The sequence below is a fragment of the Dermochelys coriacea genome, chromosome 2 (assembly GCF_009764565.3).
Source record: "Dermochelys coriacea isolate rDerCor1 chromosome 2, rDerCor1.pri.v4, whole genome shotgun sequence".
Classification (NCBI taxonomy): Eukaryota; Metazoa; Chordata; order Testudines; family Dermochelyidae; genus Dermochelys; species Dermochelys coriacea.
Genome location: NC_050069.1, coordinates 262,396,007 through 262,468,095, shown reverse-complemented (window position 1 = coordinate 262,468,095; position 72,089 = coordinate 262,396,007). Strand labels below are relative to the sequence as shown.

General features: G+C 42.4%; 1 long non-coding RNA gene across 1 annotated transcript; it reads right to left on the bottom strand.

The window, feature by feature from the left end:
- Positions 1-38,139: 38,139 nt before the first annotated feature.
- LOC122459066 lies at positions 38,140-60,075 on the bottom strand. Its single transcript, XR_006279508.1, has 3 exons — positions 60,065-60,075; positions 49,322-49,327; positions 38,140-38,239 (listed from the first exon to the last, which is right to left on the bottom strand). It is a non-coding gene; the product is annotated as an uncharacterized LOC122459066 (long non-coding RNA).
- Between the last annotated feature and the right edge of the window lie 12,014 nt (positions 60,076-72,089).

The following is a 72,089-nucleotide window of genomic DNA, read 5'->3' as shown; positions in this document are numbered from 1 at the left end:
CTTATGCTCAAATAAATTTGTTAGTCTCTAAGGTGCCACAAGTACTCCTTTTATTATTGTACAAGCAGCCTATCCTCAAAAAAAGTTGGAAGGCTTGAAGTAACAACATATAATTCCATACAGCATTTAAAAAACTTCAGATTCACTGTAAAAGTCGTGATTTGCAAAGATCGGTAAACAAAAAAAGAGACCTTTATGATCTGCTAGTCTGACTTCCTGCACAACACAAGGCATAGAATTTCATCCAGTAATTCCTGCAGAGGATAGAATTATTTTCCCTTAATATGTAAATGAGCATAAATATAACTGAAAAGTAGTGTGGAAGGGAGTAATTACTGCAGTGGCTGATGTCCACACTACCCTCCGTCTGTTGGTGGTGCCCGTCCTCACCAGGAGTGTTTCCACCGATTTAAGAGGGGCAGGGTGGGCGGCTCAGAGCCAGGGCTGTCACCTCCATGCAGCTCCCTGCTGGGAGCCCAGATGCCCAGGGCTTGTCGCCTCCGGCAGGGAGACCCAAACCCCGGCTGCCATGCTTCCGGTGGGGAACTAAGAGTGGAGGGAGGGGGGCAACCAGGCTCCGAGCTGGGAGCTCCGTGCAGCTGGGCTCCCTGCTGGGAGTGGGGATCCTGGGGTCCAGCACGACTTCCAGTGGGGATCCCAGGGAGCCCAGGGGCAGCCCAAGCTAGGAGCCTGGATGGCAGCCCAGCTTGGAGCGAAGACCCGGCAGCAGCCCAACAGCGGCCCAGCTGGGAAGCTGGGAGCCAGACTTTCTTGTCAATTTCAGGGCTCTAGTGGTGCCCTGAAATTGACAAGACAACCAACACCTGGTGTAAGTAACACAATGTCTACCCTGACACTGCGCCACCCTAACTACACCGAGTTAAGCCCTACGCCTCTCGTGGAGGTGGAGTTATTATGTTGGTGTATTAGGGCACTTACAGAAGTGGGAGCAAGGCTGTAATGTGTACACTGTCATAACTAGATCGATGTAAGCTGCCTTGCATCTACCAATCTGGGCAGTGTGGACCAAGCCTCTGACGCGCTTGGTGAATGTAACGCTCATGAACAGAATGAACCAAAGTACATTGTCTTTAGTGCAGCCAAGGCCCCACCCACTCCTAGCTGCACAGCTCTGCCACTCACCTGTCCTCACCTGCTAGTCAGGTCCAGCAGATTCTCAGTTATACCTGATCTGGGATGGTTTTGCATGAGAGACTGTATTAATAATTTAGGGCCAAATTCTTCCTTCCAGCCATACTGCTGATGAGCACGGCTTTATTCCTCATGCAGTCCTAATTAAACCAATGTGAGTAAGGGTGGCGCAGGATCTGGCCGTTATAGAGCACTGTCATTTTGCTCAGAATTGTATAATTTATTAAGGCAGACAATTTCCCCACCTCATGAAACTTACAGTTGGTGTCTACGGGAACTGAGAGTCCCTACTCAAGCAGGATTAAAACCTAAGTCATGCAGATAATGTGGATCAATACATGTGCTATATACTGTACACTGAAGGTTGACACTTGAATCAGTTCAGACTTCCCCCCCCTCACCCCATGCATCCTCTGATCAGTGGATTATCATTTAAAGGCTTAGATTATGAGCTCTTGAGAACAGGGACGGCCCTTCAGTGTTTGGAAACCTAGCATATATCAGATGCTATCAGAAAAAATAACAAATAGTAAAAATACATAGACCAAGTATATTGGAAGCGGGATTTGAATAAATGGAGGCAAATTGTTTGGAAACTGAGGGAGTCACAAGCATGGAACAGGCTCACAGAAAGCATGAAGGTGATTGTAGAAGGTACAAAAATGATACATGTTGAATCTCTGTACTCCGACACCCTCGGGACCTGACCAGAGCCGAACCAGAGAATTTGCCGAACCACAGGAGGTCAATACAGTATTGTAGTGAGCGGGTCTCTTTTTATGTTTATCTCACTGGGGCGAATAAACGGAACAACGTCCCGATGTGCCTCCTTTTCCAATTTCTGCAACAATTCCACCTTTTGCTGTATCGATATTGACACATGCTTACGCTTAGCAGCATTGCCAACACTTCCACTGCCTGTTGGTCTCTTAGAAGACATATTTAGGGGTAAATTAGAGTTAAATAACAGCACAGAGCACTGAGAGCCAGGACTGGCGGCTGCAAATGAACCTTGCTGGACCATGGGAAACTTGGCCCCATCCCCAATAAGCGGACATCCAGCTAACTAAAATCATGCCAGACCGCCGATGTTGCCGGACCAGAGAATGCCGGACTAGAGAAGTTTTATCTGCTATTCAGAATGAAAGGAGCAGGGCCAGATTTAGGGAAAAGGTTGCCCTGGGCGAACTTGTATTTTGGAGCCCCTGGACCCCTTGGGTGCTGTGTCCTTCCATTGCTCCTGGCTCTTGTGGGCTCCCTACCCATCCTTCACCCCTATCCCTTGCATCCTCCTCCCGCGCCCATGTGGGGAAAGTGACCTGGATGCACAGAATGGCTGGCATGGCTGCTCACTCCCCCCATCAGATGCTGCTCCTCCATGACCCCCTAAGGGGCTATGTGTGCGGGGGATGGGGAGGGAGCAAGGAACAATGTCAGGGCTCCCTGCATCCAGGTCTCTTTCCCCACATAGGTTGTGAAAGGGGAGGAAGCAGGGAGAAATCTGCCCCCATTCCCCCCACAGCACTCCCCAGGGAGCAGTTTCTGATGCTACACCAACAGCACGCACCACTGCATGGAGCCCCTTGACCATGGCACCCTGAGCGGTCGCTGGGTGGCCCACTCCGAAGACTGGTCCTGGGAAGGTGCAGAAGCAGAGAGAGAAAATGAAGAGGAAGAAATAAGAATGGAGATGCAAAGTGTCTCTCTACTATCCTGAGACTGACATGACTACAACAACACAACATACAACAATGGAGAGACAGGCCGGATCAGCGTTGAACAGAGCTTTTAAGGTTAGGATGATGTGCAAAAGATGAAAGGAAGCTAGTAAAGGGTTAGATGAGGGGAGTGACATAGCTGCTGCTTAGCTATTAAGGAGACAGGCATTTTATATGTTCCCTCTCTTTGTCCCCTGACCTGTGTGGCCTCTATTGCTGTAATATCTGAGCACCTCCAGGGATGACGGCAGGTCAGAGCAGACAGAGGGAGAGATAATTTTAGCAGCAGCATTTTGAATGCGGTGAGATGAGATGTTGGAGGCCAGAAAGATGGGGGTAGAAGCAATATAGGTAAGAAGTGACCAAGATGTTCATGAGGGTTTCAGCATTTGGGCTGGAGAAGAAAGGATGGAGTTGGAAGATTCTGAGGAGGGAAAAAGTGACAGGATTTGGCAAGTATCTGGATATGGTAGTGAAATGGCAGAGGGAGCTCAGATCTGACAGTCTGTGTGACCAGGAGATTGGTGACAACAGAGGGACTCAGATGTGATTCTGAGGTAACCGTAGCTGAACCTTAGAGGGTCCAATGGGGTTTCTATTTGAAGTTGAATTTTGACTCCTGCCTAAAATCCACATGCATAATGGGATCAGCTTGAAAACTGATGTCCTGTCCAATTGCAATTTGACACACAGTTATTAGGTTTGAACTTCAGCATTTGGAGGTGAAAAACTAATGCTTTAACTCAGTGTTACAGGACAAAAACAATACAATAAAAACATGTAGAGCACTTTTCATTTAAAGATCACAATGCACTTTGTACGCATTAACTAAACCTCATAACAATGGTGCCATATGGGCAAATATCATTTTAACCTTTCTACAAATGGGGAAACTGAAGCACTGAAAGGTTAACTAGCCTGGGTAAAGCCACGTAAGAAGTCAATGACAGAGCCAGAAATAGAAGTCCTGGGTGGGAAATGGTTTTCTTGTCTTGCAAAACTTTTGGGGATTTCAAATTTCCATTGGGATGGGACAGAGACCATTCAAAGTTTTTTTGTGAAAAATAAGAGAGAGGGAGAGACATGAGAACAACCAGTGTCCCAATGGTTAGAACATTCACGTGGGATTCAAGTCTCTGCTTTGCTTCCTCCCCACATTTCCCAAGTGAGTGCCCAAACCACCAACCTATTGCCTATTCTAGGATCAGACTGGCTCAGTCTCTGTTGTATTGATCTCAACGATCGAAACAGTTAAAGATGTTTTAAACTCTTTCCCTGTCCAGCATTGAAACAGCATTACACAGGTTCCGAGTTCTTTCTACCGAGGCCCTGGTTTACTCAGTTTCTTGGCAAACACCCAAAAGCACTCACTCTGAGGTTGGAAGTTAATTCATTAAAACACAGAAAAGAACAAGAAATCAAAACAAGCAAAACACAGTAAAACTGAAACTGAGTAATTATACAAAACAAACAATCAAAACTTATTATAGTCTGTCTTCTCTTGGAGGCAAAATATCAAAGTCTCTTCTTTTACCAACTACCTTTCTTTGAGGAAAAGGAAAGGGTTATTTTACTCTCAGTCCTGATTATGTGGAGGGGATCCACTTCTCCTGTTTTTAACAGACAGACACAAGGTGGAGAAGAAACAGGGTAGAAAAGGTGGGGTGAAGATATGGCTTTTGTCAATGTGCTTGGAGCCCATGGCGGCTAGTCAGTCACAAATGGATGTGTCAGGCTGGCAGGTTGACGACAACCTCTGTTGCTCTGGACTCTGGCTCACATTCTAGTTTCTCTCTCCTTAGACAGGGCATGGTTGCATGGACCATCTCATCCTGCTTTGCTGAGAGGTAGGATAAGAAGAATAGTTGGGCAGAAAGTAATACCAAAAATGAAGGGAGACAGAATAGGATCTTACATGCCACTGACTGGAACCTTCTCAATGCAGACAATCAGGTATCCCTCCTGAAGGGCTGAGGACTGGATGTCATGATGATATTTAATGACTTTCATGACTCACAGGTGAAGGACAAAGTTCCTTAAACAAGAGCAATGCCTGATGGCCTTCCCTTCTAAAAGAAAATCCTTCAGTCTGGTCTGCTCCTTTTGTCTTGGGGAAGCCAGTGAGAATTTTTTCAAGTCTCTTTTTAAAGTCCACCCAAAATGGGGCGGGAAGTGGATGACACAGTTCATCTCCTCATTGTTTCATTCACCAGTTAAACCCTCTCCCCTAAGGCCAAACTTGGCACAGGTAGCTTTGTTCCCACATTTTTCTCATTTAAGTCCAACTTCAACACAGTCCTTGAGCCTTATCTGCAGGCCTTTTTGTTTGGACTACTTCAGACTTTGTCTGGTTCTCTTGTGCCTGTATTTAACATTCATTATTGAAAACAACTTGACCCACTTTTCATACTTAGTTCCCAAGCAAGCAAATATTATAGGCCCAGTTAGTACAACATCTCTGCTGTTGGTACTGTTCTACAATAAATAATGAAATATCGATGGTGCTGGAGAGAAACTAACTCTATAGCCCAGTGTTGCTAGCACTCCCCTGAGCTATGGAAAATCCAGGTTCAAGTCTCTGCTCTGAATTAAGCCAGGCAGGGACTTGAATCTGGATCTTCTACAGCCCAGCTGAGTCCTAACCAAGTGGCTATTTTGGGGGCTCATTTTCTGCTTTTGATAAGAAATCCCAGCCTTGAACTGAGAAAACTTTCTCAGTGATAGTTTTGCCATACCTGGTACATTCCTGTTCTTAGCCAGTATATATATATATATGTATATATATATATATGAGTGTTGCATACCGGGGCACAATCCAGACTAGTGAGGGGCTGTCCCACTCCTGCCCTGTAACCTGGGGTGCCTTACAATGCTTTTCTGTAGTTTCCACAAACAAGCCACACCCTGAGTGTGTGTGTGTAACTGCAGCCTGCCTGCTACACCCTGGCTCTCACCAGCATTGGTTATACCGCAGGGTGATCCCAATACCCCCCCCACTCCTATACTGCCCAGCCCTCTCCTGGATAATACAAATATATTGTCTGTTATTTCTTTAGGGAATAATATGCCATTTTATTATCTTAAATAGTTATCCAGACACTTCGTCTAAACACAGTGGATTACATAGAACAGCAAAACAAGTTTATTAACTACAAAGAGAGAGATTTTAAGTGAGTAAAATAATGAGGCCTATAACTCAGAAATGGTTACAAGAAAAATGAAGATAAAATGCTTATTGGTATCTACTTAATAAATTATCTTAGTTTCAAAGCAAACTTTCTCACCACATGCTCCAGCAGATTACTGACCAAAAGTTCAGGTCAGGACCCCTCCCCCAGAGTCCAGCGGCTCTTTTCTTTCCTCTTCTAGGTGTGGAGAATGAGGTGGGCAGGGAGAGAGAGGGGTATGTCTTGGGATGTCTGCCTTTCTTTTTATAAAAAGAAAAGGAGTACCCGTGGCACCTTAGAGACTAACAAATTTATTAGAGCATAAGCTTTCGTGAGCTACAGCTCACTTCATCGGATGCATCCGATGAAGTGAGCTGTAGCTCATGAAAGCTTATGCTCTAATAAATTTGTTAGTCTCTAAGGTGCCACGGGTACTCCTTTTCTTTTTGCGAATACAGACTAACACGGCTGCTACTCTGAAACCTTTCTTTTTATAGTCCTTTCCCAACTTTGAGAAGCACTTTCTCAACTGGGAGCAAGGTGACACGCAGCCTGGTAAAGAAAGAAAACTCCGTGCTGTTTCTTTGCTAAAATGTAGATTTTTTGTCCCTAACCCCCTTCATGCCAAAGAATGGCCCCTTAGCAGTTAATAGTCCATTAGCCTTGTTGACACCTGGCTGTGGTGTCTCTGAGTAATTGGTTTAGCCACTCCCCAGATTTATCTGAGAAACATACTTCAGTTCAGATTTTAGCTCATGTTCATAATTTTACATATAATGTTGCTTTGTGCATTTTGCCATGATATTATTGATCAGCAAGTTATGAGTTTGTAAATGATACCTCACAAGGCATACCTTCTACAAATTTATTACAATAGTGTGTAGGGTGTGAACACAAGAGTATGTTTGTCACAATATGTATTGCTCACCATATTAATATGTATTATGCTTTATACTATATATGAATGTTAATATATTATATATAACTTTTATCACAAAGCTTTATATTTGAATGGTATTATGCTTACTCTCGTTCATTCATCCATAACATTTTGCAAAGCTGAAATCAGCTTTGGCATGAGCAAATATGAAAGCTGTCAAAATCAAGATACATTCTATGTCCCAGTACAGCTACCTTTACAGGCAACTGGTTGGAATGTAGCATCCAAAACATAGCTAAGAAAAGTACAGAACAAAACTACAAGTTAAGGTTGAATTTCAGTGATGTGTAAGACTTTTGAAACTTTGGAAATCACACTATAAATACTACTAGCTGAAATGTGTATCTTTGAAGTCCACCTTCTGTGTAAGGTGAATTGAAGATGCTGTGAAATAAGAATCACTTCCCCTAAAGGAAGGGTATTTATGTGTCCCTTTTATATTGTAGGTTTCAGAGTAGCAGCCGTGTTAGTCTGTATCCGCAAAAAGAATAGGAGTACTTGTGGCACCTTAGAGACTAACAAATTTATCTGAGCATAAACTTTCATGGGCTACAGCCCACTTCATCGGCTGCATCGTGGGATACAGCCCACAGAAGCTTATGCTCAAATAAATTTGTTAGTCTCTAAGGTGCCACAAGTACTCCTGTTTTTTTTTTATATTGTACTTTTTGTCTTAGACAATAAACTTGGTTAAGTTAAGTCATTTGGTCTCTTGAACATTTTTCATGATGAGCCACAATTGTAGTCAAACAACTGGCTATGTATTAATCAATCCCATGAAAAGTTTTGGTTTTGTTGAAAAATTCCCAACCAGCTGTAGTCCTGACTGCGGTCCATGAGTTCTAACCACTAGATACGCTCCCTCCATATCCAGCATACACATTCAGTGAATAATGGCCATAAGAATAAGTGTTTTCTCCTTTATTTTGAACATATTTTGGAACCATTTCCAGGAATACCTTATGGAATCTCCTCTTCCGTTCAGGGGTTATAAAGAAGAACAAATATCTAAGAAGTAGCAGGAGGCAAATAGCCCTGTGTTTAGTGATGCGTTCTTTAGCCCATTAAAACATCTGGCTTTTATCCCTCTCAAAAATATTTTTATTTGTGTTCAGAATGAGTATAATTGTATGGTAAAATGTCAAATACCATTCAGATACATTACATCCTTATGGCTCTGTGGGGAAGGTCAGGCTGTTAATGGAGAAAAATGTGTAATGATGATGCTAAACTGAAAGTACTCACTCTGTTCCCTCTCCTCCTTGGTGAAATAAGTTGTGCATAGATGGCTCTTATTAAACAGGACTGAAGCTTCAATATTCTACCAAATGTCCCACCCACACATGGAAATGGTAGCAATGGGATGCCTCTCATCATAATGCTTGGCACCCACATAGGATTCCAGAGCACACTGCAGACAATGATTAAGCCTCTCTATGGTATGTTTCAAAGAGTTTAAGGTCAGAAGGGACCATGAGATCATCTAATCTGATCTCCTGGAAAACACAGCCCACTAAGCCTAACCCTGATACCCTGACATTGAACCCAACAACTTTGAATTAGAATAGATTGAAATTTTCATCAAAATTTAATTTTGTTGAAAAATAACTTTTCATTGAAAAAGAGAATATGCCATTTTTTTAGAAAAACAAACAAAAAAGCACCAACCGACCAGCCAATCAAAAAATTCACAGAAGCAAACTGAAGGCTATCCAGAAAATCAAAATATTTTGGGTTTCAGCTTCATAAAAAAAATAATTAATTAATTTAATTAAACAAACTTTCCTGAGCTAGTTTGATGAAAATGAACATGTTTTAAAATTTTCCTTGAAAAATAAAAGGTATTTTTTGACCAGCTTTACTCATAAACCCCTTTTTACAGATGGGTAAATTGAGGCACAAAGGAATTAAGTGACTTCCTCAAAGCTATATCAGGATCTAGTGGGAAGTCATACATCACATGCCCCTGTGCTGACCATTAGCTATTACTGCCTATGTCATCTGAGGCACCACAGTAGCCATTAAAACTCTTCAATTTATCTATTTTTCAAACTTTTGTGACTGCAAAAGTAGAAGTTAAAGTTACAAATTCAATTTAGGAACTAGGACCTAACTTCCATTGAAATAAATAGGAGTTATGTGCTTTGAGCATCTGGGACTGTGTGAATTTAGTAGCTGAAAGGTATATGTATGTGTTTCAAAGGAAATACTCCCTTCCAACACCTCCTGGGAAAAAAAACAGTGTGGGGGGGAGAAACTCGTAGTACTCAGTATTATAATATACTTTTTTTTTTTACTTTGTAGACTGGGAAAGAGCATTCTTCAACATCTGGATACTCGATCACCACAAAGGCATATTAAATGGGTATTTCCATGCCTGAGGACTGATCTCAGTGCCTAAATAGAGTATTTGAATGTGTCTGCATTTCCAAACTTGGTTCTAAATGCCATTGCATAAGCAGTGAGCTGCATGATGGAACTTTTATTGTTGAAGGAACCAAAATAAAGAACTTTAAGATAAGCAATAAGACTGAATAATGGTGAACCAGCTTGGACAAGATCACCCCAGTCTTGATCTAAATGCTTAAAAATGCTTAGTTAACTTTTTGAAATTATTATTTCTTATTTTCTGACATCTCTGCAACTCCTGGGTGCAACCAGGACTCAAAACAGAACTGGTTCTTTTCCTTCGATGTAAATGGGTGTCATGTGCTACCATTGTGCTTTAATAGCATTTGGCACTCAGTGTAAGTAACTAAGACCTAGTATTTGGCACAGATGTAAATGACTATGGAAGGTAGGGAAAAATCAGACCCAAAATTATATAAACATTGTCACAGGTCCAACCAAACCCTTGGGTCTGGACCACCCTTCAAGTTTGAAGGAGTCCACATCTGGATCCAAACTTTTAAACTGGACCCTCTCTCTCTATACTAGAATGAGCCTGAACCCCAGATCTGAACACCTACTAAGCTACAGAAAAGTTTGCATCTGTGTCTGAGACCTCTAGTTAAGAAGTATTTTATGGATTATAGAAGGTTAAAAGTAACTATATTGCATTACATGCTCTCCCTGTTGTAAATTAAACATCACCATAATGTTCAGGAGAAGAATTCCAACCCCTAATCCCTGTCCTTCAAAGACAAACTTTCTTTAAAGCAGTGTCACAAACTTCTTTAAAGCAGTGTCACTGCTACTGGTTGTCACCAAACGCAAGAGAAGTTACCATTGACTTCAACACAAGAAAGATCAGGGCCTTATGGGATCTTTTCTGGCAGGAGAAAGGTAGGACAAGAATCACTCCATACTGAGTCAAAACCTTAACCGGTCTCCATAACACAGAGAGCTGAAAATGGTCCCAATTCCTAAGGTTTAAGAATTCTGCCCATATAAGCAGTATCACCAGTTTTTAACAGAGAAATTTGAATATTGTCCAGCATAATGTTGAACCAAATGCACTAATTTCTTTAGCTGTCTAAAGGCATTTAGCAGTTAGCTGTGGGACTGAGAAAAAGTGTATATTGATTTAGTTTTTTCTTTTGTAATTGGATCATGATTTTGTATAATAGTATGGAAGCTTCTGTGATCAAAAGCAGATTAGCTCCCCATCACAGTGTTTTTTTTCCAACAGAGGGTTTCAACAAAGATACCTGCGGTTCCCTAGTCCTTTCAGCTTAGTCAAAGAGCCACTAGCATTGCCATAAGGACTTGCTTTACAGCAGGAATATGAATCATAAACGAAAACTATAAAGTGCAGACAAAAGTCCTGCTTCACAAACAACTTATTCTTCCATCACTGCTTCATTATGTAAAAATTCAGAGCTCCAACAGGACACAAAGTAAATTGACTAAGATCTAAAATATTGCCAGTGACAGAAGGTGGTATTCCCAGATCTTTAGTTGGAGCACATCAAGATAGAGTTCAATAGAGCTATGCTGATGTAAACCAGGTAGTGATCTGGGCCTGGAGATTTTAATGATCCCCATGTAGACAGAAATATTTAGGTTTTAAAATTCCAACAAGGCTGTCAGACACATAATCACATTTAATTCACAACCGGGAAGCTGATTGACTCATGGTTTTCATAATATGACTAATAAGCTTTCATAGAAAGCTGGCTAGATTGTCAAGCCCAATGGGTAGTGATCAATGACTTGATGTCTAGTTGGCAGCTGGTATCAATCAGAGTGCTCCAGGGGTCGGTCCTGGGGCCGGTTTTATTCAACATCTTTCTCAATAATCTGGATGATGGGATTAATTGCACCCTCAGCAAGTTTGCAGATGACCCTAAACTGGAGGGAGAGGTACATATGATGGAGGGTAGGGATAGGATACAGAGTGACCTAGACAAATTGGAGGATTGGGCCAAAAGAAATCCGATGAGGTTCAACAAGGACAAGTGCAGAGTCCTGCACTTAGGAAGGAAGAATCCCATGCAACCCTATAGGCTGGGGACTGACTGGCTAAGCAGCAGTTGTGCAGAAAAGGACCTGGGGATTACAGTGGACGAGAAGATGGATATGAGTCAGCAGTGTGCCCTCGTTGCCAAGAAGGCCAACAGCATATTGGGCTGTATTAGTAGGAACATTGCCAGCAGATCGAGGGAAGTGATTATTCCCCTCTATTCGGCACTGGTGAGGCCACATCTGGAGTATTGCGTCCAGTTTTGGTCCTTCCACTACAAAAGGGATGTGGACAAATTGGAGAGGGTCCAGCGGAGGGCAATGAAAATGATTAGGGGGCTGGGCACATGACTTACGAGGAGAGGCTGAGGGAACTGGGCTTATTTAATCTGCAGAAGAGAAGAGTGAGGGGGGATTTGATAGCAGCCTTCAACTACCTGAAGGGGGGTTCCAAAGAGGATGGAGCTCGGCTGTTCTCAGTGGTGGCAAATGACAGAACAAGAAGCAGTGGTCTCAAGTTTCAGTGGGGGAGGTCTAGGTTGGATATTAGGAAATACTATTTCACTAGGAGGGTGGTGAAGCACTGGAATGGGTTATCTAGGGAGGTGGTGGAATCTCCATCCTTAGAGATTTTTAAGGCCCGGCTTGACAAAGCCTTGGCTGGGATGATTTAGTTGGTGTTAGTTCTGCTTTGAGCAGGAGGATGGACTAGATGACCTCCTGAGGTCTCTTCTAACCCTATAATTCTATGATCTCTAGATCACCAGTTCAAATCCAGCCCCATTCAAAGTGACTGACAGTACTAGCACCCAGGAAACTGTTCAATGGCATATGTATAATCAGGGTTATTTAACCCACTGAGCCTCCATGAATCCCAAATATTTGCTTCCCTACATGCCAACCTTCAACCCAATTTTTCACTTTACGTGGCAGTGCTCTCTCAGAGCTGCTACCTCGCTTTTCACAGAGCCATCTTTCTTCAACCAGCGCTGCAGCTCCAGTCCCATGGCCTGCTTCTCCTCTTCTTTTCCAGATTGGCCTCCTCATTTCCCTCAGCCCTAACCCGCATCTCACTTCTTCCTCCCAGCAGCTCCATTAGCCCTTCTTTCCCCCTCCCCAGTCTCTGTCACCCTCTCAACTTTATCCTAGTAAACCCCATTTAGTATCCCTTCTGAGGAACCAGCAGCTTCCCCTACCTTATTCTTCACACATCCTCAGCAGCCAGCACACCCACAGCCAGCACCCACCCACCCTCCAAAATTTCATAACTGCCTATCAACAGATCCTCTATTAACACCCTAGGACTCTAAACCATTTACAGTTCTGCTGTGATCCCAATATCATAATATTGTGCCGCATCAGGAGATAGAGGTAAGAAGCCATGGGTGGAAAAAGGAAACCACTGCCCTAGACTGCTATCTTATGTACTTATAATCATATAATAGTCCCATCATCACTGTATCTGAGCACCTCCCATACTATAACATACTTCTCTTCATGGGAAGTGCTATTATTCCCAGGTTTACAGATGGGGAACTAAGGCAGAGAGAGAAAGAGACTTGCTTAAGGTCATACAGAAAGTTTGTGGTGGAACAAGGAATTGAACCTAGGGTGCCTCAGTTGGTACTCTTAACCACAGGGCCATCTTTTTTCCAGAGAATCAGCACCCCAGATAGTCTGTTGCATTTCTTCTGTTCACATTTGTTTAAAACAGTTTGGTTTATAACCAAGAGGATACTTTTCCCCCATAGGATGTGTAAAAATACTATAATGTATGTACCAGGAATATAGTACAGAAATACAATTGTCTCATGACTTCTTTTGCCCTTCTATTCATTCCCAGAAGAAACCATGTAAGATTTTTTTTAGGAAAGGACGACATTACAAAAGACACCAATGGGGAACTCATTAGTGGCAGTCGTCACATTTCTTATGAAGCTACTTAGATATTAAAAGAATTTCTCATACTGTTAATAAAAAAGGAAAGCAGAGGTCAAGAGCTCAATACCCACAATTGTTTAGAATTCTCTTTGTTTACTGTCTCATTTGGAATGTATTAAATTACTCTGTAGAGAGGCAGAAAAGTTACAGTAGTGTTTCTTTTTAAATAGAACTTGATGTAATAGTGGCAGATTGATAACCCAAATACTTTAAATCACTGATCTACTCTCAGAACAGTATAGACACTGGTTGTGAAATCCTAGCCCTATTGAAGTCAATCAGACGTTTGTCATTGACTTCAGTATGGGCAGGATTTCATCTGCAATGCAAACTTTCTCCAATTACTTTGGCAATGCATCTCAATACCTGACATAGGAAAGAGAGCTAAGTGACATTTTTCGGACAAATGTGTTTTTTGCTGACAAAATGCAGATTTGGGTCAACTGAAACAGTTCACGGATTCGGGTTGAATTTGCCAAATTCTTCCAAGTGAAAAACAAAAACAAAAAATTCAGAAACATAAGGTATATAAGAACGGCCATACTGGATCAGACCAAAGGTCCATCTAGCCCGGTATCCTGTCTTCTGACAGTGGCCAGTGCCAGGTGCTTCAGAGGGAATGAACAGAACAGGCAATCATCAAGTGATCCATCCCCTAATGAACAGAGGCTAGGGACACCATCCCTGCAAATCCTTGCTAATAGCCATTGCTGGACCTATGCTCCAGGAACTTATCTAATTCTTTTTTGAACCCTGAATACCTAATCATTTTGTTTCAACATTTTCAATACAAAATGATTTGATTTCTTTGATTCAGAATGAATTTCTGTTTAGAATTTTACTTCAATTTTATATTATAAAAAAAAGTTAAGGAAACCAAAAATCAAACAAAACATTTGTGAACTAAAAAACTTTTTTCACTTTTAGTTTCAGGTCAAATTAAATGTTTTATTTTGGATCAAATGAAATGTTCTGTTTGACCTGAAATGAAACAAAACTTTTTTGACCTTTTCAATTCACAAATATATTCCATTTCAGGACAACCTGAAAATATATTTTTATTATCTTTCACAAGAGAACCAAAGCCACAGTTATTAGCACAGCACTAGTCGGAGATCCACCTCTAGGGGAGAGAAGACAGTTAAGATTTTATAGGCCTTCTACTGGGAGGGTCAAATGTAACAGTTAGTTTCAGTTATAGGGGTATAACCAAGGTTCTTGAACCCAGACCTACAGTATGATGAGGCAAGACTTTTACGCATGGCACCACAAGCAGAAACCGCACCTAACCCCTCACCACCAGAGGTTACACCCACAGACAGGCCTAAAGCTTCCTGTTCCTGTCCCACTATTTGTCTGAAGAACTAGTAGCTAAGCCTGATTTTGACCAGATCCCTGAGACAAAGTTCTGGCCTCTTCAACTGCTTCCCGCACCTGTTACTACACCTTGTACCTGGTTCATGCTTCCTTGGCACAATTCCAGTTAGTGACTCCAGCTTTATCCTTGGTGTGACTTTGGACACTGGTCCTGGCACTGACCCTTGGCATGGACCCTGACCCTAGTTTGACATCGATGTGGCTTCAGACTCTGAACTTGGCTTTGACCTTTCGTGTGACTTCTGACTGCAGCCTACCTCTGATCACTAGGTCAGACTGCTCTGTTATAGGCCCCAACTGGTGTCTTAGTTGATGTGGACCATTATCTACTTATGGCCTGATCCAAATCTCATTGGCAGCATTGGAAAGATTCTCCCTGACTTCAATGGATCAGGCACTAGATAGTGGGCTAAGTTATCAGCTCATTTCACATAGGACGCATCAGATGGCAACAACTTTTGATCATTACCAACACTGGCCAGATTCAAACCTCTGACCTGGATGTGAACTAGACAATCACTCACAGAAACATTTCTTCATTTCTTGCCTATCAACAGTATATTATGGTTCTTCTTTTCATAATCTAGCATACTTAACTGACTATAGTCCTGCAAGGAACCCCTTGGGATTGTTCAGTGCCCTGCGTTCCCACGGAAGTCAAACAAAGGAAAAGTTATAAACAAGTTAGAAATAACTTTTCAATTGTAAGCCTTTGTGCCTTGAAAATATAATCAAGGAGGAATTATGAGCCTCTTATGAAAGGTTGATACAAAATAATGTGTTATATTACAGTATACAGCTTATACTTGCACTGATTAGAATAATGATTTAGTATCAATTCAAATGCCCACAGTATGTAATAAAGCCTCCCATCCCTTGTTAAATTTTATGATTGCTAACCCTCTCCAATCCCATTCACTACACTTCCCAAGATCATTCTCAAGTCACCTGGAACCAGCTTAACCATAGGACTTGTCACATCAGAGACGACCAATGATCTACCTAGTTTGGGTTCCTTTCACAAACAATAGCAGTTACCCCATACTTCAAAGGAATGCATAACACCCTGCAAATTTTCAAAAGAACTTAGGCACCCAAAGACTTCTTGACTTTCTTACTAGTATTCTCACCTGAGTGAGAATAATACTTTTTTACGTATTTTAGAGATTTTATTTTTCTTCTCTTGTATATTTTATTTGTGAACATCATGGGTTTGGTGCATTCAAAATAAAAATTATTGTCAAACCAGATTGTCGTGAGGGAAATTTCTTCCTGGCCCCCATAAACAATTTAGCTCATGCCATGAAGTATGAGCTCTGATAAATCTTGTAATTTTATCCTGGCTAATGTGACTGATTCCTTGACCTGGTCGACACTTACAAATTTTGCTGTCATAGCTATGTCACTTAGGGTTTGAAAAAACAAAAATTACTTCCCTAACAAACAGCTTTGCCAAAAAAAAAAAAAGCCCTAATATAGATGCAGTTTACATCAGCAAAAAAGTTCTTTTACTTGTATAGCTTATTTTGTTGAGGGAACAAGTTTAAACTGACAAAAGTATTTTGCTGGTGTAACTGTAACTCACACACCTCCTGGGTGTGGTGTTCTGGCCCATCTTGTGGCACAGAAACCACTTAGAGAGAGAGATTAATGAGTCTACTCTATAGCCTTAGCTAATAGCTCATGCAGTACAGGCTCATGCACTAAACTTAGAGGTCCCAGGTTTGACCACGACCGAGGTCTGTCAGTGTTACATAACCATAGAGTGGGCTAGAGGTTTACTTCACCTTCCCTCTCCTAGTGCTTAAATACAACTCCTGTAAAAAAAGCACCTCGAGAACCAATAGTCAGTCATTGAGGATTTTCAGCACAGGTTGTACAGGGTCAGCCTTGGCACAATCAAATCCGAACAAAAGGAATGAACTTAATTCTTAAGTACCGATTTTATAAAATCTTATAAAAATAAAGAAACATGATAGTAATACCTTAGTTTCTAGTACATAACAAGGCTACTTCATAACCATGTACATTATCTTCATAGTTATACATAAGCAAAATAAACACACTATATCTAAACAGGTCAGTCCCCACAACCATAAGTAACTCAGAGTTCCAAAAGCTTAGCTTACATTTCCCTGAGGCCTGGTCAACACTAGAACAATAAACTGGATTAACTACGTGGCTCAAGGGAGTGAAAAATCCACACCCCTAAGTGGCATAGTTAAGATGACCTAAGTCCCCATGTAGACACCAATGGAATTTTTACATCAACCTAGATACTGTCTCTGGGGGAGGTGGATTACCTAAGTGATGGGAGAACCCCTCCTGTTGGTGTAGGTAGTGTCTACATAGAAGCACAACAGCGGTGCAACTGCAGCTGTGCCACTGTAGCATTGTAAGTGTAGGCAAGCCCTGAGTCTCAGTTAGAGTCTTTGTTCATCAACTCGGTACAGTCTGCTGAGTCAAGAGCACTGCAGTAATAGCTTTCCTTCTCTTGCTTGCAGAGCTCTCCATCCAGAACCCATGTAGACTCTTTCTCCTCATCTGCCGGACTGTGGAATCAGTCAATTAGCTAGTCGGCAAACTAATTAACTAATTAATCCACAGGTGCGGTGCTCTGGAATACTCCCTGGGAAGAGCCCCCCTGTAGGGGACACTCTTTCACTAGGGTAAGCCACTTGGCTTCACTGCCTCCTTAGACCAAATCTCAAAGCTTTCAGCTCCCCTGCTTCATGCTGTGAGCTCCCTTCAGTGAGTCCACTTGAGTTGGATACCTGGGAGAGACTTGTATAGCCAAAGGAAGCAATGTACCCCCACTTTCAGCATGTGCAGTGACTCTCAGCCAGCATTATAAAAACAGCAGGGTTTACTAGGTGTCTGCAACACAGCATAGCAAGTCCTTGGTTAGCATAGAGAACAGAACGTTACAGCATGGTCCATTTTGTTCAGCCTGGAGCCCTCTGACTCCTCTTTTTTCCCAGTTCAGGAGACTCAGAAGTTTCCAGCAAACCACTTTTAACAACGCCCCCCCCGCTCTCCATTTGGCCTCTCCTCAGTCTTTTGTTCTTGTTCCCAGGCAAACATGGCAGGCTTCCTGCAGAGGGGTGGGCCATCCATAATCGTTAGTTGCTAGGTACCAAATGTCTAGGCAACTGGAGTGACCATTGTCTTCTCGGACTCTCCGTAGACATGGGCCCAGGGCCCAGAAAGCTAGACATCAGTCGCACCTGGATCTTTGCAGAAAGTAAACCACCTTTCCCCATCACCTAATCAACAATGCAGCATACAAGGAAATTGAGACACTCACAACAGTCATACAAAATTTTACAGAAAATTCCCACTCCTGTTACAGTCCTCCATGGAGTCCATGAGTCCAGCTACAGGGAACCTATTGAGCATCCCCCAAACTACCACACCAAATCCAGAAACTTCTTGGTGCAAAATGCTAATTGTATATCTGCCTAGTAACAATGACCCAGACACAACTCACTTCCCTTTTTCCACTTCTCTCTAGATCTCTTATGAGATATCTCCCTATAAGGCACGTGGGTTACACTGGTATCTGCTTTGTCTCCACTGGGAGAGTTGGCCAATATAGCCATAGCGGTATAGCTATCATAGAATCATAGAATATTAGGACTGGAAGAGATCTTAGGAGGTCATCTAGTCCAACCCCCTGCTCAAAGCAGGACCAACACCAACTAAATCATCCCAGCCAGGGCTTTGTCAAGCCGGGCCTTAAAAACCTCTAAGGATGGAGATTCCACCACCTCCCTAGGTAAACCATTCCAGTGCTTCACCACCCTCCTAATGAAATAGTGTTTCCTAATATCCAACCCAGACCTCCCCCACTGCAACTTGAGACCATTGCTTCTTGTTCTGTCATCTGTCTATCTCGGCAAACCCTTTCTATGTATATAAAGGCAGTATCCTGCACAGCTATTTGCAGTGACAAGAAGACAGATAAATAAGCTTTTGCAATAGAATTCCATTTTTTAAAGTATTGATGGGTTAAAAGATCTCAACTTGGATCTCTGTATGATTGTCTTATACTGCCTGTCTCATCCTTCTCAACTGGGACTGGCTGGGAGGGCACCATCTACCAATTTACAATTCTGCTCTACCACCTGGAAAATCAGTCAGCTCTACTGACTGCATTATGTTCTTCTAGCCAGAGTTGATGTGAACAGAACTTGGTACCATGAATGTTCACTGGAAAGCAAACTAAAAAAAGGGGCCTGAACATGAGTAGATTGACTCAGGAGTCCAAGCTAGACACCATTTTTGTGAACAAATGTTTACACACTTTGTTCAGCTCTGCAAAAGGGTCACACTCATACTCATAGAAAAGCAGCTGTCTTAAGAAAAGATGAGTAAGTCTGTGAATTAGCCTAAACTCATTGCAGTCCCAAAAGTCTTCAACATAAAAGTTCGTTTCTCATGGCAGCGTTTAGTGCTCATTAAGGATGCAGGAAAGTCCCTGTGGGTGGAAGAAAATAAAGATTTTACTTCAGCAGTGATGGAATGGAATGATATGGAATCCATTTTTATCTGTACTTTAAAGTGCCATGTACATCTAAATCATGGTGCTATTTGTCAGGAAACAGGGCCTGCAGCAACGTCAAATCTCCAGGCAACCCAATGATTGCAACTGGCCTGTAGTAGGCTGTCTGACGGACTGAGTCAGAAGACTGGCTCTTAAGCTCAGCAACAGTTTGGTGGCTGGTCAAGCATAAATCCAGAGCTATAACATTGCCGGTCCCTGCTTGTTCCTAGCCCTGCTCCTGCCTTGCCTCACTCCAGGTAACTCAGGCATCACTCTGGCTCTAATTTCCATTCTGTGGTAAATTCAAACATTTCAAAATTTGTTTTAGTTCCAAATTGGAACAAAAAGCTGAAATTTCCCACAGAATGAAAATTCCGTGAAATTTCATTTTGGATCCATCAAAATATTCCATTTCAATAATGTTGAGGCGTAACAAAAATAATTTCTGTATAACATTAACATTAATCTTTTAATGCAAAAGAAACATTGAAACAAAATGAAATGATTTTTCTGTATCAGGAAAACATATTTTGACGTTATTGAAATTTACGGTTTTGTTTGACATTATCAGAATGAGAAAGTTGAAATGATTCCTTTAGTCTTTTTCCCATCAAAATGTTTGTAGAAATCAACACATCCCAGTGAAATGCTTCAACTCTGATGAAACTGCATTTTCCAATGGAAAATGATTCTATTGAAAATATGTCAGCCAGTTCTATGGTACATGTTGCTCCTATTGAAGCAATACTAAAGATAATTTCCTCTAGGTTCCACTGAGCTATATTGTTCAGTACCGGAGAAATGACTTCTAGACCCTCCACTCAGCCAATAATCATCTTCACAATCTTCCCCCTCCACCCCATCCCCAGAGTGCCAAAACTGTATTGTGCACTAGGCCAAGATTTTCAAAACTAGGGCTGGAATTTTCTGGGGATGCTAAGGGAATTTCTTTAGGTGCCTAACTCCCTTAGGCCCTTTTCAAAATCCCAACCTCCACGCTTACAATTAGATTCCTAAACTCAAAGGTATATGTCCTTAATTAAGCGGCCTAATTTTCAGAGATGCTGAGTACCTAGAATCTCCCATTGAGTTCAGTGGGAGCCACTTATTTAGGTATCTCAGTATGGATTTAGGAGCCTACGTTTAGGCAACTAGGGTAAAATTTTCAAAATTGTCTACATGAGTTAGGCTCCTAAATCTCATTGAAAGTCAATGGGATTTAGACTCCTAAAAAGCCTAAGTCACTTTTGAAAATGTGATGTAGGCTTCTAAGGCACTTAGAAAATTTTACCCTTAGTGTTGAAAGTCTTGGTCTTAAACAGTGAAAAACACAGATTGACAATATTGATTCTTTCTAAAGAAGGTGAGATGTGATTTTAATTGTTCTTACTTACAAAGATCAATCTCTTTCCAGAATGCAAAACCTCATAAATCCACTGTAGGAAAAATGAAGTTGGCATGCAGCTAGTGGGAATGTGATGTGCCGTGACAGCATTTCAAAATTTCCCAAGTTTCTCTTGGATAACTAAATAATGTTACCAGAGCAATCTATTCTAGTATTTCCCAGATATTCCCTATGCTTGGAAGGTATATTGAAAGCTGTTGAAAGTGAGTGAATTCTTAATGGTTTAGATCCTCTGCCAAACCATGAAAACCAATTTCTACTAATGGAAAATGGCACTTCTCTTTTACCTGGAAAACACAAAGACAAAGAACAGTTTGCTCACTGACCTTTAGATGCTAAGAACAGAAATGGCTCTTCAGTCAATTGTTTCTTTAAATTCCTGCAACATTTCCTGCGATCGTAAAGCATATACATCATTATGGAATCCTAACTAATTTCCTTAACAAGAAACTCTTTTTTGTCAGCCTGAAAAATATCTGCTTTTCTGCCTGCAATTGCAGCTTTTCTGTCAGGAATGAACTCACAGAGAGAGACACTTAACACTTTCCCTACTGCAGCTTTTTGGATTCAGATGTTCAGTTCAGATAATCATCTACAAGGTTTGAATGCTTCCCAAAAATATAGTTTTCTCAATGAAACCTAATGGAGTTCACATATTCCCTATAATGCGTGTTGACCAACAAGGAGAGATATTTTTTCCTCCTTTTCTCTTCCAAAATTTCAAGGCAGATCCTCAGTTCTTGTCAGTGGATTTGCACCAGTTGAAAATTGGTCTAGTTGGTTGGATTTTCAAAAGAACTCAGTGTTGCTCTAACTCTGTTCCCTTTGAAATCAATGGGAAGTTTATCATTGACTTTGGAGCAAAGTTATGTCAATGCTAAAGGATTCTGAAAACCCCAACCATTGTATATACTTCTGTATATACTATATATATGTATACAATATACATTGTACATGATGAGTTCAGTATTGGGTGAATCTCAGGAATACTGTTCAGAAAAGTACCTAAAAAAGTTGGAATACTTATTGGAACTGTAATGGCTTTGCAGAATTGGACTAGAAATCTCAAAAGAGCCAGTTCTGTCACCAGGTGTCTGTCACAAAGAGAGGGTAAGTCAAACCCAGGATGCATTGTTGGCTTTTTCAAGCTGGACTGGTTGGGTTTGTCATTTGGTATTTCTTATGGCTCCCTTATTTGCTGAGCTTACTCCATGGTTTGGGTGGAGAGCAAAAGCCATTTCTTTCACTTTCTCAGTGACACCTGGTGCTGGGTGCGAGCCACTCAGAAAATGAACACACAGCCCTGTGAATATTTGTGGTCTGACTGGAGCCTCACATGTCATGGGTATCACATTTTACAAGAGGAAAAGGGGCCTGAAAATCTGTTGTTTTGCTGCATCAGCACCATAGGGTCTCTGCTTATGTAAGGCTGCATTCTTAAGGCTACCACTGTCCTGTTTAATCCCCTCCACTTTTGTACGCTATGAACTGTAGCTCAGTAAGGAAAACCTAGCACCTTGCTCTGCTCACACGCCTCTCGCAGACCACTGCAACTCCACTGACTTCAGCAGCGTTCCTTCAGATTTACACCTGTGTAACTGATGGCAGAATCAGCTCCCGCCCACCTGCATTTGAGGTTCTAAATAAACCTCATACGTACTGCCTCATTTTATAAGAGCGGCGAAGCCCTCTGAGAATGATCGGTCTTCCTCTGCTGAGTTGTGGCATGGGAGTTATTCCTCACATCCAGCCAGGGTATCTGTTTGCTATCTGTCCTGAGCAAGAGGCAGCATGTAGTCATGCTGCCCCAGCAACGGAGTTGGGGGGGAATTGTGGGGTCCAACTAATACACTGCTAACCTAACCCAAACAAGGCTCCACTCATTCCACACCCCCACCTACCCACCCACCTACCCTTCTCACATGGTGACACGTCTCTTTACTCCCCTGCATGGGCATTTAGGGAAAGCCACGGTCTTCCTCCGAATGACGATGGCTAAAAGCAATAGCAACAGCAGCAGAAGAGCCGGTTCTACTGATATTTGATAATCTATAATCTAAGTCTCTTTCAAAGCAGTTCAGTGGGATGTTAATTTAGTTATTGTCATCATTGGTTCAGAAGAAACTATTTGCTAATGGGGAAAAACAGAAAATACAGTAGAGCACACAAGCTCCTCAATCTGTGAGCGGGGCATCTGTGATAGGTGCCGTGCAAACCCACAAAAAAAAAGACTATGGGCCTATGAGGGGACATAGAAACCCCTCACTGGGCAGCACGAGCTTAATGAGCTATCGTGGGCTCTCTTCAGCCCCGCTCCACTGTGGGTGATGTCAGACTTGGAGGGAGGATCTTAAAAAGGGAGAACACAGTACGACTTGGGGCAGGCCAGAGAGGAGAGCAGACTTCAGGTCCCGGAGAAGGACTGTCTGAAGGCAAAAACTCCTTGAATAACTGCTGACCAATGACCCCTTTCATGATGGGAGATGGGGAGAGTCCAATACTGAACCACTATTGTAGGATAAGTACTCTAGACTAGCCTGTGAGTCCAGATGGGTTTACAGGGACCCTATGAAGAAAGAGAGCCCTACTGCACCTGTGGGACACTTTTAATTTTTGTTCACTGATTTTTTGTGTGTTCATTGACAATCCCAACAGGATAACCCAGCCACAGAGCTAAACCTTCTATGACCGGACTGATGTAGTTGAATGCCCAGATGTTGCAGACCAGAGGTAGGGGAGAGCAAAAGCCCTATCATGGCCCCTTGGAGAGGAACATGGTGACAGGGCCAGATTTTTAAAGGTGTCTAGGTGCCTAACTCCCACTGAGTTCACTGTCTAAAGACCTTTAAAAATCTTATGTTTTTTCAATGTTTCCAGATAGCAGAAACAGTAACCTGAAGCTTTTATTCAATATTATCTGCTAAACATGTAGTGCTGAACTGCTTCGCCATGACTAAACAACTTTTGTTTGACAGTAAGTGCATTTCTTTTGTTTCAGAGTAGCAGCGGTGTTAGTCTGTATTTGCAAAAAGAAAAGGAGTACTTGTGGTACCTTAGAGACTAACAAATGTATTTGAGCATAAGCTTTTGTGAGCTACAGCTCACTTCATCGGATGCATTCAGTGGAAAATACAGTGGGGAGATTTATATACACACACAGAGAACATGAAACAATGCGTTTTATCATACACACTGTAAGGAGAGTGATCACTTAAGATGAGCCATCACCAGCAGGAGGGGGGGGAGGAGAAAAACCTTTCATGGTGACAAGCAAGGTGGGCCATTTCCAGCAGTTAACAAGAATGTCTGAGGAACAGTGGGGGGTGCGGTGGGGGGAGAAATAACATGGGGAAATAGTTTTACTTTGTGTAATGACTCATCCACTCCCAGTCTCTATTCAAGCCTAAGTTAATTGTATCCAGTTTGCAAATGAATTCCAATTCAGCAGTCTCTCGTTGGAGTCTGTTTTTGAAGTTTTTTTGTTGAAGGATAGCCACACTGTAATTGAGTGACCAGAGAGATTGAAGTGTTCTCCAACTGGTTTTTGAATGTTATAATTCTTGACGTCTGATTTGTGTCCATTTATTCTTTTACGTAGAGACTGTCCAGTTTGACCAATGTACATGGCAGAGGGGCATTGCTGGCACATGATGGCATATATCCCATTGGTAGATGCGCAGGTGAACGAGCCTCTGATAGTGTGGCTGATGTGATTAGGCCCTATGATGGTGTCCCCTGAATAGATATGTGGACAGAGTTGGCAACAGGCTTTGTTGCAAGGATAGGTTCCTGGGTTAGTGGTTCTGTTGTGTGGTGTGTGGTTGCTGGTGAGTATTTGCTTCAGGTTTGGGGGCTGTCTGTAAGTAAGGACTGGCCTGTCTCCCAAGATCTGTGAGAGTGATGGGTCGTCCTTCAGGATAGGTTGTAGATCCTTGATGATGCGTTGGAGAGGTTTTAGTTGGGGACTGAAGGTGATGGCTAGTGGCGTTCTGTTATTTTCTTTGTTGGGCCTGTTCTGTAGTAGGTGACTTCTGGGTACTCTTCTGGTTCTGTCAATCTGTTTCTTCACTTCAGCAGGTGCATATTGTAGTTGTAAGAATGCATGATAGAGATCTTGTAGGCGTTTGTCTCTGTCTGAGGGGTTGGAGCAAATGCAGTTATATCGTAGGGCTTGGCTGTAGAAAATGGATCGTGTGGTGTGATCTGGATGAAAGCTAGAGGCATGTAGGTAGGAATAGCATTCAGTAGGTTTCCAATATAGGGTGGTGTTTATGTGACCATCGCTTATTAGCACCGTAGTGTCCAGGAAGTGGAACTCTTGTGTGGACTGGTCCAGGCTGAGGTTGATGGTGGGATGGAAATTGTTGAAATCATGGTGGAATTCCTCAAGGGCTTCTTTTCCATGAGTCCAGATGATGAAGATGTCATCAATGTAGTGCAAGTAGAGTAGGGGCATTAGGGGATGAGAGTCGAGGAAGCGTTGTTCTAAGTCAGCCATAAAAAGGCTGGCATACTGTGGGGCCATGCGGGTACCCATTGCAGTGCCACTGATTTGAAGGTATACATTGTCCCCAAATGTGAAATAGTTATGGGTGAGGACAAAGTCACAAAGTTCAGCCACCAGGTTAGCCGTGACATTATCGGGGATACTGTTCCTGACGGCTTGTAGTCCATCTTTGTGTGGAATGTTGGTGTAGAGGCTTCTACATCCATAGTGGCCAGGGTGGTGTTTTTAGGAAGATCACCGATGGATTGTAGTTTCCTCAGGAAGTCAGTGGTGTCTCGAAGATAGCTGGGAGTGCTGGTAACGTAGGGCCTGAGGAGGGAGTCTACATAGCCAGACAATCCTGCTGTCACACGTTCTTGTCAACTGCTGGAAATGGCGCATCTTGATTATCACTACAAAAGGGTTTTTCCACCCCCGCTCTCCTGCTGGTAATAGCTCACCTTACCTGATCGCTCTTGTTACAGTGTGTATGGTAACACCCATTGTTTCATGTTCTCTGTGTACATAAATCTCCCCACTGTATTTTCCACTGCATGCATCCGATGAAGTGAGCTGTAGCTCACAAAAGCTTATTCTCAAATAACGTTGTTAGTCTCTAAGGTGCCACAAGTACTCCTTTTCTTTCTCCAGGCCTCAGTTTACCCATGTGTAAAATGGGAATAACAATATTTATCTACCTCCCAGGAGAATGTGAGGCCTAGTTAGTTAACATTTGTAAAAATCTCAGATAATCATATGAAAGATGCTCAGCACAAAATATATATATGTCCAAAAGGAAAATTCCTAACATCTTTTGTATTACTTCTATTTGCATATCATCTAATAGATTAAATTGGGTGGTGACTTTCTCTTAGTTGTGAAGATTCATGAGCATTATTTATTGGTAATTAAACTACATTACAAGGCTGAAATCAGAACAATCCAGGACTGACAAAGAAAACCATATAATTTCAGTCCAAAGTGATTTAAGATTAAAGAGATGTATAGAAAGGGAGAACAAAAGTAACCTCCCTGAGAGAGCACAGTGTATGTCTCCTCTAATAGCAGGTTGCAACAACTCTGAAGACAAAATGGCTACAGTTTCTGTAGACAGTTTCTTAGAAATTTAATGATGATGTACACAGAAAACAAGTATATTATCAGTTTCAAGCTACATATGTCACAGATTCAATTAATGGTCATAATATTGTTTTACAGCTACATTTTTAGTGTTAATTAAAATATCTAAAATCCAGAGCTGACATCTCAGTGGTGTCTTGAGAAAGTGGTAGATATCTTACGGATCATAACTGCATTTAATTAAAATATATACCTCCTAGAAAAATCCCTCCCTGCCCCATCACAACTACTTTTGCAAGTGCTGCATATCAGTTATACACATGGAGATGAATTCTTGGTAAATAGTCCATGAGGTTTTATTGCTTAATCATTGCCCAAACCTCCCCCTGTTGAAGCCTGACACTCTTGCCCTTGCCTTCAATGGAAGCCACCTTTAGACCCCATATATCTTCTGCTATTCCATCCCAGTTCTCTCCTTGAAAAGTTTTTTCACGGCACCACTTCATGTGTTCCTCCTCCCCCACTCCTGTACACTTTTCAGTTCCCTTCAGTACAGCACCTTTTCATGTAATGGATTTATGTGTCAGTATTTGCTCCAAGACTGAATATTTTACATTGATCTGAATTAGATCCAACTTCCACCTACAGTATTACTCATGTACTTAATCTGTCTCTGTCCTGCTGCATCTGGCTGCTCCTAATTACTGGAGCACTCATCTATAAATTTGAAATATGCAACTCTCAATATTGTAGTCTTAGATATATAGAGAAATAACGAAAAGCTGCAGACATGGAGCTGATCCCTATAAATCAATGTCTTGCTTTGGCTTTGAGCTGTCTGCTTTTTTCAGCAAATTTCAATTATTTTAATCCAAAAACTGACCACCCGAGCAATTTGGAAATATTCCCCTGGAGCTTTATGGGAGTTGCAGTTCAGTCATGTTCTCATAATCCTCTATAGGCTGAACTCCCCAGCTAGTCTAAATCTCCCATCAGGCACCTGGGTCAGGGACTCCCATGATGCACATCCCCCTCTCCAAAAGGGGGCAACTGCTGCATCATAGGAGAGGAGAATGGGAGCACAAAGCACCTAACCTAAAACTCCCAGAAGCTAACAGTTTTCAATATTCAAATTTCCACCAAAGAAGTAATATCTGCTGAAGAAAAACAATCCTGTTTTTCAACCAGTTTCCCCCCTGAGTTCTATTCTGGCTATGCTAGTACTTTGTTGGGCCCTTATGAATCATAGAATCATAGAATGTTAGGGTTATAAGAGACCTCAGGAGGTCATCTACTCCAATCCCCTGCTCAAAGCAGGACCAACACCATCTAAATCATCCCAGCCAAGGCTTTGTCAAGCTGGGCCTTAAAAACCTCTAAGGATGGAGAATCCACCACCTGCCTAGGTGACCCATTTCAGTGCTTCACCACCCTCCTAGTGAAATAGTGTTTCTTAATGTCCAACCTAGACCTCCCCCACTGTAACTTGAGACCATTGCTCTTTGTTCTGTCATCTGCCACCACTGAGAATAGGCTAGCTCCATCCTCTTTGGAACCCCCCTTCAAGTAGTTGAAGGCTGCTATCAAGTGCCCACTCACTCTTCTCTTCTGCAGACTAAATAAGCTCAGTTCCCTCAGCGTCTCCTCGTAAATCATGTGCTCCAGCGCCCTAATCATTTTCATTGCCCTCCATTGGACTCTCTCCAATTTGTCCACATCCCTTCTGTAGTGGGGGCCCCAAAACTGATGCAATCCCCAGGTGTGTCCTCACCAGTGCCAAATAGAGGGGAATAATCACTTCCCTCAATCTGCGGCAATGTTCCTACTAATACAGTCCAATATGCCATTGGCCTTCTTGGCAACAACAGCACACTGCTGACTCATATCCAGCTTCGTGTCCAGTGTAATTCCCCAAGTCCTTTTATGCAGAACTACTGTTTAGCCAGTTGGACCCCAGGCTATAGCGGTGCATGGGGTTCTTCTTTCCTAAGTGCAGGACTCTGCACTTGACCTTGTTGAACCTCATCAGATTTCATTTGGCCAAATCCTCCAATTTGTTATGCATAAGTACATTGGCACCATTGGGACTATTCATGGAGTAAGGTAAAATTCAGTAGGAGGAAGCCTGGGAGAATCGGTATCATAACTTTTTGGTGCCTCTGCTTGCTTTTAGGTATTACGGCAATGGACACACAAATTAGTTTACCCGTTTTTTAAAAATGGGATGAAAATACTTTAACCATCTCACAGGCATATGGTGAGTCTTAATTGTCCATAAAGTGCTTTGAGAGTGTTAGATGAAAGATTGTTTATCAACATGAAGCCTCATTATCAAATAGCATTAATTACTAGACAGCTAATATCTCAAAGCAGTGGTTTTCAACCTTTTTTTTTTCATTTCTGGATCCGTAAAATTTCATATGGAGGTACAGACTCTAAGGGAAATCTTAAACATAGTCTGTGAACCTCCAGGGATCGGCAGACCACAGGTTGAAAACCACCGTCTTAAAATAATTTCAAACTGGAGCATGCTGTGCCAATGTATCATTTCAATACATCGGTTCAAAAGCTTGCCTGTGGTTACAAAGTGAGTCAGTTGCCACCAGAGCTAAGGACGAGTCCTTGGAATTCCAATTCCTCACGCTTTGCTCTGAATAATATAACCCTTTTTTTCATAGGTCAAAGGCAAACTTTTGCCTCAAAGGGAGACCAGCAATACGTATCTGGAATCACTCTGGCTCACCTGTGTGTTAACATTGTTATAATTCTATTACCCATTTTAAGAATGCTTTTTCTGTTTAGACTTTATTGAATGCTTGTGAGTTGCTACATGCATATGTGACCCTCCTACCTTGAAACCAGCTTGTTTCTCTTTAATCACACTCTAATTTCAAAATGTCCTTCCATTTGAGTTCTTATTATAGCTTCTAATGCTTTGCCCTACAACTGAACAGCGTGTCCTTAAACATTTTCCTAACAGAATGACTGGAGAAATTGGCCATTTTCCATTCTTCTAAATTATGAGAGCTTTTAAAAAAATGCAGTTAAAGCTTCTTTAATTTCTGTCACTAATCCGTTATCCTCTCTCCCCCCAGACATTTTTAAAATTGCTTTTAGTTTTAAATATACAAGCATTAGATGATACAAATCATGTAGTATAGGGCTTCTGGTATGGGGGTTTATTAGTTTAATTTTCAGGGTTTCTTTTTAGCAATTGTTGAGTTTTATATAGATGTCCAAAACTCTGTATACACTGTAATGAATAATCTCTCTGTTATGTTCCCTAGTGTGTGCTTCAGTGTAATATTATTTCAAACAGCACTATGTTAAAGCGCACTAGGGAACCTTTAGTGCGCACCAGCAAGGTCTACACAGACCAATTAATGCACAATATGCTAGTGCACTTTAGAAATCACATCCCCATGGTCTACATTACTGCTCTGGGTAGACAAGTCCTTGGTTACAAATAACCATATCTGTTTTCCCCCCGCTATGTTTATTCAATAAAAACCTATGTCAGATATTTTTTTAAACAGGGGTGCTTTATCCATGTTTATGGGTTAAAACTGAAAATCAGAAGCCCTATGTATTAATATAACACAGTGTATCACTTTTGCATTTACAGTTCACCAAATCATAAAGAGCTATACTATATATGTAATATACATTACCCCCACATGCTTCACAAGCCATATATTCAGGGCCAGATTTTAGATATTGCACTTGCCCTATCAGCTCTCATGAGGGAGGGGGTAAGGAAAGAAGGAGGATACATCATTGGTCTCAATGGGACATATTGGGTGTCAAGTGCTTTTGCCCACTTCATTTAGGTACCTCAATGAGAGCTGAAGGCTATTGGAAACGTGGGTGCTGAGCATTTTTGAAAAATTATCTGTTTAAGTATAACACGCACATACCTAACAAACAGCACTAACATACAACCACATCTGGGGTGACAGAGTACCAGTCAGCCAGAGGAATTTTGCCAGACTTCAGGGACCAAGGGGATACCATGGCTTTAGACCAAGGAAATAAGAATGTCTGGCCAAGGAAATCAGAGTTTCATGTTTAATACAGCATGTTGTAAACCCTACCTCTCTGCAGTAATAACTGCTATTATTTGCAGCACTGCTGGTGTCTGGCTTTGAAAATAATGAACTTGAATTGTAATTTGGAGCAAACACTGTGTATTTCATCCTAAAAGTGATGGAGTTCTAATTCCATTCCCTGAACAGTTTTATTAGTAACAATTTCTTACATTTAAAAGGCTCTCCATTCAGTAAATGCTTTAGAAAGTGAAACACAAACCACAGCTACCTTTCAGATGGGGAGAGTGTTTCCATCCAACCTATTGGCTTGTCCTTGAAGATGTCACATACAAACAAGCAGTCTACTCCAGTCATCTAACAGGTTCACAGCACAGGGCAATACAACAGCAGGTTTAAGGTACCTGCTCACCAGGAAAATGTATCCGATGGGGTGAGCTGTGGCTCACAGGGGCTTATGCTCAAATAAATTTGTTAGTCTCTAAAGTGCCACAAGTACTCCTTTTCTTTTTAGGAAAATTTCAGTTAGCATGAGACAATGTCTTCTATGTTAGGGGGCAGATTATGCCATCATAAGAACTGCCATACTGGGTCAGACCAAAAGTCCATTTAGCCCAGTATCCTGTCTTCTGACAGCAGCCAGTGCTAGGTGCCCCAGAGGGAATGAACAGAACAGGTGATCATCAAGTGATCCAGCCCCTGTCATCCATTCTCAGCTTCTGGCAAACAGAAACTAGGAACACCATCCCTGCCCATCCTGTCTAATAGCCATTGAAGGATCTATCCACCATGAACGTATCTAGTTCTTTTTTGAACCTTACTACTATTTAGTACCTTTCTCACTGAGTAGTGAACTACTCAGTGAGTAAGGTACTATTCAATGAGAGTACAGGTGGCAGAATCTGCTGCTTTAAGTAGATTGCATTTAAACACTTGTCTATAAAGGCAAATCCATCATCATAATTAAGTAAAACAGATAACGAATTGGACCAATATCGTTTCTGCCTTAGGCTTCAGAAACTGAATCTCATTATAATGGATTCTTTTGTGTTGATGGACAATATTTGAAAACCTGCCAGTTCAAAAATATTTCTGCAATACCAGATGAGCTTTTAATAACCTTTTTAAAGTGACCGAAGGGGCTCTCTCAGAAGGAGCGAGTCTGACATGATTTCTGGGATTTCACAACAGTTGTATTTTGCTGAATCTTGAGCTCAGATTTGTGAGTCTATGTAATGCTCTTATGCACCTGTGGGACTACAGCCTACATGCACCACCTGAATTTGGGTTTCCCTGGTATCAGGTGATATGTGACCAAAAGATACCAGCTGCCCAGTCCAAAAATCAACTCCTTTGTAAATGCTGAGCAGTATTTATAATGTATTTTATCGCTGTAGCAACTGTGATGTGTGTGATGTTTTACAGACATGGTCCCTCACCGGGAGAGTTTATCACCTGCCAGCTATATTATACCTGCTCTGTGCTATGTGTGTTGGAGACTTAGCAGGGAATCTGTCTCCTGTCTTCTCCACCACTCCCCATTGTTTGGCTTTCTGTTATCCCTGATCTCAGGATTACCCATGGAAACCTTCTTAGTTTGGTTAGGAGTTCAGTGAAATTGTAACTCTATCTCTTCTGCTCCCTTCCTAGTGAACTGTTCATCCTCCCCAGTAAATCCAAGACATAGTTCATTATTTGCAAAGATTGTATTGGGACTTAATGTCATCCAATCTTTCTTATTTAGCTATGGTGTGTGTTTGCTGACACCAAGGAGTCTATATATGGAAGCGTTAATGGGAAGACATTGTAGAAACACTTTATCATTGACCTTTTAGAATTGTGGAAGAATCTGCAAAGAAAAGAAAACTATAATTTCCATAATTACTGATATGGTTCTAAAGAATGATTTCCTGTAGCTCAACAGGTTAGGGGCTGACTGAACAAGGTAGGTTGTGTATGAAAGAACATGAAGCAATGTGAGATTAATTCCATGTGTCTCTCCAAAGATCACAGGTTATCAGTGTAGGAATAGGATTTTATAATTGTGTTATAAAAATTGATGTAAACTTTGAATTAATTCTGCCAGATACCCTTTTTGAATAACAGAAAGGAATGACCTTCTGAGACTGGGATCTTCTTTCCTATATGCATTATAAACTTCCCTCTAGTCATTTCTTTGGTTTAAGGTTTAGTGAGTAAAAGACAGGATCTTGTATTGTGTTTATGTTAAATAGATTAAAGGAATGTTAAAGGCCTAAGCCACAATGTAAACTGCTTTGACCACAAGATTTAGGGAAGTTTAATTTACAATGTCTTCTGCTGAATATAAAATACTGCTGTCTTCTCGGTGAGAGATTGTTTGTGTGAATGAGGAATGAATGCATCAGGAAAAGATAAGGTGTGAAAGCCATCACAAATGTCCAGATGGTCAAGAAAAAAGTGAGAGACTTGGAAACACCAGGACACAATCAGAAAACATCCATTGTATCCGATGCTAAACATGTTCTCAGTATTGACGGCCTCAGAGGTGAGGCAACCACCCCCAAAGGCAAGACAACAAATAGGAGATAATGATGGGAAGCCGGACAATAACCATCAAATGATAATAGCGGAAAACTCCAAGATTACCACCACTAAAGGACTAATGATTACAGGATGACATTGCAAAATGCATGGACTCAAATGGGAATTTACAAGTATAAAGCCGGGGTGTTTTGCCATGAAACTCTGGATTCAGTCCTGCCAAAACCTCGGAGCATCGGATCACGGCCGACAGAGCCCAGCTCCTCGCTCGTGTTCAATCTAACTGGCCGTTAGATTGACTCGAGCTACAACAGACTGGTAAGTACAAAAACATCAACCGGCAGGACTGTGTGCATGATGTGTATGTGTGTGTGACTGAAAAGCATATGCTAACTGTTGTATTTTCAATAAATATGGCGTATTTACCTTCTCCCTTATAAAAGATTCCGTGTGCTTTGTATAGCATAACATCAGTGGGTGCTAAAACATTTTCTCCCCTCAAAAACACTTATCTAAATGATTAAGCAGACACAATATAGTCTGTTGGCAGGTAATAGAGAACTGTTTGACTGAACAACATAGAAGATGAAGAAGAAATTGTGAAATATGAAACAGCATGCAGCAGACAACACTAACCTGTAATTTACAAAGCTTTCCTTAAAGTTGTCTTCTCTTCTTTTGCATATTATTGTCTGCTATCCAGAAGATGGGACTCCTCACATAGACTGGACCATGCATCTCTAAAAATCCTAATTAAATGTAGGTGCCTAACTTTCTTCAAGGTCATACGGCAAGTCAGTGACTGAGGAAGGTTAGAACCCACATATTCTGACTCCCGGCATCATTTATTTAACTATTAGCCTACCTACCTTCCCATGTATAGATACAGCATAGTATATGCAACTTCTCCTCCAGTAGATCATTCAAGGATATTTTCACCATTATGCAGAAAACGCTCTGCAGATGCAGTTCAACTTTTGGCGCCATGCACTAGGCGACTCACGAAGGTTCGCTTTGGCCTAGAACCTTTGCAAGACCGAAACTCTGTTTCTGCGGACATTAGAATGTGCCAGGGCCATGCACCTGAAGGACATAATTCATCTTTGGTCAACTGGAAGTTTTGTTTGCTCAGAGTTCAGTAGATCGGGGTTACACTGTATTTAGCAATTACATCTTTTAACAGCTTTATGCCCATGTCCAGCTAATGCAGGCAGTAATTTGTCTTCCTCCATTTGCCTAGCTCTACTCCTAAACCAATTGGGCATGAAAATCCCACCCCAAAATGGTAGCTGAGCTTTTTTGAAAAACTGACCACTTATTTCAGGGCCTAAATGGGAGCTGAGCTCTTGGGGAAAGATTTTTCTTCATATTTGTTTTATTTATGAATTTATGCTACTCTCTAAATTAGGTGGTGCCAAATGTTTGTAGCGCTTTCCTATATTGTTAGTTTTGGGGTTTGGGCTCTATCCCGTGACTCTTGTCATCCTTTTTTATAGGTTACTCATGTTAATTTCAGTGGGGTCTTCTGCATGCAGATTGGGAGCAGGATATTACCCACAATGTACATATACATTTCTGAGTCACAGGTAACATGGGAGAACTTGTGATGAGGCTCTGTGGAGCAGGCTGGACTACATTTCCCAAGATGCACATCACTTTATTCCTTCTTGGGGAAGCAAAGGGATACAGCATAAGAGTCTCTGGCCAGGTGCATCATGGCACATGTAGTCTGGCTTGAAAGCCCAGCCCAGAAAGGAAAATGGAAGCAGAAGGCAACCAAAATATAACATTCATGAAGCACTGCAGTGCCATGTAGACTCAAAATATTTTGGTTTTCAGGTATGCTGGGTTTTTATATAATATCAAAATTTACCACAGAAAGCAGAAACTTTTTTTATGTGTGCAAAAGATGTTTCATCAAAAACACAATTTTCTGTTCAAAAAGTTAGAGGGAAAGCTTTCAACCAACCTTAGTCACACAGTATTTATGTTCCCTGACTGGATGAGTAATGGTAAAAAAGAAGGAGAAAGCATGATCCAGAATAATAAATTTTAACCCTTGTAGATATTCATTTATTCGTTACCACTTAGTGAACCACACTTCTATTATGTCTCTTCTGTCTTCATACTAGAGGGGAAAATCATGAATTAAGTACTAAACAAATCAGCTGCTTCATCCCACAGGTTTACAGATGAAAAAGTCTGACTCACTTATGTCTCCTTCACAGGCAAAGACGAAGTCATGTTATGGAGGAGACAAATGTTATGCCACTCATTTTACAGAAACAGACTCTCTCTGTGTTGTCAGCTTCAAACATAACTCAGTTTTCTATGGTATGTTCAATATAATATGCCAGAAATTCACTAGAAAGATTTTCCCCTTCAGTTGGCATGGCAGCATAATTTACGGAGTAAAAAATATTGATTCGGAAGACGAAAAACACCTCTTCGGTAGTATATACTATGGCATTAGTATTAAAGATGTCAACATTGGAGCTGTTCGGCTTTCTGTATGAACATTATTCTCAGTTCAGTAAAAGCAGTTATCTGATTTCTCTAAGGAAATCCTCTTAAGTTTTGGGGTTTTCTGATAATTTGGGGAAGAGGAAAACAAAAACAAAGCACTCATTCAGAATCAAGGTTTTCCATAAGAACTATGGGAATGAATGAAATGCCCCAATCTCTTTGCAGATACTGTTCCTGCTATAACATCATAGAAGCATAGAAGATTAGGGCTGGAAGAGACCTCAGGAGGTATCTAGTCCAACCCCCTGCTCAAAGCAGGACCAACGCCAACTAAATCATCCCATCCAGGGCTTTGTCAAGCTGGGCTTTAAAAACCTCAAAGGATGGAGATTCCACCACCTCCCTAGGTAACCCTTTTCAATGCTTCACCTCCCTCCTAGTGAAAATGGGATCCTTTTAGCATTTCCTTTTTGCCATCAGACTGTGAAGACTAGACAGCTGGTGTTCAGCCCCCTATGGGTCCACAGACTATATCTAAGGGATGTGCAAAAGGTAACTATGAAAATAAAGTTACAAATCCCAGAAAAGCATTCTGTTTTTATCATTCAAAATATCTGAATACTCCCACCAAAAGGTCAAGACCCGGAAGTATTGTCGTTACCATAGAAGCCCGTAGTTTAACGTCCTTTCTCATGTTGTGTCAAATGTCGTGTGGAACATGCAACATTTATAGATGAATTCTATTCAGTCAGTTTTCAGTCAAAGACTTCTATGGTAGGGGTCCACGGAGGACAGGTTGAATTTCCAAAGAGGTCCACACCTCCATTTGAAAATTTTTAGGAGTTTGCAAAAGTGTGAAAAAAGGTTGAAAACCACTGGTCTAGACCCTCTCAATTCAGCTTCTTCTTTTTTTCTTAGTTTATGCCAGGAGTTTTGTTTTTGTTTTAGTGTGAAACCGCAGAACTGGAATTAATTTGCAAACTGGACACCATCAAATTAGGCCTGAATAAAGATGAAGTGGTTGGGTCATTACAAAACCTAAACCTAATTTCCCCCTACTGTTACTCACACCTTCTTGTCAACTGTTTGAAATGGGCCATTCTCATTACTACTACAAAAGTTATTTTTCCTCCCTTGATATCCTGCTGCTAATTGAATTGTCTTGTTAGACTGACCTCACACGTGGTAATGTAACTCCCATCCTTTCATGTATTTATACCTGCTCCTGTATTTTCCACTCCATGCATCTGATGAAGTGGGTTCTAGCCCATAAAAGCTTATGCCCAAATAAATTTGTTAGTCTCTAAGGTGCCACAAGGACTCCTCATTGTTTTTCCTTCTTTGTTTGCTATCTGCTAGCGGAACCTTAAGGGTGAAACAATAAAACATCCTAAAAACCTTGGAAGGGCATTTCTTCAGCTCTCAGGCCACCTGTGAGCTGTTTATTGACAGATAAAGTCAGAACAAGTGCAAGAAATCAGGACTTTCACATCTTCCATAAAACATCTTGATGAAAATTATTTACCACTGCTGCCTCTGGAAGTGAAGTAATCTTGTTTGTAAGGATGCCTGGGTGGCGTCTTAGGCAGCAAACATCCATCATCTTAAATCTGGCTTCTAATAACTGAACTCATATACACAAAGACCCTATTACTCTTATTGCTAACACACAGCTTGCACAAAATGTGATTTGGAGGGAAAACTGTGGATTTACCAATCTCAGTTTCCTCAGCCTGTTCTCGGTACTCATTGTTATGCCTTAAAGTACATCCTTCTGTCTCTTCCTTGCTACTCAATGCTCTGCATGTGTACAGGTCGAAGAACTGCTTTACCTCCATGGGAGCTGTGATCTTTGGAAGTAGGAAGGATACTTTTTGGGGAAATTTTATTCTCCACCTCCTCCCTCTCTTTTCACTACTGCTGTCTCTGCTCCTGTTTACATAAGAGTACTTCCAAGTATAAAGCTGAGCAAAGGGGGAACATCAGATTTGTATCTGTGCTGTTTTATTTCTCTAGATTTTCTGTCTCTCTCCAAATTCGCTTGTTTCAGGTGAACTAAATGGGACAAAATATTACCACAAAAAAACTAGATACAGGCCTGAATCAGAATCCCAGATCTGGTAAGTGCCAGACTCTTGGGAAGCTCAGTTGTTGGACCCAAACTTTGCTGGGGCTCGTATCGTGGGCAGCAGGTGAATCATGGGCTTGGGGATGCTAGCCTCTGGTTGGCACGCCCCTTCTGGCCAGGGCTCTGCCCCTTCTGCCCCCACCAGAGTTTCCCCTACCAGTCCCAGGCTGCCTGAATGCCCACCCCCCCAGGCCCAGAGCGCCAGGCAGGCAGGCAGCTGAATGCAGCCCCCAGGTCCAGTGTGGCGGGTGGGCCAGCGGGCAGCACGGCCCCCAACCTTGGCGAGCCAGGTGGGCGGGCAGCGTGAGCCCCTGGCTGCAAGCCAGCAATAGCCCCCAATAGCCCCAGCCCCAGCCCAGGGCAGGGATGCCAGAGCCCTCCAAAAAGTGGGGGGGGACAGGGGCCCCCACTCCCGCGGCCCGAGGTGGAGGCAAAAGCAGCCCCCTGCCCATGTCCCAAGCCCCGTACCCAGGACAGGCATGGCAGAGGGACCCAGGATCCCCACAGCTGCCCATGCAGCTCTTATCATGGCCTGACTGCGGCTCCGAGTTGTCCCCCCGGCTGGAGCCGGGCCGGGGAGAGCCGCACTAGGGAGCTGTGAGGAGCTGACGATGTGGATGGGCGGTGAGCCCAGGGATGTGGGGACATGAGTCAGGGGCTGCTCTCAACCACCCCGGACAGATGGAGGATCTACCATGGCTCCCCACAGTTGCCTGGGATCCCCAGCCGGGCTCCACACTGGCCTGGCCAGGCTTGGGGCCTCAGGGGGGAAGAGAAGGGGAAGGAGGTGGGGTCCACCCCGGTGAAAAGTGGACAGGCTAGGCCGATCCACTTTCAAAAACTGGGAGGGCCCTGTCCCCCTAGTTCTGGCACCACTGGCCTGAGGCCCCAGCCACAGGGGAAGGAAGAGCCTCCGCAGACGGCGGTGGAAAGTAGGAGGGGGCCTGGGAGTGGAGTGTGGGCAGAGCTACGCAGGCAGTTTGGGTTGGCACAGCCTTCCCCTGCCTTTGATACCTGCCGCCCATGGCTCCTATCTTTATAATGGAGAAGAAAAACACTCCAGGAACAGAACTGCAAGGACAGATTTCCAGCTGATGTAAATCAATGTGGCTCCATCCAAATCAGGCGAGCTATGTATATTTTTGGCAGAGGATCCAGTCCCAAATCAGAACACCCCAGAACTTTGGGAGAGGTCTGAAATTTGCAACTGACACCCATCCCTACTAACATCCTAGAAAGTCTCTGTGAAACACAAGACCATTGAATGATCTAAGACCTGTTTCTTATATGTCTACTGTGGGGGTTTCCACAATCTTTGTCCTATCTGTCCATCTATCTACATATACAGGCATTTTTGTGTGTTCACCATGAGAATATTTTTTTCTCAAGGTACAGAAAACATACTGAGGACTCACCAGGTCCTAATATTTTTAGGACTGTCATGCAGGGAGTCTCCTTTTCCTCCCATAAGTGAAGAAGATGTGAAATGTAGTCGTTAAAACATGGTCAAGGGTGCTTGCTGTTTTTTCTTGTTTAGACTCATTTCCACTGACAACTCAGGAAAACCCAAGCCATCTACTGAATATGTATGTGTAGAATGGATTGTCTCTGCTTAGGCTCAGCACTGCATGAAAGCGACTAAGCAAAAAGGGAGGAGAAACCCTATTTTTCCCATTTCTAGGGCTTGCTTGAGCTTCTCCTTGAAAAGCGCGGAAACTCTCTTGACAGGCTATGTAGCTCTGTTGAACTGCAGTTTCTTAAATGTTCATAAACCAGTGCACTGATTTAAAGTCAGAGAATCAACCAGCCACAGAATGCCGAGGACACAAATTCCTAATGGTGGAAATAGATGCGGTGAAGTCTAGTTTAACTCGCACAGATATAGCTGGGGTTTGTCCACCCAACCCCACAGATCTCCTGAGATCCATAGCCAGGACAAAGGCCTTGCATTTCTACACTGCCTCCCAACCCACCGTATGGGATCAGGATGATGCTCCAGAGAACAGCTGTGTACACTCCAGTTCCTCCTCCATCCCTAGCAAGTGGAACAGCTATCCAGAAGAGCATACTGAGTGTTGTTTGCAGGAATAATAGAGCATGTAGCAGAGCCCTACCCCCTTCTAGGACCCCTGCAACCAGCCTGCATCCAATGATTTTAGCTACCCTCTGCTCACAGGTGCAGATGTTAGCATATAGCTCCAAGTTATTATAAAATAACCCAGTGTCGGGGACTGGGTTATGCATCAAAACACAATCTGACCATAAAAGAACAGAGCTTTACTTCCTCAGGTAGCTGAGTGGAGCTCAGATACACCTGAATACCTGGGCCATTGACTCCACTAATATAAGGGAGAGCAGAATTTGATCATACCGTGTGGTACTGTTTTCATCAGCTTCAGAAAACTACCTGTCTCAGGTTGGTGTTGCTATCCACCATCCTATATACTGAAGTATCACTTGTGTCTTTTAAGGTGGTCTGGAATAGTTTACACCTCTAAGATAGGTGAGTAAATCACATCAACACCAATTTCAACACAAGTTTTGTTGTACAGGTGAGAGCACTCTGTGAGTTTGGTGGTGCTGTTAGCTATATTTTAGAGGATTAGAAAGCTGGATCATATAATGGCTTTATTGTGCCCTAAGCACAGTACATTTCCATGTTGTTATCTTCCTACTTTTATTGAGTAACTAATTTAGGTAAAGACAGTTACTTTAAGTTGTAACAGTGTACTTATTTTTTCGATCCCCTTTGCCAAGTAAAAGGACTACAGCTGTAACATCAAAATATACCATCTACGGGTATACTAAAAGCATACGATGATGCATCTCTTTTTTAAAATAAAATATAGCCAATCAACACAGTAGTAATATTCCAGGGACAAATATATGCCACCGCATCCTGCATTGGAAAACATTTCCTCTGTTTCACTTCTCATACATTATTGCAAAGCTATACTGTGGATAAAAACAACCATTTGGAACCCTCCTCAATCAGCCTTTCAGTTGGTTGAAAGTCTAGGGCTCTGACGCTGTCAGTCAGAATTTTCCGAACCTTTGGGAAAACATACACTTAAAAAAAATAACAGCAGTTTCAGGTTTGCAACCTCTAAGATGGCTTGTGGTAATAACCACCCATCAAATGGAATTGATATTGGGGAAATCTGCTTTTAACTCTGCCAGCATCAAAGCAACATAAATTATATCCTCCCATAACTGTAGCTGTTTAATGGCTTTAGGAAAGCCAGCATGTTATATATTAGGAAGGCCTGTGTGTGCACACCCACACATACACATGAATTGAACTGACAGTATCCATTAATTGGATTTTTAATTAGCATAACAGCGTAATGCACTGCAATAACTGAAAGGATATTATGCAGAAGGTGTATTCCTTGCATTGCATTAAATAAGGCTTCGGTTGGGGCATGCCTTAGACAGGTGTTTAATGAAGAGGCAGATGTCCATAAATAAGGAGTACTAAGGGTGTGGCAAGCGATAAATATGGAGCCCTCAGGAGCATGAAGTTGGAATGGTGCAATTAAATATTACTCATTGGTATGGCAGCCTTTGTAAACAAGCATGGGGAAAAAGGGAAAGAAGAGATAATGGCATATAGCAAGAAAGCTCCATGAGACAGAAAGAAAAAGAGCAGCTTCACAGTCCCCTTCAGAGCTACACACAACACATGAACAAAATTCCACACTGCAGGATTAGGCTGGAGAAAAGTTACGAGAAGAAAGCTCTATTTCCTCCATAAATAACTGCAGCATTCGAGTGCGACAGAAAATGCCTGACATTGTTCTCATTGAATTCAATGAGAGTTTTGCCTAAAAAGTGAGGAAAGCCTTCAGGGTTTGTGTTACTGATATTTGCTTTCTGTATACATATTCTCTTTCCGTAATAGTTTGAATTAAAGGCTATGTTGCTGGAAGAGTAGAGCTGGAGAAACGAAGGTCAGGTAAACAGCAGTGTGGCCAACTCTCATAACTTTATCATGAGCCTTGTGATATTGGGGTTTCCCTCAAAGCCCCAGCTCCTGGAGTCTTGTGATGATGTGAGAATCACAGCTGTCATTTATTCTTCAAGAGACAAGCTCGGAGAGGTAACATTTTATTGGACCAACTTCTGTTGAAGGAGGGGACAAGCTTTCAAGCTGCACAGAGCTCTTCTTCTTGTTACCTTCTCCAGACCTGTGCGAGAACTCTGTGCAGCTCGAAAGTTTGTCCCTTCCACCAACAGAAGTTGGTCCAATAAAAGATATTATTCACCCACCTTGTCTTTCTCATTTCCTGGGACCACCCCAGCAACAACAATGCAAACAACATTTTAAGTAAGTTTCTAGCCCTTGTCGTTGAGAAGAAAAGCTTGAAAACATGATCTGAGTGTAACTTAAAGGCACAAAAACCAGAAAGTGAATAAAAAGAACACTAGCACTTAGTAGTAGTATTTTTTTCACAAAAATCTCCTGATTTTTTAAGTTGAGCTTGTGATTTTTGGGGGCCCAATTCATGATTTTTTTTTATAGTTGGGGTTGGTAATATTAAAACAGGCATTGTCATGCCTCCTGTATATAGTTCAGTGGTTTCTGAAAGGCTTGTTTTTATAGACATGCATGAAATTGATTGTCTTACCAATAGATAAGTATACCATTTTTAGGTTACGATTAATTGTAAGTGGATACTTTACAAGAAATCAGAGCTCAGACACCATTAAAACCCAGGGTCCCAATGTTCAGATACCACAGTGACAGGCATGGTATAAAAATCGGAACGAAATAAAATCGCGCCTAGAGCATCCCTAAATCTGAAAGAATCAAGGATTGGGCTTTAGTACAGGATTTCTGTTAAAAGCAAGATAATAGACTGACGTGGAAATCAGTGTGAGAAATTCTACCTTTCTCCACTTGAATCTTCATTTTAGTTTTGATTACGGACATTTTATTAGTGAGGGTAGAATACAACAGTTTGTGTAGCTAGATGACTCGTGCCTTTTGCGGTAGAAAAGCAAAAATAAAAACCAGCACCATACAAAGCTGCTGTTACATGCACCTTCATTCCCAAATAGTTTAGTGCCTCTCTTAGTCTTTCAAATTCAAAAGTATATATCTACAATGGATTGTACAAGAAAATATTTCAATGAGAATGTTGCCTTAACACTAACATTCTTACATGACTGAAGAATCGGGGAGCCTGATTGAGCACACTTATTGGCTTTCTAAAGCCAGCCATAAACTGTGCTAATTTTTTCCCCAATAAAGCAATGGTGTGTGTACATCCAGCCTACCTTTAATGCCATCTAGGTTCAGGTGGCCCCTGTCCTGAAAGGCAAAAAATACACGTTTTTCAATCATGTTAGTCCGACACAATTGAAAATCCTTCCTCAGACTCGTTAAGACACATAGCCACTTTAATAACAATACCCAGGTCTTATGATCAGTTGATTTCAAAGCATGTTATGAAGGAGGCATCATTATCCCCATTTTACAGATAGGAAAACTGAGGCACAAAGGTCAAGTGACATGCCAAAGTCTCTCAGCAGCCAATCCAGGAATAGAACTGAGGTCTTCTGAGTCCTAGTCCAGCACACTGCTCACTAGACCACACCCTGAAAGGGTAAGTGCTATGGAACGGGTTTCATTATCATTTTAATGAATACATAATAATAAAAATGTATTGTCTCATGTGCAGGGAGATGATGGTGGACATCAGAGAGATCCCAAAGTGCTTTTGGGACTGTATAGGCAATGATTATTCACCCACCATTAAAGTGCACCCACATGTGACATAAAATATGTCAACCAAGCTGTGACCATAATACCAAAAATGCTTTAAGCAATGGCAGTGGAGCCTGACTTTATCAGCTGGAGTTACACCAGCATGGAATTGTCAGGATGGTCCAGTGGTTTGAATACAAGCTGAGTTTTTGGAGATCAGGCTTAAATTCTATGCTTCCCCCAAATGCTTCTTTTGTGACCATCAAGAAGTTACTTAGTCTGTCTATATCTCTGCTCTTTACCTCGCCATGGGTGTTGTGAGTATAAAGATGTCTGTGTTTCTGAGTTGCTCTGATCCTCTTGTAATAGGGACTGCATAAGTACCTTAGAAAAAAGGCTGAAATTTAAGCAGGACACACTGTTTGCAAAGACTGAGATAGGAGTTGCATTGGTGGGTAGGACCTGCTATTTGCAGGATAGTACTTTTATTTCAACATTTTGGAACTTTGTCTCAAAATGGCACAAAACAACTGAAATTCCTTGCAAAGGAAAAGTTAAACTTGTTTTGGAATGTTGAACCATTTTATTTCAACACGATCAAAACATTTACTTCAGTTTCACTTTGTATTTGATTTGATAATGTCCAATGTAACACAAAATAAAAGTAATTCCAAATGCAAAGTTGTTTCAAAATGAAAAATTGAAACTTTTTGTTGTCAGATGTTTGTTTTCAGAACCCTCCCTTCCTCCCTCAGTTTTTCTCCAAAACAAAAATTAGGTGAAATTGACATGATTTCACAAAGCATTTAGATTTCAAAAGTTTCAGAGTAGCAGCCGTGTTAGTCTGTATTCGCAAAAAGAAAAGGAGTACTTGTGGCACCTTAGAGACTAACAAATTTATTAGAGCATAAGCTTTCGTGAGCTACAGCTCACTTCATCGGATGCATTTGGTGGAAAAAACAGAGGAGAGATTTATATACACACACACAGAGAACATGAAACAATGGGTTTATCATACACACTGTAAGGAGAGTGATCACTTAAGATAAGCCATCACCAACAGCGGGGGGGGAAAGGAGGAAAACCTTTCATGGTGACAAGCAGGTAGGCTAATTCCAGCAGTTAACAAGAATATCAGAGGAACAGTGGGGGGTGGGGTGGGAGGGAGAAATACCATGGGGAAATAGTTTTACTTTGTGTAATGACTCATCCATTCCCAGTCTCTATTCAAGCCTAAGTTAATTGTATCCAGTTTGCAACTTAGGCTTGAATAGAGACTGGGAATGGATGAGTCATTACACAAAGTAAAACTATTTCCCCATGGTATTTCTCCCTCCCACCCCACCCCCCACTGTTCCTCTGATATTCTTGTTAACTGCTGGAATTAGCCTACCTGCTTGTCACCATGAAAGGTTTTCCTCCTTTCCCCCCCCTGCTGTTGGTGATGGCTTATCTTAAGTGATCACTCTCCTTACAGTGTGTATGATAAACCCATTGTTTCATGTTCTCTGTGTGTGTGTATATAAATCTCTCCTCTGTTTTTTCCACCAAATGCATCCGATGAAGTGAGCTGTAGCTCACGAAAGCTTATGCTCTAATAAATTTGTTAGTCTCTAAGATTTCAAAAGAACGGCATTTTTCAACTGGAAAATGGGTCCATTAAAGTTTCTCTGACCAGCTCTACCCAGTATCCTGTCTCTGATGGCTACAAGCACTTTATGCTTCTGAGGAAGCTGCAAGAAACCCTAAAGAAGGCACATGCAGGGTAATCTGCCCCACTCCTGAATGTTATGTCTCCTTCTAATCTCTAATAGTTAGAGACTGATATGAACCTGAATCGTGAGGTTTAATATCTCTTCCAAAATTTCTTAGTTTAAACTATAACTCTTGATATTCATAAAAAAAATCTAATCTCTTTTTTAATCTCGTAAAATGTTTGGTTGCAAAGACATCGTGTGGCAATGAATTCCACAGACTGATTACCTGCTGAGTGAAAAATAATTTGCTTTTTTCATTGTTTAATTTGACACATTTTTAATCTCATTAAATGTTCCCTTGCCCTTGGATTATGAGACAGGGAAGCTCCCGATCTGCCTTCTCTAAATCAATCATTATTTTATATAAACTTTTATTCTGTCCCCTTTTATTCATCTCCTTTGTAAGATAAACAATTCCAGTCTTTCTTCATATGAACATATTTTCCATGTTCCATGTTGTCACCTTATCTGAACTTCCCTCTACTTCTACAATATCCTTTTTCAGATGCTGTGACCTCTACTGTACACACTGGTCTAAGTAATGCTGCCCCATTGATTTATATAGTGACTGTATAATAGTTTCCATATTATTATCCATTCCATTCCTTATGCATGCTATCTGGTTTGGTCTTTCAACTGCAGCTGCATATTGAACTGCAATCTGCACTGAGTTGTCTCTAATGCTGCACATGATGTTGATATCATTCTTTGGAAACTTGTCAGGTGTATGAACAGTTTGTTCTTCTCTCCACTGTTTGTTATTTTGTGGCTATCAGCACTGAACTTCATGTGACATCTTGCTGCCCATTCACCTAGCTTGATTATGTATCTTTGAAGTTCCCCACAGTCCTGGCTGGACTTTACTCATCTAAATAACTTGTGCCATCTGCAAAGTTAGCTACCTCACTACTCAACACCCCCATTCTCACCTCCACATTCCAGACCACTAATAAATATAGTAAATAACACAAATTAGTTTAGCACTTTGAGGCATTTTGGGATGTCTGTGGACATGAGAGACTATATTTTTATTATTTATTAATTAAAATGAGACTGAAACACTACTTTACACTCTGCCCTTGTTAAAGTGCCCATAACAGCACAAGGATGTCTCTAGCATATATTTCTTAGGATGCTTTTTTGCCATATTCTCAGCTGACATAAATTGTCATCGCTTTGGGATTTTTTGTAAGGGTATTGATTCTTTTTGCAAACTTCATTTTTGGATGGTAATGAAATTAAGAGCCTACTACATTCATTGCCCCTAAATCAATGCCGCCACAGTGGACAATTTTGAAGATGTCAGTTGAATGCCATTGCACCAAGATCAATGCTAACAAACTCTGCAAAGCAAATTTACATCATCCTTCGGCTGATGGAAAATGAAAGGTTGTCCGTGTCTAATAAAGAAGGGAAGGCAAGATTAAGCAGAGATGAATTTATTAACTGGCTTCTTAGTGCACTGGGAGAGGGCTTTCAAACTCAGGGCTATGCGGAGGTCAAAATCATGCATTATAATTATGTCCAAATCGTGAGCGGGACTCTCTTTTCACTATGTTAGGTTTACACTGGTTTAATTCCATTGGAACTGATTCTCTATTGTTGTCATCCTTTGAACTTGTGTGCGGTGAGCGTAAAATGCTGCCAAATCAGAGAAGAGAGGCAGATCAGATGCAAGGCAACGGAGAGTCAGGCACACTGATTGCAATGGAACCACTCTGACTTACACCACTGGAGTGAAGAGGAGAATCAGGCCCACAGGGTTCCAGAAAAGTACTAAGGGCCAGATCTTTAGCTAGTGTAAACTGGCATAACTCCAGTGATGTGAGACTAAAGAGCAGTTACAAGGGAATATCCTTTAGTCTTTGTTTCAGAGTAGCAGCCGTGTTAGTCTGTATTCGCAAAAAGAAAAGGAGTACTTGTGGCACCTTAGAGACTAACAAATTTATTAGAGCATAAACTTTCGTGAGCTACAGCTCACTTCAGTAATGCATCCGATGAAGTGAGCTGTAGCTCACGAAAGCTTATGCTCTAATAAATTTGTTAGTCTCTAAGGTGCCACAAGTACTCCTTTTCTTTTTAGTCTTTGTGTGTGTGAATTTAGTGCTTGCGAAAGCCCTGGAGATTGAAGTCCCCTCTTTTATCAAGTGCTGCAATAGGGCGGTAGCAACACAAGCCTCCCCACCAGTGGGTTTCACCCCTTTGTTGACTTTTGTCTTATACATAGACTGTAGACTCTCTGGGACCGGGATTATCATGTCACTATATGTGTGTGTACTGTGCCCAACAGAGCCAGGCTCTGATTATTGACTGGTGGGCTGTAGGCACTATTGTAATATATATAATACATTGTAATAAGTCAGAAAGTAGTACCACAATGAGTGTATTCGCGTCTTCTAGTGCCCACATAGAAGTAAGAGCATATTACTGCTACCAGTTAACAGAGCTGCTCCTTTAGCATGCAGCTGAGGTCTGTGTTTTGCTTCTGAAGGCTCTAGGTTCAAACCCCCATGCGAGTGATTGATAGATTTCCACCTTTCTTGTCAAGCAGGTCAGGTTCAAACCAGGTCATTAGATCTACATAATTGAACCGTTGCTAATAAAAAAAAAAAGCAGCTTTATGTAGCAGTGTTTCCTAGTCGACAGTCTTGCAAGTGCTGCTTTGGGGACACTGATAGAAAATGTTCAAATATTAGCAAAACCACCATTTAAAAAGAAAAGCTTTTTTCATCCCTTTCAGGTTGAATATGTTACCAAAAACAATGGCATTTAGCCATTTAAATTACCTTTGGCAAAGACACCGCAGTGATTCACCCAAGAGGCCATTATTCTACTTGGGATTGCTTTAAAATCCCCTTTTTTTTCATCACATACCATGCTGAAAGCCCCACTATTTCACATATCTCTTCTCTGCTGGCTCCAGAACTGTGCTTAACTGATTGAAAGATCATCAGTGTTTGCTGCTTCTAATGTACATGCACGTAGTTTAAAGGAAAGAGCTATAATTGGGGTTACTGGTCACCAGTAATTTGTGGATGCTCTGGGGTAGTGATCCTTCCCCACTTTATATTTTTATTCTGTACCCATTCCTGAAAACTGGTCTCCATGGGTAATATGCAGCTCCTATGTAGAGCTTCATTTAAGTCTAGGGCACTCAGTCCACAAGAGTGGGGCTTTAAAATGCATGTATAACCCTCTACTTATTTGTCCTGCATCTGGTGCATGATCCATACAGGTTATTGGTCTGTTACAGTTCCCAACCTGCAAGTCTGGATCTTCGGTGCACTTTTTAGAAATGTGTGCTATTTTCAGTTCTCATGATCCGTGGTTCAATTTCTAGTGGGGGTCAAAGGGTAGCTGATATAAATGATCTTTGGAAAGGGATCTGTTAACTGTTTACCTACTGCCCAATGGCATGAATGTTTAGGGCACTAAGCTGCAAAAGAGATAGTCTTCTCTCTACAGATAAGGTTTCTTCCAGGGTTCTAAGTCTGATTTTCATTCCTCCACCCTTAGGATAGGAAAAAGCTTTTCATCTCAAAACTTTTTAGGCAAATGCTGGGGTTCTTAATCATTAGTACTTGCTAAGGCAAAACCTCCTGTGGGTTTATGCTGGTCCTAGGCTTTGTGCTGGCCTTCTGCTCAGGGGTGAATTACGTCCCAAGGCTTTTATCCTTGAGCCACCCGTGTTGTAGGTTGAATTGGCTTGCTAAGTGTGGCATCTGGGTTCTGAAGGTTTGAATGGTTTAGCTTTCATGTCCTGGAGGGATCCATTTCATTATCCTCCTTTGCACCATTTCAGCTCCTTCCATGTCTCTGCTATAATGAGTGGAACTGATTGCCTTAGTTTAATTAGGTTCTTTTGCCGAGAACACTTAAACCACTTGCTGAGACTCGTTCTTCTGAGAGTGAGCGAGGCATGTGTTAGTGCCCTAAGAACAGAACAGGGAGTGGGCAATGCTGAAATTCTGAGCCCAGCTCTTACAATGGTACTCCCTCTGTGATCATACACATACCGCTTCATCTTTCTGCCTTCATTTCCCTGCCTACGAAATGAGCATAACAACAATTATTTGCCTGCATCACAGGGGTGTTGTGAAATTAATTCGTTTTCAACTTTGTCAAGTGCTTTGAAGATGAAAAGTGCAATACAGATTCCACATATTATTAATGTTGTAATTCCGTCATTGCGGCTACTTGGAAAAAAATCTTCTTGCAATTGTGTCACTCTTTTCCTCTCACTCTCCCACTAGGGCTTGCTATAAATTGATTAGGCCAAGGGAAAAACTGACTCCGCCAGTCAGTTGTATTGAAAACAGCCCTACAATTATGGCTTTGCAAGGGAGGGGAGTTACTATAACACAGTTGTACAAAACCAATTAAAATTAAAAAAACAGTTAAAACATAACAGAGATTGCTAGCTTCCTACGCCAGCAGTTTTATAAAAGATTATTAAAAATGAACCCCCTCACCTGGCCCTATAGATATTGTAGCCATCAAACTGTAAGAGAATCATTGACAGGCACAGAATTCTGAAACGTAATGACAGATAATCATGAAAATTAAACAGATACATCATTTTAACACATTATTTCTTTAAGCTTCTCATAGCAGAGGATGCTTTCTGATCCATTACCTAAAGTGAAGTCTTATGGAACTAGGGCTTTTGCTCTGTGCACATAGCTCCCTTATGGAATTTGTTGCCATTTGATATGAAGCCAATGGCCAATGGGAGCTGCCGGGGTGGCGCCTGCGGACGGGGCAGCTCGCAGAGCCACCTGGCCATGCCTCAGAGCCAGAGGGGGGAGAAGCTTCTGGGAGCTGCTTGTGGTAAGCACTACCCTGAGCCTGCACCCCTGAGCCCACCCTGTACCCCAATCCCCTGCCACAGCCCTGATCCCCCTCCTGCCCTCCAAACCCCTCGATCCCATCCCAGAGCCCCCATCTTGTACCCCAAGCCCCTCATCCCCAGCCCCACCCCAGAGTCCACACCCCCAGCCAGAGCCCTCACCTCCCTCATGCCCCAACAGCCTGCCCCATCCCTGATCCCCCTCCCGCCCTCCAAATCCCTCAGTCCCTGGAGCCCTCTCCTGCACCCTGAACTCCTCATTTCTGGCCCCACCCCAGAGCCCTCACCTCCAGCCGGAGTTCTCACCCCCTCCCACACCCCAACCCCCAATTGTGTGAGCATTCATGGCTCTGCCATATAATTTCCATACCCCGATGTGGCCCTCAGGCCAAAAAGGTTTGGCCACCCCTGGTTTATCTGGTCTTTTTCTTTTAAAATTGATTGTAGAGCACTGTACATAAGAACGGCCATACTGGGTCAGACCAAAGGTCCATCTAGCCCAGTGTCCTGTCCTCTGACAGTGGCCAATGGCAGGTGCTTCAGAGGGAATGAACAGAACAGGTGATCATCAAGTGATCCATCCCCTGCTGCCCAGTCCCAGCTTCTGACAAACAGAGGCTAGGGACACTGGTGCTGCCCATCCTAGTGAATAGCTGTTGATGGACCTGTCCTCTATGAATGTATCTAGTTCTGTGAGACAATTTTCATGACTAGAACTATATCCATTTTTATAAAAGAAAACAGCACTAATATTACATTCCACACCAGAGGTGCACTTTAATAGCAGGGGAAGAAGAGATCCTAATATCTAGCTGAAGTTTTAAAAGTGCTCTGGGATATATTTATGCTCAGACATCATAGCTGGGAATTGCAAAAGTGTCCAAATGCCATTGAAATTTTAGTGTGAGTTGGATGTCTAACCCCCTGAGATCTCTTGAATCTCCCAGCCACAAACATAAATGTCTAAAATATTTAAATGAATCTGAAATCATAAATCTGTAAAGTACAATAAAAATGTAATTTAATCTTCTAATGTACTTGTGATGGGGTGTATTCCCCATGCTGGCCCTGAAAGGTTTGAATTAGGCCAGGTGAGCCCAATCAACCAAATAAGCAGTGAACAGGGGAGAGATTTAGGCTGGGAAGGGGATTCTAATTGGAAGCAGACTTAGCTGGACAGGAACAGGAAGGGCCTGCATAAAGCCCAGGAACTGGGAGAAGAAGGGAGCTGCAGAGAAGGGGGCTGTAGCCATGCCTTGGGAAAAGGGGAGGTGTGTATGGGACTATAGAGGTTACCCCCTGGGAGAAAGTAGTTCGAGGCTGGCAAATGCAAATTGCAGGGGGAGGTAGGAAAAGTTTTAGGGGAAAAGCAGTAAGGAATATGAGAGCAGACCTTGGCTGGTGATTAGATGGCCCCTGTGCTGGGACCTGGAGTAGAGGGTGGGCCCAGGTTCTGCTACTAGCTACACATGGCACAGACAAAACAAATGACAGTAGACTGCCTGGAACAGCTTGTTCCAGAAAGACTGTTACCTTCCCCCCTGAAGTGGGAACCATGTAGTGATCTGGCCGGAGTGACCAAGGGGAGGCTGCAATTCCTGGAGTGAGAGGGGCCTGTGGGGTGAAAGGATGATGGGTAGGGGCACTGCCAAAGGAGGGCAGCACCTGGCAGAGCTAATCCCCAGGATGGCCAGGAGGTCGTGCCGCTAATGGTGAGTGGACCCCATCACAGTACTATTGCAATATTACTTGTGATTTTGCACTGGTAAGCTGTAGTGCTTGGGGTCATAACAGTCGAATAGTGTAGCACTTTTAAAATATGAATTGCATTGTACATCAATACCTAATTATATAGTGTTTACCCAGCATATGCCTTTAGGGTCTGCCCAGCGTCCAGCTTCCGTGCTCTCTGACTGCTCTTCAGCTCTCATGCCAAGTTGCTCCCTGAACCGTACGGAATGATCCCAGACTCACTAGAGACACGTTAACTAGCATCGGTATCAAGCCCTGAGTCCCTAGCTTTTTGTAGCCTTTTTCCTTACTGCTAAAAGAGTTTGTGGTTTTTTATTGCAGGATGTCTAATGTGGGTTCACTGTCCCACTGTAAAATCCTGGTGGAGAAAAGGCACTGTTGTTTTCCTATGAGGTTAAAAAGGCAAGGTTCAACCAGAGGCAGCTATTGCCTAGCTTCCTCTTGGTAAAAACTACAGGTGTCCTGTATCCTCTAAGATTGTAACAGCTCAATAACTATTGCATGTTTAAAAAAAGAAAAGGAGTACTTGTGGCACCTTAGATGCATATCCAAATGCATCCGATGAAGTGAGCTGTAGCTCACGAAAGCTTATGCTCAAATAAATTTGTTAGTCTCTAAGGTGCCACAAGTACTCCTTTTCTTTTTGCGAATACAGACTAACACGGCTGCTACTCTGAAACCTGTCATATTGCATGTTAGTTATCTTGCTGTAAATAAAACACCTCTTTGGCAGTGAAGACCTAACCATTGAGCATCTCTCCGGTAGATGTTGGTTATCAAGGGGTGTCAGGGGGCTGATCCTCCACATCAGGTTGTGACATGAAGTCCTTTCAAGTTCCTCTTCCCCTCCACCTCCTCATATGTGGGATTCCCCAACAAAGATGGCTGATGTGAATCATTTCCTCATCCATTCAATTTCTGTTGCATTTTTGAGGGGAAAGAGGTTGGTTGGAAAAGCTCCTTTCCCTCCAGGTCTGCTGAATGCATTATGAATCCACATTTGGGTTGGCTCACCAGTGAGGCAACAGCCATCGGTAATAGCTGAAGACCCGTGATGACAACGTCTTTTCATAAGGTCAAGCCCATCAATTCCCTGCTTCCGATACAAACATTTAAATCCACTGCACAGTAATCCCGGTGCATTCATGAAAAGCAAGCACAAAATTATATAGGCACCAGCCTAATACACATGTTCAATATTCCAGTCAGAATATATCTGGTTACAAACAGAAATGTAGGCAACAAGCTATATCCACAGCTCCTGTACATTGGCACAGCTCCAGTGCGATCAACAGAACTTACACTTGAGACCAGCTGAGAATCTAACCCATGATGTCCGTCATGGAAAAAATGTTGCCAGGATTAGATGGTAGCTAGATTAAAGAACGCTGTGCTACCGCACGTGGCGATGCATTCTGAAGAAGCGATTAGCCAACTCCCTAAGCACATACGGATGCCCAATACAAGAAATGATTGGTTAATGTCTTAATGAATAATCATGTCAAGTTCTGCTGCTGTTAGTCAGAGGGGGCCTAGTATTTGTTGTTCACAAGTATTTGGCTGACTGCTGGGCTGAAGACTGGTCTCGTGGTTAAAGCACAAGCTTAAGCTTCAGGAAACTGCTGTTCAGTTCCTTGCCCTGCTGCAGGCTTCCTATGTGAGCCTGCGCACATCAGTTAGCCGCTCGGTACTTCACTTTCCCCAACTATAAAATGGGGATAATAGCACTTCCCTACTTAAGGGGCAGTGTTGTGAAGATGGCATGAAAGACTGAGGCACTTAAATACTGTAGTCATCGGGGGCATAAAGATAATGATGCTCACTAAGCTACTTCTATATCATTTGAAGCTTAGATACTTCATAGGAATATTGTAATTCTCTCTTTCTCTCTGTGTGTGATGTTAGCTGCTAGTGGGGCACAGAGATGATATAGTATTACTAGCATATGTAAGACTTCACCTTTTGCTCAAGCAGTGTCATCCTGTGTTGCTGTCACTGAAAAAAACCAGGTTCTGATCCCGATTGTATGTACTCTGTTTTTCGCAGCACGTGAATTTTGTTGCACTGCAGTGATTTTTTTTTTGTCAGCTGGAAGTTTGTCTCTTAAACAGATTTTTTTCCCCTAAAAGTTTGTAACTATATGCAGCCCACAGTAGAATGTCAAAGGGTTAGATTTAAGAAACAGACTGAGCAGCAGCTTCTATATTTTCAGACTTAAAACCTAATTGAATTTACAATTAAATTTAACTTATTACCTCAGAAGTGCTGATCATCAAAATATATGTAAAACCTCTTCTTTCTAACATTAATTTTCATTCCTCCCATAATGAGTTTATTTAGCTTTCGGCAGAACTAATTCTAAAAACATAATTTGTTTTTGAGTGATTTTCAGGCAGGGTTGGGTGTTGGTTTTTTTTAAATGAAAACTGATATGAGAATCATATCAACACAGCAACAGTTTCAGAAATGATTTTCACTGTTGGTTTGAACATGAGATTTCTGATTACTGCCGGCTGAGCGAGAGCAAATCCCAGCGGACGTAGACAAGGAGTTAAAATATCATAGGTCAGATCTTTCTTCTCTCTCCCTGCCCTCAAGCCTGAGGCACAAGCTAAAAGAACTTTGATTGCTGTAACTTGCAATGGTATGTAACACCCACCTATGGACCATGATATCAACAGGGGTTGCTGGAGTACAGCATACTGTAGCCATGCCCCCTCACAGGCTTCTGGGAGCTCATCAGGAGAGCTCCTCCCATGGGGGTGAGAGGAAATCTTCAGCTCCCTTGTTAGAAAGCTTTAAGTCCCCATTGCATATCAGAGCACTGCCAAGAGACTTAGCAGGCCTGAGGATCTGGTCCCCCAGGTGAGCTGGGACATAAACCCTTGCCTATGCCAAGAGGTGCAGAAAGAAAAGAATTAACACAAAATGTCAGCAGGCTGGAAGCCACAGCAAACCTGATTTGTTGGCCCATCAGAAGGGGAGGGATCAGTGACAGGATCAAGGATGCGGCCCAGACTCCCCCTCAAATCCTCCCCCCCCCTTCCTCTGGCAACATTGCTGGCCACTGACTTCCTCTCACCCTATCTTGGCTCTACTTGAACATATCAGAACTTCTACGAACCTGCTTGCCACTCAGTGTGACTCAATTATCTTTCCTTCTCTTCAACCTGCTCTCTCTGCCCCCTCTCTGTGTCCCTCTTCATGTGCTAGCTACAGTCTAATTTAGACTCTTCTCTTTGGAGAAGGGATCGTATCTTTTTGTTTAAGGATGTTCTGGAATTGCTTGGCTGGCTCGAGATAGCAGATAAACTTGAGAGTCAGAGGTTTCACCCACTACATTCTTGCAGGAAAATCATATAGGGCTAGACCCTTAGCTGGTGTAATCCACTGTCGTCAGTGGAGCTACCCTGCTTGACTCGTGGCCAATTATATCCACCTTTGTTTTGTTTGTTGTTTGTTTGTTTGGCTTTTGCACAGAGGGACCCTGTGTCTCCAGCGGAGTAGCCTCCACTTAGCGTCTGATTTCTGACGCTTCCTTTCCCACAACCGCTGTTATCTACTGAGTTATCTACTCCTCATTTGCTGAGTTACAACTACTTCAGATAGTGAGCTCTTCAGGACAGAAATCATGGGCCAGATCATCATCTGGGGTAAATCAGTTCTGCTCCAGTGACTTCAGTTGGACTCAGCCAATTTACACCAGCTGAGGATCTGGTCTGTATTGTCTTATACTGCTGTAACTATATTGCTATTTATGAAATTCAAAAAGGGTTACAAACTGTCTTGGTTTGACATCTGGGCTAATTCTGGTCAGTTCTTGTGTTCATAGATTTTTTTTTTAAGGCCAGAAGGCATCATGATGATCATCCAGTCAGTTCTCCTGCTTAATGCAGGTCAGAGCATTGTAGTCCAAAGCACTTCACCCAATAACTACTGCATCATGCCCATAACTTCTCTTTGAGCTATAGCATATATTTTTAGGAAGACATCCAGATATAAAGACTTGAAGTGATGGAGAATCCACTGTTTCAATGGTTATTTACCTTCGCTGTTAAAAATTTGCACTCTATTTCTCATCTGATTTTTTTTTTTTACAAGCTTCAGCTTCCAGCATTAACTTTCAATATGCTTTTGTCTGCTAGATTAGAAGAGCTCTCTCCCCTCCCAGCCTCCCCCCCCCCGCCATTCCCCCAGTTGGATCTCTTCACCACCAGACAAAGTATTTTCTTATTCTCCCATTTTCATATATGTACATAAGATGAAGACTACAAATATTTTAGACTTCAAATTGTTCCCTTGCTGTTACACTGTGCAAAAATTAATCAGACTGTCTTCCTGCATGTTTATGGGAACCTCAGAAAGCATCCATGGGACGAACGAATCAGTACACTCATCACCTTAGTATATAGTTTCTATGATTCTCTCCTTGTGTGGTTGCTCCCTGATGCTCTTGTGAGCATATACAGGAAGACAATCATCTTTGATTTAATTTATGCACAGTGTTTCAAGTCCAACCTATTTGTATTCTTCACAACATGTACCTATACCATGAAGGGAGAATAACAAAGTATGTTGTCTGCTGGTGAACAAATTGCAGCAATATGAAAAAATTACAGCAGGGAATTGCAGAGTTAAATTAATGGAACAAAAGTGCAGCCGCCACTTTAACAGCAGCAATTCAGAGACATGAAAGCCTTTCTCCTTTGATCATGAAAACCAGAGTGCACTAGGGATGGCAATTGTGACTAACAGAGTAGACACATTTGCATCTTGCATCTTTCCGGCCCTTCTCCTGAGAATGAAAAAAGAAAAGGAGTACTTGTGGCACCTTAGAGACTAACAAATTTATTAGAGCATAGGCTTTCGTGAGCTACAGCTCACTTCATCGGATGCATCGGATGCATGAGAATGAAAGAATGTGGTGCGTTATCTCATTCACTGTGATAGTGTACCTCCCTCCATTCTTAAAGTGAGAGCCCGGTGACTGGTTCCATCATAGAGAACCCCTTGGGACTGTCACCTGATGTGCTGAGATTACCTCTGAGCCATTTTACCTGCCAGCTTGGGACTCCAGAACCCTGTTGTGTTGAGCCAGACATACTAGCCTGCTGCAACCCAGACCCAGGTCTGGTCTACGCCCCCAAAGCTGCAGAACTTTAACCAAAAACTGCTCAGCAGATCACCTATCTCCAGCAACCAGCCACCCAGTTTCCAGTGGGATCCAAACCTCAAATAAATCCGTTTTACTCTGTATAAAGCTTATACAGGGTAAACTCATGAATTGTCCATCCTCTATAACACTGAGAGAGAGATGCACAGCTGTTTCCCCCCCCCCCCCCGGTATTAATCACTTACTCTGGATTTATTAGTAAACAAAAGTGATTTTATTAAGTATAAAAAGTAGGATTTAAGTGGTTCCAAGTAATAACAGATAGAACAAAGCAAGTTACGAAGCAAAATAAAACAAAACCCTCACATCTAAGCCTAATACATTAAGAAACTGATTACAGATAATATCTCACCCTCAGATGTTCCAATAAGCTTCTTTCACAAACTAGGGGTTTTCTTATGACTGGAACCCCCTTTGTCCTGTTCACCCCCCTTTTATAGCTTTGGCACAAGGCAGGAATCCTTTATCTCTCTGAGTTTCCACCCCTCCTTCTAAATGGAAAAGCACCAGGTTTAGGATGGATTCCAGTATCATATGACATGCTCACATGTCCTGTGAGACCTCTAGTCTCCCAGGGCTGGCCCGCACACAGCTCCTAGCTCAGAAGGTTTGCAAGTAAATGGAGCCATTTACAACTACTTGTCCTAGTCAATGGGAGCCATCAAGATTCTAAACCACCATTAATGGCCCACACTTCGCATAATTACAATAGGACCTCAGAGTTATACTTCATATTCCTAGTTTCAGATACAAGAATAAAAGAAAAGGAGTACTTGTGGCACCTTAGAGACTAACAAATTTATTAGAGCATAAGCTTTCGTGAGCTACAGCTCACTTCATCGGATGCATTTGGTGGAAAAAACAGAGGAGAGATTTATATACACACACACAGAGAACATGAAACAATGGGTTTATCATACACACTGTAAGGAGAGTGATCACTTAAGATAAGTCATCACCAACAGCGGGGGGGGGGGGGGGGGGAAGGAGGAAAACCTTTCATGGTGACAAGCAGGTAGGCTAATTCCTGCAGTTAACAAGAATATCAGAGGAACAGTGGGGGGTGGGGTGGGAGGGAGAAATACCATGGGGAAATAGTTTTACTTTGTGTAATGACTCATCCATTCCCAGTCTCTATTCAAGCCTAAGTTAATTGTATCCAGTTTGCAAATTAATTCCAATTCAGCAGTCTCTCCTTGGAGTCTGTTTTTGAAGCTTTTTTGTTGAAGTATAGCCACTCTTAGGTCTGTGATCGAGTGACCAGAGAGATTGAAGTGTTCTCCAACTGGTTTTTGAATGTTATAATTCTTGACGTCTGATTTGTGTCCATTCATTCTTTTACGTAGAGACTGTCCAGTTTGGCCAATGTACATGGCAGAGGGGCATTGCTGGCACATGATGGCATATATCACATTGGTAGATGCGCAGGTGAACGAGCCTCTGATAGTGTGGCTGATGTGATTAGGCCCTATGATGGTATCCCCTGAATAGATGTGTGGACAGAGTTGGCAACGGGCTTTGTTGCAAGGATAGGTTCCTGGGTTAGGTACAAGAATGATACATTCATGAAAATAGGATGAACTCACTCAGTAAATTATACGCTTTGCAATGATACCTTACAAGAGACCTTTTACATAAAGGATATTCCAGTTGCATCCTATTCACACTTATAAGCATAATTCCATAAAACATATGGAGTGCAACGTCACAAACCCCACTTCTAACCATGAGACTTCCACTATCTCTACATGCTTGCTTTTGTGTCCCTAGCTTATGTCAAGCCCCAACACCTACTAGCTATTTGGGTGGGGTATCCATGGGAAAGATAGGTCCCTAGGTATAAAAACAAATGATCATAAGAGAGAAGGGAAACTACCCAACCTTAATACAATGTACTAATGGTGGAGCTATTCTGGAGGACAATCCAGATCCATTCATCTCTGTGATGTAACTAATTGGTGCATTTGGCTTTTAACTGAAAGGCTGGTGACTTGAGCCCCACCCCACAATGGCTCTTTGGACAATCAGGGTGGCCCAGTGGTTAGGGCATTCCATTCTCTGTTCTGCCACAAACTCCCTGTGTGGCCTTGGGCAGGGGTCTTAGGGTGGGACTTCCTGGTGAGCAGGATGCACCCTCCATCTGTATGTCAGAACTCCAAGGAAGATGGTGCCACCATCCCATGAGATCACATAGCTCCACAATTCTTCTCAATGCTGATCTGTACCTCATGTCCCAATCCAGCCCTTCACTTCAGAACAGATTCTGGCTTTGTCAGCAATGCTATGGTAGTTCAGAAGCAAACATAACCATATTCCATTTTGGGGCCAACTTGTAGAAAACTTGCTTTGGTGACCATTCTTATTGACATTTCTATCTCTACCTGGCACCCATAATCCCTATGCGGATGATAGCTCTAGAATGATCGTGTTTTTCTGCAGTACAGTGTCACAACATGTATTCTGAAATTGTTCTGTTTGATCCACACTTTATTATGCACCCTGACACATTGTCACTACATGAAGAATCACTTCCGTCTCACACATTAGATTCCAAAACTGTGAGAGTTAGCATTGGGGCCAAAAGGCTATCCCTAAGCAAGCTCATGCATGAGGCTTGAACTGTTCATGGCACTGCAATTATAATTTGAATAAACAGTTTCAAATCATAGCAAGGTTTTAGGCACAATCAATGTGTCTGAGTATAAGCAATTATAATAGATAAGCCTAAAAACTTTTTTCTGAGACTCCTGCGGTGCTGTAGGTGAACAGTAGATAGCTCAAGGTCATTTTGATCTTTCCAAAAGAGAAAACATTTGCCTTTAAAAGTCATTATCTATTTCTTCAGGGGAAAAAATGGTATAAAAGTAGGTTACACTGATTACTGCAAGTTAAATGATTGATTAAAATGTATGGCCTTTGGGGTTGATTTTGATGTCCCAGTAATGTAAGTCAATAGTATCTCTAATGTGGATGGAGTTGCACTGGTTCAAAACTGGCACGAGAGAGGATACAAGTTTAAAACATTGGGGGCGGTGAGAGTCGGAATTAGGTCCAGATTCTCAGCTGGCATAAGTCAGTGAAGCTACACTGATTTTTTTTTTTCCAACCAGCCAAGGTTTGGGCCTTTGCACTGTGAAGTTGCTCCTGGTTCCAAGTGACTGTATTGGGGACGAAGGCTCAAAATCTATTTATCCACACCTGTGCTAACCCGTTGTAATGAAATGGTGTTGCAAGAGTATAAACAAGAGCAGACTTTACTTCACTCTACAATGGGTGCCATAAAAATGAAAAATGTTACCAACCCTTATCACATCGTGGTATCTGAGATACCAATGTAATTTCCTGCTCTTATCCAGAGGCACGCATTGATATATCTTAGATACAGCAATATGGTAACTTCATACGTGTAGATGTTGATTTCTGTCTATCTGGATCTTGTACCACTCTGATCCCCATAGTAACAGCATCTGAATGATTTCATACTCTTGTAAGTGAAAGGAAAGGATCTATGACAGTAAGTCATCTATCATTGGATATTTGGTAACTTCATAACTGATACAAATGTACTTTGTTCTCCAATTTTAAATCCTTGCAAGTCATCAGTGACAAACTTGTTACCTGATGGCTATTGGATGGGCTATGGGAAGAGACTCTGGTGGTCTCAGTCCAGTTCTTAGTGGGCAAATGTCCCCCATCATAACAATCATTGTTATAATTGACCCCTGTATGGCAGTCTCAGTGGAAAGAACAGGCAGTCAATAAGTCATGGAGACCAAATGAGTGTCACCCTTCGAACGGAGCTGCAATGGAAAAGAAGCTGGTATTGCTGCTGCTTGAGTTGTAAATGCAGAGAGCTTCTCGCTCAAGATTTCAATCCAGTACTTTTCATCAATCCTAAACTTACTCAAGTATGTGTGAGGCTGGAGGGAGAAGGTAATTCTGAGAAGCCTCACTTCAAGGTAGATCCCCATTGATTCAAAAGAGATGTATCTATAAAACTTGATTGCATGGATTTTCTATGTGTTGGGGTAAAGTGACTTGGTGCTGTATCTCTGTGAAAAAGACCCATATAGCAATGGAAACTGGCAAGCAGCACCTGTGATAGATGAGAAATTAAATCCTAAGGAAATGGGTTTCACCTTTAAATATAAAGGATGTAGTAGTATTGCAAAACTCCCACTAGTATTGTATGTTTGAACACACAGGGACAGATTCTCATTTATGCTCTGGCCACTGGGCACTACTCTGGCAGTGCAAAGGGGCCTTATGGCTGGTGTAATTGTAATTTACATCCACTTTAAGGACCAGAGAGGAGCAAAGTGGCCTTCATGTGAATGAGAATATGACACAGTGGCCTGTTGGTGGTTCATTACTGTCTCAGCAACTCTCATCAGGCCTGACATACTCACTACATCTAACATTGTTGTCATGATGTATACCAAAGAGATGGCATGTAATATATCATTGGACAACTAATAACTCACAGATCACAATATTCTTGCATCATGTATGTACAGGATGTGTACAAAATTTGGGTATGTGCTAGAATTATGTTCTTAATGTCTTTGACAAGCAGTGCCTAAGCACAGTTTGCCTTAGATAAAGCCATGTGTTTTTGTTTCTGTCCAAGCCTGGTTTCAGGCAGAGACAACCAAGGTCAATTTACAAATAAGGTAAACAAAACTCTCAAGCTAAAATATGGGGGAGAAGACAGCATCTACACCTAAACAGGGGAAAGAAACTTTTATCTGGGCTATAAAGACAACTTATTGAATCAACTGATTGTATGCAATATTACTGCATTATAAAAGTGTATCAAGTAAGGTCTCTTATGACAGCTAATGAAACTCATGTCATGAAATGTATGGATTAACCCTATAAGAGAAATTATGAATACTCACTAATATTCTCTAAAGTCTGCGACTAAAAGGTGTTTAAGTCAGGCAGATCATTGGGAGGTGGTAAACAGCTTCCCTCCCAGACAGGAGGGAAGGCAGCTGTCTACCTGTCTCTAAAGAAATTAAGCAAGCTGTTACCAAAACCAATGGAAGTCCTATTTACCTCCTGAGTCTGGGGACAAAACAGTGAGTTTGGGGAGATATAAGGAAAGAGAAGAAGCCATGTTGGCATCTATCACTGGACAGACATAAGGGCCCAGAGTTCTTGCAAGCTGCGAAAGATGGATCCTTCAACCAAGGGGGGTTGGAGTTTCCTCACCAGTCTTCCATTCCCAGAGACTATCTGAACAAAGGCTGTGAGTTGCTGAAGTTAGGTCTTGGTCATTAGAAACTGTACTTTTACTTTTGTGTGTAACCCTTTCCAACTTAACCAATGTCCTTTTTGTTAATGTTTAATTTTTACTATCATCAAGCTCAAGTGCTGTTTGAACTGAAGGGATTGTTAACTCCAGTTAAAAAGAAAAACTCTGCTCTTGTCTCTTATGAATTCCAAGTGTTCCAGGAGAGGACTGGACACTTCAAAGTAGATAGTTTGGGGGACATTTGGGTCTGGGCATGGGATCATTTGGCTGGTGGAGACCAAAGTGTGGCTGTGGTATAACCAGGATGGCTCAACACACAGACACTCAGTAAATGCTTTGTATGTTGACTGGGAGTGTCTAGACAGGGAGCTACAGTAGCAGAGCATTTTAAAGCACTCAGGGTTACAGGACAAGCGGTGACACAACTCGCTGGTCTGGATTGCACCCAAAACATGGCAGAGAATCCGATTCTGAAAGGTCAGGAAATGCAATGGTTTAAAGTTCTGATAACAAGGCTAATGTGGCCGTATTATACATACTCTAGATTAGAGCTGGATGACATTTTTCAGACTAATCATTATTCAATTAAAAACTGCAGTTTGGTCAACCTGAAAGTATTTGTGAATTTAATGCAGAGTTTTAGGCCATTCACAAAATAGCCAGAGGTGGCAGTGGTGCTGTTTTTCTCCAGCCTGTAACCCTTAGCCCAGTACGTAGGGCATTCGCCTGGCATATAGAATACCCAGATTTGAATCCCCACCCTGGAACAGATCCGGAAGGGACATTTTTGATTCATCAGAAATTCCAGATTTGGTTTGACCCAAAGCAGGGAAAAAACTGGGGAGGGGGAGGAAGAAGGGGAATCGGAACTGCCGCTAAACTGAAATATCATGTATTCAATCAGCTCTATTCTATGTTAGATCTATAGCTGATCATGGTTAACTAATTTGAGGCCTATTCAGGTTCAACTACAGTAGGCACCAGCTCCTTGCCACTTATGACGAAGACCATCCCCCTCTGCAACGTCTGTATATCCGCATCAATAAATCCTCTCACAGGGTCATCTGATGCCTGCAGGCCTCCTTCACCTGTAAGCGGTTATAAAGCCTCCTCACTGGAATTGGAAAGCCAGGATGCAGGGCCAAAAGTCAGTTTTCCAAACAAGACATAGGGGAGAATGCGATCTCTACTGGGTCCCACTTCTGTTGGAATTAAGAACTAGTGTGGCCTGTAATTGGAGCTGTGCTCTGGTGGGTGAGATTTACTGCTCAGATTTGGCATCCCTGGAAAAAATCAAAACTCTACGCACGTACAGGAGAGGCTGCCATTACTTGAAAATTTAATGAGCAATTGAAAATACTTCAGGCTTCCCCTGTTCTTAGTGAAGTCGGTGGGAGTTCTGCAGTGGGAACTCATGCAGCTGTGGAGGGGTAATGCAGCCCCTCCGGCAACAGTGAAGTGGTTATAATGCAGGCAAGACTCCAGCAGTGGGGAGGGGAATGAAAGTGTCGAGGTTAATATAGTGCGAGTCCTGTAGTCTTCAAATAGTTACAGAGCTGCACTTGGTGTCCTGCAAGCGTGGGGACTTCATCGTTCCTGAATGATGCTGTCTCCCTCCTGACAGCACTGGCTCTGGCAGTCTATCTCCAAAGCCAGGCAATTTCCTTCCATAATTGAGCTTGTTTCTGTCATGGGATTGGCTGTGAGGAATCCGTGCGTAGCTTATCTTTAATGGATTTCCTCTCTCCAGCCTAACTGTAGTGGAGAGTGGAACAGCTCACTGGAAAATGTACAGGCAAGTGACAGCAGAACCAAGGGATTCGGACTCCGGGGGTAATACATTTTTAGCCACTTTTGCTGGAAGAAGAGTGAAATTCATAATTGTCCAGCAGGACTTGTGTGAATCTGATTGTCAGCTGGTTGGGATTCCCTGATGCGGGATGTGCTATTGCATTGGATGTAGGGGCTCTCAGGGACAGGCTGTGGCAGGTGGACACTTTGCCCTTGGAAGAAGCAGTGCAGAATTGCAGACTCCAAGTGGTGACTCAGGAGGCACCATCCCTCCCATTTCTCCAGGCAGCATATGGTTAGCTTACTCCCCTGCCCATCCCCCTCAACTCTGGCCTTCCTCTTGGTGGCAGTGGGGTGGGGGGTTGGGAATGGCCTAGTTGACCTCTTGAGGTCCCTTCCAGCCCAACTCTTCTATGCAAGAAGTCTAGTCATAGCTCCCCCTCTTTCCCAGCCACTTTGGGGCAGGCTGTGCACCCAGGATTCATGAAGGGAGCAGACCCGGTACTCAGTCAGTGTGAAGTATCCTAGACCTATAGCATTCCAAAGACACACAGGTACCAGGGTTAGACTACGCCTGTCTCCCATCTCTCTGGTGTATGTGGAAATTAATATCCTTTTAAACAAAATGCATACAAGTCTCTCTATCCGTAGAGGACTGTGCCCTGATAGGAGGAAGGAACAAACAATGGAGAAGAGACCCTACCCGATAATTCGTGGGCCAGTCTGGTTTTCTTTAAATATGCAAAATATCACTGTTATAAAAGCAAGTAAGAGTAATGGCTAAACAAACATCCAAGCTGGTCATGAGGCCCAGTTTGCTCACACTGTGCTGAGGAAACGTTTGCTTAAACAATAAGTGGTACTTGCATCCAGAGGAGTCTACCAGTTAAATGCATGGGGTCAGATCCTCTGATCACATAAATTGGCATAGCCAGTTCAAAGTCAATGGAGCTATGCTGACTTACACCAGCTGAGTATCTGGCCACTGGATTTTACACACTGATCAGAAAACATGGACATGGAATGTGCACTATATTTTTTGTTGTTGTTGTTGTTGTTGTTTTTTAAACCTGCTACATAAGGTGTAGGGAGGTGGTAGATGTTCACAGATGCATTGGTGTGATGGGCATTTTTGTCCTGTTCCAGAGAAAGTGAAATCTGCCTGGTGCCATTTCAATGTCCTGTATTTTAAGGACTATTCATTTCTGGAACTCTGAAGTAGTACTCTGTGTAATACCCCCTACCTGGGTTGTCAGCAAGATTTGAATCTAGGCCCCATTAGCACCAATGCATAGATGTCTACCCCTGGTGCTGAAGGAGTGGCTCCGTTTATTGATAGCAATAGTGGGCATTTATCCTCTAAGCCAGTTTAGGGGATTGTGACATATTTTGGCAGTAGAATTACTTCAGAATATACTGTGTTTCCATGCTTTGATGACACTTATTGATGACTGCAGGACAATATATAATGCCACCAACCCTCTTTCCCGCCCCCCACCCCGTAATAAATATATCCTTGAGACAACTACTAATAAAGGAATATGATGATCTAGAGAGATCCCATTCAGTGTCTGGCAAGGAGAGGGTTGAGCAGAAAAACAAGGCGCTGCCTGCATTCAGTATAGGAATTGCCCAAGGAACTTGGTCACTAAGTTAATTTGATCCTGCCTGAAATTGAAGTAAGCTCAACCAATTCAAATTAACTCTCTATATGTGGGGTTTGCACTGGTGTAGCCACACCAGTTTCTGGCCACTGATTGCTGAATGAGAACCAATCCCAAATTCAGAATATTTCCATGTTAGACATTTGGCATTTTCAAAAAGTTTACCAAAAAATATCATTTTTGTCCAACCCCAAAATGAGAAATTTTCAGCAAATCGAAACGTTACAACCTAATTTATGTGGGTCAAACAATGTTGTGATCTCTTATTTTTTAAATGGTCAAAATAACTTTTCATTTCAAAAATTCTTTTATTTCCTGCATGTGTCTTAAAGTTTTGATTTGAACTAACTTTTCTTTTACAAAATCTCAAAACAAAACATTTTTTTTTAATTTGGAGGAACAAAAATCTAGTAGTTTGCTGAAATTGACATGAATGCATCAAACATTTCAGTATCATCAAATCTGCATGTTTTTCAACTGAAAAATAGTGTTGGCTGAAAAATGTTGCCCAGCTCTACTCATTGTACCCAAATACAGCACATCTGAATGCTCTGTATTGATTTGTTTTTGGTGACCATTCCAATTGTTTGAGGTTTGTTATCTCACAACAGGAGCAGCTGCTCAGCGTTTTGCAAATATCAAATTTGCACTTTGCAAGGAAGTTTACCAGGTACGTTGCACTTCATGAAATTCTGTTTTCTCTGCAGGTGCCAGTTTTCTATGAATATAGATAGATATCTAGCAATTATCAGCTGAACGAGATTTATTGATCAGTTTTTGAACATTGACGACTAGAAAAATCTTTATTTGCTACAGCTTGAAAAGTAAAATATGCTAATCCCTGTGATGAATCTGGCCTACTGTTGCCTTACAATTAATTAGATATCTTGATTACATTCCTTTTGCAGATTGCATTTGCACTTTCTTTGTAAAAGGCATATTATCCCCAGACAACACTTTGTAACATTATTAAACTACTTTAATATTCTGCACTGAGTAAGTTGTTTATGTAGTTGATAGTGTTTATAAACCTGGGAGCATCTTGAATACCAACTTCAATAGCTATTCCTATGCTCTCTTAGGAGCAAAGGAATTAACAGATTCACAGATTTTAAGGCCAGATGGAATGATTAGATCATCTAGTCAGACTACCTGTATAACACAAGCCGGAGAATTTCACCAAGTTACTCCTGCATTGAGCCCAATAACTTACATTTAAGGTTAAGATTTTTGTTACTGGTATTTTTAGTAAGTCACAGGCAGGACACAGGCAATAAACAATAAATCATGGAAGTCCAAGCCCACCCCGGCACGGGGCTGACAGCCCCTGCTCAGAGCCATGCCCCTTCCTGCTCCCATTGCAGGGCTGAAGTCACAGAATCCATGACCTCCATGACTAAATCATATATTTGACTAAAGCTTATCTTCCAGAAAGGCATTTGTCAGGAATTAGGGTCTTCAACAGACCCAGATCTTCAGGCAACCTAATGAGCAGGCTGCCTAATTGGCTATGTCACTTGATTAGTTGGAAGAGTCAGCAAACCAACTCTTATGCCCAGTGGCAGAAGTCTGGCAACAGCTCAGTGCATTTGCCCATGGCTGTGTTAGCTGCTGCTCCCTAGCCTTCTTCCAGCCCTACTCCTGCTTTCCCTTACTCCATGTAACTGAGGTCTGGCCCTTCGCTCCAATTCCTGACTTCCGGCTCTGGCAATCGGCCTCCGACTCTGGCTGGGCTCCTATTCCTGCCAACCTGCTCTAACCACTAGACATAGAATATCAGGGTTGGAAGGGACCTCAGGAGGTATCTAGTCCAATTCCCTGCTCAAAACAGGACCAATCCCCAACTAAATCATCCCAGCCAGGGCTTTGTCAAGCCGGGCCTTAAAAACCTCTAAGGAAATAGATTCAACCACCTCCCTAGGTAACCCATTCCAGTGCTTCACCATCCTGCTAGTGAAAAAGTTTTTCCTAATATCTGACCACTGTCCCAGTCTCCAACAGCAGTAAATCATAGCTTGAGGTTTTCAACTCATGGGAAATCCACCACTTCCCTTGGTAGTTTGTTCTAATGATGAATCACTCTCACTGCTAGAAATGTGCCTTGTTTCTTATTTGAATTGCCAGACTCGAACAGACCCATGGTCCACCGAGTACTGTATCTTGTCTCTGACAGTGGCCAAAAACCTTACATGAGGCAGATGTGGGATAGTCTGCCCCATCGTAATTCTCCTACTAATTCCTATAGTCAGAAATGGCCTTAAACCCTAAAGCATGCTGTTTAATATTTCGTGTGCCTGAGAGTGTCCTTTCCATAGGTGTTTATTTGCTGTAGCATGTGAGCGGTGGCTGCACCCTATAGCAAAAGTCAAAGGTAAGTAACAGGGGTTTGGTTAATCAAATATTAGTGTTCATCCCACCAGCTTTTCATGAAGTTTAAACACATTTTTGTACATTTTTTTAACATTGACGTTGGACTGTACTAACACACAAGTGAGCAGGCCTGGCACCTGGCTGTGAATTTGTCACTTCTTAGCTGACACCTGCAGCCTTGGCCAGAGCTGGCACGTGGCTTTCCAGCTTCACACTAGATACTGTCCCAGAACAAACTGGATTCCTTGTCTTTTAAAGGTCGTTTAAATGAGAGTGGTGCATAAGATGACACTAGCATCATGTCAGCTTTCAGAGTGAGATGCAAGCACCCCTTTGCCGATGACCATCAGGGAGGACCCAAGGCCAGAAGAGGATGCTGTTCTGCAAGGAAGGTCCAAGATGGGGGTATCTACCAAATTGCAGGAGCAGAAGGCTAGAGAAAGTGGGTTTCTGCCCCCAGAGGTGGTCCTGGCTGCTGTGGAAAGGCGTTACCCTATGAGAGCGCTAAGAGCCCCTGATTATTGAAAAGACAACAACCATACTGCAAACTACAAGGGGGGAGGGTGTAGAGAAGTGGTCATCAAAGGGTTAACTCGGAATTTTGTGAGTTGGACCAATGCTCCACCCACCCTTACTTCCTGGTTAGATAGCATGTGGTTTTCTTCCCCCACCCTCCACTGGTTTATTCCCCTACAGAACACGGTCTCAGCTTGCAGTACTATGAGAAAAGCATGTTTCTTGTCCATTGAGCCTCCCTTTACAAAAGCTTGACCATCATAGTGAATTCTCTGGGTCCGTCTACACCATAATTAACAAATCTGCAGCACTGTTAATTAAGTGGCAACAGGGGCACTGCACTTTACAAAACCATTACCCAGTGCAAGGGTGGATAAATGATAAGTGTGAAAGCAGAGTAATATTCTTTCAGATGCAGGAACCAGATTATCACTAAGGAAAACCACAGACTCACCTACTGTCTATGTTCCAAGTACTGTGCATTGCCAGTACACAGGAGCAAGTAAAGAGATGAAATAAGCAGAATGTGTAAAAGGAGTATTGAAAAATATAATTAAAAATTTCTGAACACTCACGCATCATGAGTAAAGGGTCACCAGGGAAGGGATGTGCCATTGTTTTATGGGTACAATATCTAGGTCCCCAGCATGAAGCTAGAATGCAGCAAACTAAGCAAAATTTACCAGCTGGAAGACATGTAAACAGGGTGCAGCAGTAAGATAACTAGCTATATCTTACTACATGGGGAATGATCTAATTATTGCAGTACCCCTTTGCAGACCACGGCTACGTATTCTGCAACCGTTGCTTCCCTGCTCTTCCTGAATGTTTGGGTAGCTTCTAGTCTCTTTGCACTGCGTGCGCCATGCTCTGCAGAGTGTGTGCGTATGTGTATTTCTTAAACTTCATAGTTACAGAGGCCCCCCGTCAGCCAGGTATTTAAGACTGTGCCTAACCTGAACAGTGTGAATAGTCCCAGTGAAGCCAAAGTGCTTAAAGATAGGCACACGCTTAAGTACCTTGGGGAATCAGGGCCACAGTTAGTATTTTCAGCAGCAGGGCAGGCTTGCCTTCTTCAAAGCTGCAGCTTTCTACTGGTCCACTGCTCACATCCACAAAACATCAAATCTCTCATGCCTACATGTCCGAAGCCCCACGATATTCCTCAGGGGAAGATGAGGGGGAAATTTAGCAGCTAAATATGGTCTCGTTTTGGTTCTTGGCTCTGCCACTTATGGCATGTTTCTACTGCAGCTGCGTCACTTCCAACTTCGGTGGATGTACACGCATTAGCTTTGACTAAACTAGCACATTTAGAATGGCAGTGTAGCCACAGTACCAAGAGCTGTGGGATAGGCTGGTCACCGGAGTACAATCCCTTCCAAAACCCTACGTACTTTTTTATTCAGGTGGCTAACCCAGGCTGCAACCTGAAGTGCTGTTTTCAGTATTCAGTTAATGCGTGTACCTCTCACCGAGCTGGAAACTACACCTCCAGCTGCAGTGTAGATGTACCCCGAGTAGTTGTCTGATTTTGGGCAAGCCACCCAGCCATTGTGTGTGTCAGCCTCTGTTGTGATAATTGGGCCTACAGGTTTACCCTGATTGTGAGCTCACCTGCCAAAGTATGTGCAAGTTCGTCAGATGTCACAAAAACCTAAGAACAAATGTTGATGGGAAGAGCTATGAAGGGGAGACAGAGATTGAATTAGTCCATGCAAAAAGGCCTCCTAATATAACTCAGGACGGTAATAGGATCATGCCTGGTAAACAAAAAAATGTGAGCCTGGAAATTAATGGGCCCAAACTGTGGATATTAGGCCTAACTGGTGGGAAAAATCACAATCACGTTCCTTTTGGGGGTATGTGGGACTTGAGGCCTTGAGCCCTTAGCAGCTGGTAAGTTCCAGCTTGCCACCAGTGATCTGCTTACAGTTGTCAGCACAGAAGATGAACTCTGACAGATGACTCCAGTCCTGGGATCTGATTGGTTCCCAGATTCAATTTTTAAAAAAGCACAGGAAAAGGAAGTTGTCCATATAACTGGATCCCTCCTGCTTAGTACTGCTTCCCCTGTAATACCTGCCCCTGCGGCTATTCTCCTGATATCCTGACCCTGCCTAACTCATGAGTCTTGGTTTGCCCGCTAGCCAATGTTAGACTCTGACCTCCTGGTATCTGACCTGGCCTGACCATTAGGTCAGATTGCCCATGTCCCAGTTGTGACAGTGGGTCCTTACAGAAAAAAACTAACATAGGAGAGAAAAATTGCTCACTGGAGTGAACTGCACCATCATGGATGCCATCCCCCACCATCTCCTGGGACACTGGACCTTTGTCCTCATCCTGCCCAGGCCAGAGAGAGGGACCCAGATGACATCAGCAGCTCCAGTTAAATCTCAAAGATCGCCTAGGGTGAAATGGGACTGGACTTTAACAACAAGAAGAGCAACAATGACAGCTCCAGCCAATTTCAACTAACTTCTCTTTTCCACAAAGAACAGTTATTACCATCTTTGGTACCCTTTAACCTTTCCAGATTACTGCACCCCTTTCAGGGGTCTGATTTGTCTTGCGTACCCCAAGTTTCACCTCACTTAAAAACAGCTTGCTTACAAAATCCGACATAGAAATAAAAAAAAGCCACAGCACACTGGTACTGAAAAATGGCTTACTTTCTCATTTTGACTATATAATTAAAAACCAAATCAATTGGAATGCAAATATTGTGCTTACATTTCAGCGTATAGTATATGGAGCAGCACAAACAAGTCATTGTCTGTATGAAATTTTAGTTTGTACTGACTTCGCTAGTGCTTTTTATGTAGCCTGTTGTAAAATTAGGCAAATATCTAGATGAGTTGATGTACTACCTGGAAGACCTCTGCGTACCCCCCAGGGGTACATGTAGCACTGCTCTAAGGGACTATCAAACAAGGGAGATTTTCTTTCTAAATGAGAGTCTTATTTAATACGTTACGTTTCAAATCCTTTAACTGTTTCTCTTTTTTTCTTTAACATTAATAAAAGGTTAAAGGATTTTTTTAAGATATGGCTACCATGGTGGAAAGCAGGCAGAGGTCTCTATATACCAAACATTGTTTAACACTGTCTAATGTAGAACAGTGATGCAGTTACGTTAACACCTTTGGCCCATTTATTCAGTCTAAATTAATAAACCACCCCATGAGTGAAAGGGGAAGAACAGTACTTAACTACCTCACAGGTGTATAAGGATCACAGTGGCTGAAGTAGATGGTTGTCTCTGAGAGAGATGCGTTCGCTAAAACAGTACCAATAGAGTGGCCTGAAGATTAGGACTGAGACTGTTTCATCGGTTCCAAGGCCAGAATTGTGGCCATCTAGTCCAGTGGTTCTCAAACCGCGGCCCATGGGGGGCTTGTGGCCCAGTCAGCATATAGCTGCAGCCCATGTGACATCCTTAGGGCCATAACTAGGGCAAGGTGCGAGGGGCTAAAAATAGGGGCAGCATAGGATTGGGCCCCGTGTCAAAGGCAGGATTGGGCCCAGCAGCATCAGCAGAATGCCAGCGTGCTCAGTGCCCACCCCCCGCCCACCCCACAAGAGCACGGGGCCAGTAACCCCAGCTGGAGAAGACTCCCCGGTACTGGGACCGCAGTGCCAGGAGGGTTGGATGAGCTGCATGGCTGAGCTAAGTGCAGGTGAGGCAGGACACCAATGGGCACAGGAAGTGGGGTGCAGGGAGCTTGGGCAGTGGGATGCATCTGGTACATGGGGGACAGACTGTAGTGGGGAGACTGATGGATGGGGGCTAGATACTGGGGCACAGTCCCTGGATGGAGCTGGAGAGTGCTGGAAGTCCTGGAGGGGGCTGGGGACTGGT